The following is a 71,600-nucleotide window of genomic DNA, read 5'->3' on the forward strand; positions in this document are numbered from 1 at the left end:
AATTGAAAAGCATTGCAACTCTTTTCACTCAAACCATGCTAAGAATAGCACAACATTACGTTTTTCAATTTAGTTATGAGCCTGCATAACTTTCTGTTTTACGTGACCCAGCTGATCTGTGTAAAAATAGGTTTTAAGGCTTTTGAACCTCCGTGGAGTTTCTTTAAGTACCGAAATATTCAACTGCTCTCAATAGCTTTAGGATTTTACAGCATAAACAAATGACAAATTGAAAAATTTGCTGCTTCAACAGTTTTTGGAGACTATGTGACTAATTAAATACGGGCAATCCTAAATGTACTAATCTACAGTAATTGATTTTAGTTAATTACAGTAATTGACTTTAGTTAAATTATTAACACAGTAACATGCGTGTTCAGCTAATTACGAAACGTCAATAGTTGATAAATAGGTGCGCTTATCAGTTCCAATACCCAACAAATTATGCCCGGGAGTTGGAGTGTTAATTAAAAATTTTTACCTTTGTGGGAAAAATTTGCAACCTTTGTTTTTTTGGGGGAATAAAAAAAGGGGTTTTGCGGAAATTAAGGAAAATGTTTTTTTTAAAAAATCGGCTGTGCTTTAAACAGTCAGGCTGATTTGATTAGAAATAGAAAGGATGGATATGTTAAGTGAATTATAAATACGACTTTTTGTTTTTAGTGAAAATGACTTTTCCCTATTTTTCTTTTAAATTAGCTTATTTACTGCCCCGCTCATGCAAACTTTCTATAGCTTTACTGTTTTTACAATATTACATTATAGTTAAGCCATATGTTTACTGGTTTTTTCCCCAATTATGTAATTAAGGCTTAATATGTAAGCTTTGAAGACTTCAGGCATTCATATCATTTAGGACTTGCAATGGATGCGATTTTTTCTGCCTGCCTAGAATATAGACCTAAAAAAGCACGATAACTTAGTCTGTCATCAAAGCAATCAAATTATATAAATTTAATTTAAAGCAATTTGCTTGCATTATTGCATTAGGTAAATTGCACCCGTCTTAGTGGTTGCACTTTTCAATAAAATTATTTGGATACGAAAAAACAGTTTTGTTTAAGTAACCAGTATTGCTTTAGTAACCAGTATTGTTTAAATAAACCAGCATGTTTGTTACGTAACCAGTATTGTTTAAATAAACCAGTATTGTTGTTACAGTAACCAGTATTGCTTTTAGTAACCAGTTTTGTTTAAATAAACCAGTATTGTTATTACAGTAACCAGTACTGCTTTCAGTAACCAGTATTGTTTAAGTAAACCAGTATTGTTGTTACAGTAACCAATATTATTTTACTAACCAGTATTGTTTTAATAAACCAGTATTGTTATTACAGTAACCAGTATTGTTTAAATAAACCAGTATTGTTATTACAGTAACCAGTATTGTTTAAATAAACCAGTATTGTTATTACAGTAACCAGTATTGTTTAAACAAGATATGTTTGTAAAACATGTATGCCCCCTATCAGCAGCCAATTAGTCATGTGAAAAGGTTATTTTGCATGACTTCTGACCCAGTGATCAAACAATTAATAAGGGTTATCAAGTATCTACTGGTCATGACCTTAACCTTTGACCCCTTAACCCCAAAATCAATAGGGGTCATCTGCTGGTCATGACCATTCACCATACCAAGTTTGAAGTTCCTAGGCCTAAGGGTTCTTTCGTTATTGATCGGAAATCGTTTTTAAACCTACAAGGTCAATGTGACCTTGACCTTTGACCCCTTGACCCCAAAATCAATAGGGGTCATCTGCTGGTCATGACCAATCACCATACCAAGTTTGAAGTTCCTAGGCCTAAGGGTTCTTTTGTTAATGATCAGAACCGTTTTTACCCAAGAGGTCAATGTGACCTTGACCTTTGACCCCTTGACCCCAAAATCAATAGGGGTCATCTACTGATCATGACCAATCACCATTACCAAGTTTGAAGTTCCTAGGCCTTAAAGTTCTTTAGTTATTGATCAGAAACCGTTATTGCTTACAAGGTCAATGTGACCTTGACCTTTGACCCCTTGACCCCAAAATCAATAGGGGTCATCTACTGATCATGACCAATCACCATACCAAGTTTGAAGTTCCTAGGCCTTAAAGTTCTTTAGTTATTGATTGGAAACCGTTTTTGCTTACAAGGTCAATTTGACCTTGACCTTTGACCCCTTGATCCCAAAATCAATAGGGATCATCTACTGATCATGACCAATCACCATACCTAGTTTAAAGTTCCTAGGCCTTAAGGTTCTTTAGTTATTGATCGGAAACCGTTTTTGCTTACAAGGTCAATGTGACCTTGACCTTTGACCCCAAAATCAATAGGGGTTATCTACTGGTCATGACCAATCACCTTACCAAGTTTGAAGTTCCTAGGCCTTAAGGTTCTTTAGTTATTGATCGGAAACCGTTTTTGCTTACAAGGTCAATGTGACCTTGACCTTTGACCCCTTGACCCCAAAATCAATAGGGGTCATCTACTGGTCATGACCAATCACCATACCAAGTTTGAAGTTCCTAGGCCTAAGGGTTCTTTAGTTATCACTCGGAAACCATTTGGTCTACGGACCGACGGACCGACAAGTGCAAAGCAATATACCCCCTTTTCTTTCGAAATGGGGGCATAATAAACCAGTATTGTTATTACAGTAACCAGTATTGTTTAAATAAACCAGTATTGTTATTACAGTAACCAGTATTGTTTAAATAAACCAGTATTGTTGTTACAGTAACCAGTTTTATTTTAGTGACCAGTATTGTTTAAATAAACCAGTATTGTTGTTACAGCAACCAGTTTTATTTTAGTGACCAGTATTGTTTAAATAAACCAGTATTGTTGTTACAGCAACAAGTTTTATTTTAGTAACCAGTATTGTTTAAATAAACCAGTATTGTTATTACAGTAACCAGTATTATTATAGTAACAAGTTGTATCACTTTGTTAACCAGTTTTGTTATTGTAGTATTTATTGTTATTATTACAGTAACCAGTATTGTTATTACAGTAACCAGTATTGTTACAACAGTCAGTATTATAATCAAAGTAACCAGTTTTGTTATTAAAGCCACCAATGGCAAAGACCAATTACTTGTTGTTGTTGTTTTTCTTAACATAATTATAAAGATTCATTATGGAAAGGCAAAGAGAAGTTTTCAAACATATAGAAAGTATCTGCTTTTTATTTCATACAAAAATATAACTTATCAATAACATAATGAAACTAAACTAAATTTACTTATTTATCTTTAACAAAACTCTTAGAATAAAAGTAAACAACCAGAAAAGACAGAGACAACAATATTGTTTAATTATCAACATTTAAACAAGATATTCATTTGGAAATATGTCAATTTCAATCTTAGAATGGTCGAAATTTGTTTCATCCATTCTTGTAACAAAAAATATTGGTGAAAGTGTAAATCTGAAATAATATCTTTTCCTTAGCACACGCAATTGTTCCAAAACAATAAAATAATGTTTATACAGTATATATTCACCCTTAACATTCTTTCTTTGCTTCTTTGCTTTGGAATTATCCTTCTTCTAATATGGAAAATATTATTTACATTTTGGAATATTTTCAAAAAGAAATTTTTTAATAACACAACCTTCATTTTGGAAATTATCAAATATATTGTATATATTTTGGAATTATGAAGCCATATAAATCAAGTATTATCCAGAACTTAATTTCGAAATATCTTGTCTGGGAATATTTAAGTAAAAATAAGTTAAACATTTTCTCATAATTCCTTTCAATTTTAATATTTACTTCACATGAATGATAATTAATTCACTAGGCCTTGTGAAATGTGTGTAATTATCCGTCGGAATGTATCAGAAACTTTCAATCTATAAACAGAGTTGGGCAGTCTTTTTATATATTTAGGAAGATTTATTTTTTACCCTTAACATTTTCAAATATCATGTGTTAGTCAATCACCATCATAACGACCACATTATTGAAATATATAGTCAATAAAAGTCAATTTGACAATGAAAAAATGAGCATAATGTCACTTTAAATTGAGCAGAAAATAAAAAACATAGTTTCAGTGCTGAATTCACAGCTACAATGTATGTAAACTGACTGGGTATTATACCGACTGATAATATAGGCATATAATTAACATGTGTAGCATTCAGAGAATCAGATCGGTTTAATATAGAAATATACTGATTATCTATTAGATATAAATCATCAAAAATAAACAATGCAAATAATAACAATGTACATGTAGCACTTACTAACTAACTTGAAAGAAAATATTTGTTCACAAAATTAATCTATGGCACATTGTAACTACAGATCGAATAAGATTATTGTAGTTAAGTTTATGGCCACATGGTAAACATTTGAAGAAAAAAAACATAATCATGTTTCAAGTGCATAAATGAGATCAGCAAATTATCAAATCATGATTATTCCAAACAAAAGGAAAAGAAAAATCATTACATTATGGCAAAATATTGATAAAGAAATGTTTTGTTTTTTTTATATATGAAATAGTGAGTATTAAATCACAAGTAGCATTTTATTGTTTTCATAACTGATTAATAACTTTGGACTACTTTTTTCTAAATAAAGGGAATAAAGTGACCAAAGATGAAATATAAGCGGATTTTTTCTTTATATTAAATCTAGGATATTAAAAATGCATTTATGTTAAAGGGCAGTTTAACCCTAGCCAACATAACCTGTTATGTAACTATGATATTGAACATTGTGTATTAAGGAAAACAATTCCAAGTATAAATGACTTGACCAAACATGAGACTTTGTAAACCTATGTTTGTTTTTTGAGACAGCTCCTCTTTGTACACCTTCCATATCAAATCACTATAACTGTACACTAATTGCCAAAATACAAAAGAAGCAAAAGATAGCTCAGCTTCATGGCTAATGTGTATCTTTTTGAAAACACACAAATTAAAAGCTTTGAAAGAAAAAATAAAATTTTTGAGGCTTAATGGGTCTTTAAATTTTATATCCAAAAAACTTTCAGTTTTAATGATTAACCAGGTCAAACATGAAGACAAAAATATCAAAAATAAAATGAACACATGTAAAATAACAACCTCTGGGTAATCTCATTAATAAACATACAAATAACCAAAGTTTAATACAATAAACTACCACTATTATTACAAACGAGTATTATTAAAACTATTACTATTATTACAAACGAGTATTCTTTTAACAACAACAAAAAATCTTGTACAAAAAAGTTATGGTGATTTGTAAATGTTGAGATCATTAAACAATATATTCATGAACACAATCTGGATTTTAAAGTCAAGTAAAATAGATTAAATTTCATAAAGTCTTCATATTATGCTTGCCTACACACGAGTAACAAAAACCTTCATTAAGATCAAATAAAAAAGCTTTTACTCTTATCGTTATAAATTTCAATAAAAAATGTACAAATTTCAACAATGAAACTTGAAACATAACATGCAGAATGTCACAGACTTTAAAACCTCCTCATATTTAGACAAGACAGTTAATTTCAGATAAGATAAAAAAAGAGTCTTTGAGACTTAAATGGCTCCATTAGTACACATGACAAGATGTTTACTTGTTAGTTACAGCAATTCCTAAGTTGGCATAAGTTTTTATTTATTTATTTATTATTTTTTTTTTGGGGGGGGGGGGGGGGGCGGTGGGGTTGGGTTATGTCACGCTGGTACTATAAAATATTTGAATGGTGACATTCCAAATTTACCGGTGGCGGAAGACCCCAGGTGCATTATTTCAGACACAAACGAGCACCTGAGTAGAACCACCGAAGTTCTGTAATCTATCTGGATAACTTTCTCAAATGAAAGAATAAAAAGTTCCTGGCAGGATTTGAACACACAGCCCTGACAGTCAATTGGTTAGAAGTCATTGATTTTATCCACTTGGCAGCCCCAAGACTGCCTACAAAATTGCACACATCTGGATTAAGACTGCTTTATGGCACTCATTCTATATGTGACATAAGTATAAAATAAATCATTTTTGAAAAATGATAACTGTTCAAATGTTCCCCTTTATTATGAAGAGATCACATTGAAAGAGACAAAAATTTGGTCCAACAAATTAAACCACGTATATGACAAACAGACAAATATGTTTTTCAGCAGTTTCAAAACACATGTTAATGTTGAAAAAAAAATATCTGCATGGAATATTTGATTGACAAATACATGTATATTAAACAATGTTTATATATAAGAGACATCAAAATGAAATATGTTCATTTGAAACAAACACATTATTTACAGAAATAATCATTTGATGCTATGAATAAAGTTATTGCAAATCATATGAAATATAAATTATGGAAATACAACCATTTAGCACCTAACCAAAAAGTCAATTTGTCATATTTAAACTACATTTAGCATTAGGCCAACAACTTTCGTTAGTTTGTACAGAATTAATTCTGCCACGTCAACAAATTCATTTAAAAAATAAAATTATTCTTGTCCTAACAAATTGAAACTGTTGGCTTACTTTTGACTAAAGCATGTCTTATTTTCAATCTCTACAAGAGAAACTAGGATAACAAAATAAGCATCAATAATATCATAAAATTAGCACATTTTTCACACAGTACTGTCACATGCTAACATACAATCAGTAGCACCATTCAATACGGCCATCAGGTTTGAGTTTAACTTGCTCACTGGCCACCATTTCCAGTGCTTTAGGGTAGGCTTTGTGCTCCTTCTGCTTGATACGCTCACTCAATGTGTCCTCTGTGTCGTCGTGGTAAACCGGCACAGACTCCTGCACCAGGATCGCACCTGCATCCACTTCTTCCTGGTAACAGGGATTAAATAATGAAAATCACAATTTAATTTATTACAAAACTGGTTCATTATACAAATATAGAATGTTTGTTTGATTGGGGTTTACGTCACACCAACACAGTATAGATCATATGGCGACGTTCCAGCTTTACTTGTGGAGGAAGACCTCAGGTGTCCTTCTGTGCATTATTTCAGGCACTAACAGGCACATGAGTAGAACCACTGGCATAAATTTTGATAGTGAATTTTTGTTAACTGACAATGGACAAAAAACTTTTACCAGAATTAAGAATATTGTGGGTTTTCCTAGCTAATTCTATGTTAAGAAAACAAAATTTTTAGTCACAACTTCAAAAATAAATGCAAGAAGTTTGACTAATCTATTTTGAGTGGCAGTGAACTGTGAAGTTTTTATGGTAATTTTGTTTATACCAAGGAAATAGTTAGGCAAAAAAAAAACCCACATTTGCACAGTTCCAGGAAACACTCATTTCAGACTTACTTTATTTAATTTGCTTTTAAGTGACACTGACAAATTTAAGGAAAATTCTCAAAAAGAAGACATCCTAAATTCAAATAAGAGCAAATGTATTTCATGAAATTAGCAGCAGTGTAACATGAAAGAAATACTTGATTAATTTAAAGGTACACTTACAGCTACAAAATGAACAGAGCAGCCAGAAATTCGAACACCAGACTTCAACACTTGCCAATGAGCATCATGGCCTTTAAAGGACGGCAGCAAAGATGGGTGTACATTTAGCATTTTACCTGACCATTTCTTCACAAAACCACCTGTAAATATAATGTGTATAAATGTGATAAAAATTCATTTACCCTGGGGAATAGTCCTTAAAAGTCCCCAGAATGTGAACAAGTTTTTTTTACAAGTTTTTTTTTATTATTATCATTGAATATCATTAAATCATAATGTGTATAAATACGATAAACTGTAATAAGTTAAAAAACCTATGAAAACATTCCTTTAATGTCCCCAGAATGTGAATTTAAAAAAAAAAAAAAAAATATATATAAATTATATATAAAGTAGGAATAGATCATTATGTCAACTTAGCGCAGTAAGGGGTTAAATCTTTATGTAATATTTATAAGAGTTAACCTATTACTGCACTGAGGTGATGATTAAATTGCTGGAATATCAGAACAAAACAAGAGTAATATCACAATTCTTATCATCACCAGAGAATAATTTCAAACTTATGCTCATTTAAGGCCTAAAACTGTTTTTAATCATTTTTAATTTATTATTTTTGGTGTCCTGTTTCAGTTTCAAAAATGTTATACATTGGCTGTTTTGTTTGGCCATCTTTTGCATTTTAGCAATACATACATTTATAGTGATTTACTAGTTTTGTTGAGAAGTAAAAATACCTCTTGGTTTAAAATTTGCTACCTTTATCAAAAAATTCTTTCATATTTATTCAGTTCCTATTTCTTCATGTGACGACATGTTCTAAATCCATTACTACAACATTAACAAAACAAACTTGTTTGCCATTTATACAGAAAGAACAATTTAATATAAATTTCAAATTTCGGAGGGATAATGATAACCTTTAAAATAGTGTTTTTCCCCGGTCTTCATTTTAAAGCCAAATAAAGGCTGTTTTCCCTAGCCCAAACATAGGTATATTTTCCCCTGAAATGCCATAGTACCTACATTCTACACAAGAACCACAACCTAAAAGCAGCTGGCTTCTGCTAGTTCATAAATTTTATTGATTAAATTAAACAGTCAGAAAGCCGTCCCTATACATGTGGATGGCCTCTGCTATGTACCATGCATGTTACATTGAATTTAAATTGAAAACTTTATCAAATCAATAGGTAAATTCCACGCTCTGTTGTTGAAATTTCATTTCAGGTTTTCCCCCTTTTCTGATTTATCGTGCTATATTTTTCCCCTATCAGAAAGCCAGTTTGTTTCAGGAATGGAAAAAAAATCACTGACAAAAGTTTATTATACAAATTCTGTGTGGTAATGGTATGCAAATAACGGCATGAAATTGTCTGTACATAATAGCCGCAACAGAACATGTGTTTTAGTTTTATAACATGATGTATACAAGTCTGGCAATGTTACAACACTCTATAACAAGAGCTGTCCGTAAGACAGCGCGCTCGACTTTTTTATTGCTTGCCAATAAAAAAAGTTTTTGCAGTAAAAGGCAATACAAGAATCTCTGTATTTTTAAAGTGAACAATGGCCATGAGCATTAAGATATTTAGTGAAGAATTATTTTACTGAATTGTGTAACTTGTCCACCAATCAAATAGGCGAGATAAAATGTGAAATATGCATATACTACTGATTTTAATTTCAAGTACAAAAAGAGAAAAATAACTAGTTGTTTGATACCCTTGAATATTACAGCAATGTTTATATGACATAATTTATGGTAAAAGTGAACAAGTGGATAGGAATGAATTTTTTTTAGATTTTTTAAGTTTTTTAGTGCTTGCCTATAATACAAAACATTGACAGTTAAGGGCCATAATTCAAATAAAATCTTTGACAGAATTACCTTCTCCTGGACATGTTTGGGAATCATGATTGTAAACAAGTATTCCAACTTTCAAATTAATATCTCAAACAGTTCAGTCAAAAAGTGGACTGGTACTAAAAACTTAACCAAGATTCTAAGTCGATAAAAGGCCTTAATTTTTAAAACAAATCCTTGACAGAGTTACCTTCTCTTGCGTACAGATGGGGGTAATGATGTGAAAATAGCATTAAAAGTTTCAAAGCAATATCTCAAAGGGTTAAGGCAATAAGTGGATTTTACCCATATTCAATGTATTTTCTAAGTCAAAAAGGGGCATAATTCTGTCAAAAAACCTTGACAGAGTTATGTCCTCTTGTCTGTTGATGAAGGTCGTGATGGTAAACAAGTATGGTCAGTTTCAAAGCAATACCTCCAATGGTTTTGAAATAAAGTGAGGTGGTACAAAAAACTTAACCAAGCTCAATACACTTTCTAAGTCAAAAAAGGGCCATAATTCTGTCAAAAACCTTGACAGAGTTATGTACTCTTGTCTGTAGATGGAGGTTATGATGGTGAACAAGTATGGTAAGTTTCAAAGCCATACTTGTAATACTTCTGAAATAAAGTGGGGTGGTACGAAAAACTTAACCAAGGTGTGACGCCAACGCCGACGCCGACGCCGGGGCGAGTAGGATAGCTCCCCTTTTCATAGAAAAGTCGAGCTAAAAAGGAACTGTCTGACTTCATGAATACTAAAACCACCACTGATATAAAGCAGAGTTACATCAGATATATCGGAAGAAATTTATTACATGATCTCATGAATATTCATAGAAAATAAAAAACTGAAACACTTATCTGCTGAAATCAGTGAGAAAAAAATGTTTATGTCCTGACCATATAAATTTCTTATTGGGGAGTATTGAAGGAACTCAACCGAGGTTAAAAAAACCTTGAAACAAAAATTTTGAATTTCTTACACAGTTCAGCTGGGGAACTTAAAACAGAAAGAATTGATATGCAAAAGATATAAAAGAAAATATACAAAGAAATATATTGAAAATCAGATTTTTGTGATATTCTAAGCCCGATTTAAGTAAAAAGAGCTGCTATGCTTTTCACTCAAAGAATTTTTTTTCTGGAAAATGGAGGGGGCTTTTCATCTGAAATTTCGCATATAATTGTTTGGTCTAGACATCAAATGGAACATTAATCTCAAAAAAAAAAAATTCCAGCCCCATCATGTCAAAAAAACTCAGTGGAGTCCCTTTAAGATTTCAAAGCAACATTTTATCTTCCAGAAAATCCAGCTTCTTAAGAAATATGATCCAGCCTTTTAAATACGGTACACATACATAAAGCAATGGGTTATTAACAATTAACACAAAAAACATGATTTTAAAACAGTTTTTCTCCAAGTACCCTCTGTATACTAGTGGGGACAATAGCAACATGTACACTCGACACTGTTACCTACTTAATTTTAAAATATTAATACTAAAATCCCATGAAATGATAATGTTCAGTTCCTCTCTCAATGCCAAGATAAAGATGTACTATGCTCATCCTTGAGTAAAATATTTTAATCGCAGAAATTTATTGAAATCTATGAAATTCTTACTGAATTCTTTTATTTCGAATAAAAGAATGAATAAACTATGTATGGGAAGCTGTTTTCCTAATAACTAGTCAAGTTAAGTTTGTCCATTCTTTTTTAATGACACTATATATTCATATTGTGACCACCTATACTGTGTAGAAGCTTAAACATAACATATCTACTTTCTGTTAAGTCAAAACATTTTATGAGAAAATGTTTCAAAATTTCTAATTACCAAGGAGTATTTATGAGAAAATGTGTCAAAATATCTATTTACCAAGGAGTATTTATGAGAGAATGTTTCTAATTGAAAATATCTTATTTACAAGAGAATATTTTTAAACATATAATTACCAGAGAGTATCCGCATGAAGCCAGCTAGACATATTATCTCTACTCCAGCAGCTATCAGACTATGATGTAAAGCCTCATCAAAATCTTCTCTACTTCCATAATTCTTATGACTGATCACCTGTTTTAATATGAACATTTATTATATCATTTATTTTGTGAATTGTTAATGTGGTTGGATGGGGGTGGGCGAGTACGATTGAGTGGTTTGGTTCATTGACTTCAAACCACTTGTCCCTCACTGCTGTGGGTTCAAATCCGGAATAGGAATTTGAATTTTTTCATATGAGGACGCTATTCAGCTAGCCTACGGGAACGCTGGTAGTTCTACTGATGTGCTATGGCCTATGGGTGTTATTCTTAACTTGTAACAGAAATTTTCTCAGCTAAAACATTGAAAACTAAGTTCGGTAAGCATGTTGACCACCTTGTTTAATGGCATAAAAGACTGCAAAGTAACAACAGAGTTTTTAACTTATTATAACTTATTAAAAGATGTAAAAAATAAGATAACTTCTGACAATAACTTTCAATTTCCTTTTCAAAAACTGTTATCATTTTATTCAAAAGAAAACATAACTGGAAGATAGGACAATCAAATGCATGCATATTTAACAGCTTTCTCTAAACATAATCTTTGCGCACACTTAGATGTATTCAGATATGTTATCATTTACAAACCTTTGTAGCAATGCCAGCTTTTTCTGCTCTGTTAAGACCTTGAGCATCTGGTTTGTTAGAGATAACAAGAACTATTTCCGCTGCACTGAAGTTAGAGGGATCTCGAGTGAAGTCAATCAATGCCTGCAGATTAGTACCTACAAAACAGAGAGCCCTTATGTTTATAACAAAACATAATCAATCCTAATAATGGTAATAGCAACTGGAAAGAAACTGCCATGAGACATGTTTTTGTTTGGTTTTTATGGCACATCAACACATTTTAAGTCATATGGCACCGAAACAGGAGAGTGGATTTTGGTTAAAACCACCTCATATGCAGGAGCTAAGAGATGTAAAGACTCAAGTAATTCAAACTCATTTAGTGGCCTTTTACAATCATGCAGGGATAAACAATGGCTGCAATTCTGATTCCTCAACCCTTAAAGACAATGCCTCAGCCACAAGGGAGATATATGCTCTCAGTAAGAGTCAAACTGCCAATAAAACACTTGTTTTACAAAGCAGTCGCTGGAAATACTTCCCTCATGAAAACTGTACATAGTCCTAGCAACCATTAATTTGACAGTGAAAAAATCTCTGTCTTGCAAAGACTGACAGCCAGTCAATGTAAATTAATCATGCACCTGAAATGTCTCAGTTAAGTTGGATTCAGAGGTGATAAAACCAGTATACAAGACAAATACAGACAGTAAGTAAAAGTACATGCTATATTAGTAAACTAACCATATATCTTAAGACTGGAAAACAGATTGATAACATCACTGACAGTCATAAAATCATCTTAGCTAAATCTCCAGGTTTAATAACTTTCAAGCTCTTTCTCTAATAGTTATATATCACAAAATTTCATTTTTCTTATCTTGAGATAGGTTGCTTGAGTTATTGGCCTTGGATAGGAACTTATCTTTATGATCTTAAAAACACAACTGTGTGAATTTACAAGCAAACAAATTATCTCGGGCAGTTAGTATAATCTTGTACTTGAAATTGTAGGTAATACTTTAACACCTGGTTGAGGAGTAGATGTTTTAAACAAGAGGGCCATGATGGCCCTGAGGTCGCTCACCTGTATATAGCCCCCCCCCCAACCCCCACCCCCCCAACGTTGCAGAGCCAATTTAACCCAAGGGCTTTTATTTGCACAAACTTGGTAGACACCCATAAGAAGATGTTTCATGCTAAACATTTAAGCTCTAGCTCATTGGGCTTTTTAAAAGAAGATTTTTTTGTTAAGTTTTTACTATACACATATAGTTAAAAACAATGACACCCCTGGGGCTGGGCCAGTTTTGACCCCAGGGCTTTTATTTGAACAAACTTTCTAGACACTTACTAGAAGATTTTTCATGCTTAATATCTAAACTCTAGCTATTTGGGTTTTTTCAAAGAAGATTCAAAGTTTTTGCTAAACACATATAAAGAAAATCAATGACCCCCGGGGCGGGGCCAATTTTGACCCCTGGGCTTGTATTTGAACAAACTTGGTAGACACCTATTAGAACATGTTTGATGCTCAGTATCTTAGCCATAGCTCTTTGAGTTCTTTAAAAGAAGATTTTTTAAGTTTTTACTATATGCATATAGGAAAAAAAAATCAATGACCCCCCCGGGGTGGGGCCAATTTTCACCCCAGGGCTTTTATTTGAACAAACTTGGTAGACACCTATTAGAACATGTTTCATGCTAAATATCTTAGCTCTAGCTCTTTGGCTTCTTTAAAAAAGATTTTTTAAGTTTTTACTAAATGCATATAGGGAAAATCAATGACCCCCCCCTGGGCGGGGCCAATTTTGACCCCAGGGCTTTTATTTGAACAAACTTGGTAGACACACACTAGAAGATGTTTCATGCCAAATATCTAAGCTCTAGCTCTTTGAGTTCTTTAAAAGAAGAATTTTAAGTTTTTACTATATGCAAATAGGGAAAATCAATGACCCCCTGGGGCGGGGCCAATTTTCACCCCAGGGCTTTTATTTGGACAAACTTGGTAGACACCCATTAGAACATGTTTCATGCTAAATATCTTAGCTCTAGCTCTTTGGGTTCTTTAAAAGAAGATTTTTTAAGTTTTTACTATATGCATATAGGGAAAATCAATGACCCCCCCGGGGCGGGGCCAATTTTGACCCCAGGGCTTTTATTTGAACAAACTTGGTAGACACTCACTAGAAGATGTTTCATGCCAAATATCTAAGCTCTAGCTCTTTGGGTTCTTTAAAAGAAGATTTTTTAAGTTTTTACTATATGCATATAGGGAAAATCAATGACCCCCCCGGGGCGGGGCCAATTTTGACCCCAGGGCTTTTATTTGAACAAACTTGGTAGACACTCACTAGAAGATGTTTCATGCCAAATATCTAAGCTCTAGCTCTTTGGGTTCTTTAAAAGAAGATTTTTTAAGTTTTTACTATATGCATATAGGGAAAATCAATGACCCCCCGGGGCGGGGCCAATTTTGACCCCAGGGCTTTTATTTGAACAAACTTGGTAGACACTCACTAGAAGATGTTTCATGCCAAATACCTAAGCTCTAGCTCTTATGGTTTTTTAAAAGAAGATATTTAAAGTTTTTTCTTTCGGTTGCCATGGCAACCAGAGTTTTGCATGGAATTAAATTCTTTGAACAATTTTTAAAGGTGACCACCAAAGGAACATTCCTGTGAAGTTTGGATGAAATTGGCTTAGTGGTTTATGAGGAGATGTCATTTAAAGTAAAAGTTTACGGACGGACGACGGATGGACGGACGGACGCCGGACGAAAAGCGATCACAAAAGCTCACCCTGTCACTTTGTGACAGGTGAGCTAAAAAACAAGAGCACCGCTAGGCAGAGCATTATTTGCCTGAAAGTGTTTTGTTTTTTTAGTAAGGCTGAAGCATTTGTAAGACATGAGAATTAAATAAAGTATTATCTCCTTCAAATAGCAATCCTCATAAGAAGTTTGAACACTGTGGGCCAAATGTAACTTAAGTTATGCTCCGGAAACTGTTTTCAGTTTTAAGGTAATAGTGACTTTGACCTTGTGACCCCAAAATCAATATGGGTCTTCTACCCAATATGGACAATCATCCTATGAAGTTTGAATATTGTGGGCCGAATGAAACTTAAGTTATACTCCGGAAACCAAATTGCTAAAGGACGGACAGACGGACGCTAGGGGGTATAACATAATATGCCCGAAATTCTTTCGGGCATATTAAAAGGGAACAAATTAACTGCCAAAGGAGATTGTTTAACTACGTACCAGATCCAGAGATAAGCACACCAACTCTTTTCTTCCTGCTAACGCCAGGCACATGTCTCCAGCACTGTATCAGAGCTGTCTGTAACTTCTCTATGATCACTCTACGCTCTCCTATACATATACATAGAGGATATTGAATAAGTGATGGTTTAATACTAAATTTATTAAATGAGTTGAATAAAATCCAGAGGCCAGAGGCTCGCATAATATTGTTTTATTTAACGATTCAATAAATTTAGTATTGAATCTACACGAATATTCTATTTATCACATATTCAAAAAGAGAATGGTTAACAGTTAAAACAAGTCATTTTTTATTGATGCACCTATAGTGTAACACTAACATTAGCACACTTTATGCGCATGTTTATATGAAGCGCAAATGATGTCACATCAAAGTGTTATTACACTAGTGTAATATCGGCTTTATTGCACTCATATGTTGTGGTTTATGTGATAAATACAAGTATTTAAAATAAGAGTATTTTTATTCATTATAAAATAAATAACATGAATGATAACATGAATTTACTCATGTATTAACATTACCACACTAATTATCTTAAACGGACTTGTCCATCTTTCAAACTGGACAAAAACTATTCATCATTATTAGGGTATATTTCTAATAGTTTACCAACTGAATAGCCAAGTTGCACAGTGTAGACCATGATTAAATGGCACTAATGTACCAGCTGATCTTGGTCTACACTGCTCGGATGGGTATATTTATATGTTTCGGTTAGCAGGCAAAATGTTGTAGTCAACTACTTTAAAAGTTTCTCATAAAGAAGATCCTAAAGTGAACAAAGTCTCTCTTTTTTTATTTTTGGTTGGGTTTCACAACAACACAGTAAAGGTCATATGGGCGACTTTCCAGCTTTACTAGTGGAGGAAGACCACCCACTAGGCGAATAGAACCATCCACATTCTGTAAGCTAACTGGATATCTAAGCTTCTTCACATGTAAGAATCCATAGTTCTTGTAGAGATTCAAACCCACAGTGGTGAGAGGCAAGTGGTTTGTAGTCAACGACCTTAATCAATTGGCCACAGATGCCACCAACACATCCTCTTACTGTTACTATGAAAGTTTACTTTTAGTGCCGGAACATTAGATATAAGATTTAAAATGTGTAACTCCTACAGTAAGCAAGGCATTATTTCTTGCTTCTTTAATCTTAATATCACCATGTCTTTAATTGCATAAGCTGTGCTATCATACATTGCCAATATAATCAAAGAATTGTTTCGGAAAAGTAAATCAAACTTCAATATAATCATCCAATTTACTACATGAAAGATTTTGCATAACAACTAATAGATACATATATTTTCTTCTTTACAACAGAGAAGTTATAAGTATTACTTTATAAATGAAGGTGCTGCAAGAAAAAGTAAGGATGGAAGAATTTTTTAGCAAAATCCAACAAACCTGTTTGTTTCTCTACAGAACCAATCACTGCAGCTGTCTCACCACCAGTAGAGAGCTGTTCTACAATCTGATTGGCTAGTGAATGGTCCACTATAAGTACTGCACCAATACCACAGTTAAATGTCTTTGCCATCTCAGATTCTGGTATATTTCCCTGTAACAATCATAATTATATAAAACTTTTTATACACAACCATTCAAGTATGGACATATAAACAAACATCTGAAATCACAATCATGGATAGACAAATATTTGAAAAATAAAAATTTATTTTCTTAACCTATTCCTCTATCATTGAATTTGTTTTTTGGCCAATCTGTGGCTGTTCTTAATCCTCCAATAGCCTATTAAGTGAACAAATTCAAATATATTGGCTAAAAACATTTACCACTCTATTACAAGTACTACATTTACTAATAATTCAGTAGTAAGTCAACAAAGAAACGTTATGATAAATTATTGACCTATGAAAATAATATATTTGAGCACTGAAACTGTAAAATGTACACAAGCAATACAGTATACTGATTAAAAAATGAAGTTAAAAAACAAAGCAACCTTCATATAATCCGAAATATATATGATAATCCAGCGACAACCTCTATCATAGTCAAAGTTTTTGGTTTCCCTAAACCGGTAATATTGTTAATAAAACTATTTCTTCCTTCGGTAACTTACCTTTTCTGACAGCCAGCCAAAGACTGGGGGCATGTTCCATTTACTGGCATCCAACCTGACCCTGTGACCATCTGGGAGGATTCTTGGAATATTCTCCACTAGCCCTCCTCCAGTAATGTGAGCGAAAGCTTTCACGTCCCCGGTCTTCATCAATGGGAGAACAGCGTCAACATAAATTCTGGTTGGGGTTAAAAGGTCATCACCTGTAATAATTTATATTGTTATGGTCATACCTATTGGATCAAGTTACATTTCAATACTAACTTTAAACTTAACCCTGATGGCATCAACTGAATCTACCCATGTGACCAGTGCAGACCATAATCAGCAAGCACTTCTTGACCTCATGCAAAGTTCCATACTGGAAGTAAACCTAATCTATTATACAAGTAGAAAGGTGGGAGGACTCAATACATAAGTACATGCTGGTTTATGACAGATACACTGTTTAACAGGTACTAAACTAAACAAAAATCTTACTTATAGTAGGAGCTGAAATAATGGATTATGATGCTCTTTTTTATTTAAGCTGAAAAAGATTAAATTACTTTAATACTATTACATGTAGTTATAATTGACTCAAAAACATAACAAACTTAAGTAGTATCTATATTATATTATTACAAAAGTAACTCACCTAGACTGTTTCCAGTCTTGAACGGCGAAGGTTTATCATATCTCAGCTCCAACTTCTCTACAAGTTTTCTAACTAAACTAAACCCGTTACTATGGAGACCGCTGGATCCCAGTCCAATCAGGGCATCACCTTCACGTATGTTCTGAACACGGGGAAGTATCTTGTTACGCTCTACGGCACCGACAGCAAACCCGGCTATATCATAGTCACCTTGCTGGTACATACCAGGCATCTCAGCTGTTTCTCCACCTGAATAAGAGGTTGTGTTTGTTTGTTTATTTGGTTTTACAGTGCACAAACACAATATAGTTCATATGATGCCAGAACAGGAATTTCATATACGATTTTCGCTAACCTTGGGTGTTACAAACTTCAAAGCAACACCAGGAGTCAAAACCACCACACCTGCTGGAGCTAAGAGATGCAGAGACTTCATTTATTCTAACCCATTTGAGCCGAGTCACGACAAAACCAACGTGATGCGTTTGTGACCAGCATGAATCCAGACCAGCCTGCACATCCGCGCAGTCTGATCAGAATCCATGCTGTTCGCTATCAGTTTCTCTACTTGTTATACAGTTCGTAAGCGAACAGCATGGATCCTGATCAGACTGCGCGGATGCGCAGGCTGGTCTGGATCCATGCTGGTCGCAAACGCATTACGTTGGTTTTGTCGTGACGCGGCTTATTTAGTATCCTCTTACGATCACTCAGGGATAAATTGGGGCTGTAATTCTTTTGCCTTAACCATTACTGGCAACCCCTAAGCCACACGGGTTTAGTTTAAAAGTAAAATGATGCATAAAATTATAGTAAAATGATGAATAAAGTTATGTTTTTTTATTTGTTATTTGGGATTTCAGCGCTTATTTCAAAACATGTTTTAGTCACATCTCAGCAGGTGATTCACCTAACAAACTTTCCTGGAATGTAACAAACAATTTCCAGTTTCTCCACAAGTGACAGACTACCAATCCCACATGGTTTCTGAATCAACTTTGAGACACAAATGACCTTTAGACTCGATTTCTACACTAAAAATATTCTTCTATCAAATGTATGAAACTTCAAAGTTTAACATGTTTTCTATGTAGTTTCTGTAAATAATCAAGTATGTTTATGATAATATTTAATTGATTGAAAATGTCTTTGAAAGCATGAAATGTCTTCGGAATGTAAAATAATGCATAAAATTATGTCAATTTGTTTTGTTTTTCTGGATTTTAGCACCCATTTTAACAAATGTTTTTAGTCACAGCTTTTCAGTGGGTCCAACTAACCGGATTAAACTATGAATAGCAAAGTACATGATACCTGAAAAAACTTACACCAAATACAGAGGACACATTTATGAGACAGAAGAGAAATGAGTACACATACCGACAAGAGCACATCCAGCCTGTTTACATCCCTCTGTGATACCTTCTATAACATCCCTTGCCACATTTACCTTCAACCGCCCTGTGGCGTAATAATCCAGGAAATAGAGAGGCTCTGCTCCATGGGCCAGTATGTCATTAACACACATAGCTACTAGGTCAATTCCAATAGATTTATGATGCTCAATAGCCTGAGCAATCTAAAATATAACAGAAATGTTTACTGTTTAAAATCCGTTTATAAAGCCAACATTTATACAAAGAAATATTCAGATTCCTTATTCCAATTATTCCCTACCTTTCCTCTTATTAGTAAAAGGGGTTTTAATAACTGACTACAAAAATTCAGGGAGGCCTACATGGAGTAGCTTGCTGAATTCAAACCACTCACCATTGTGGGTTCGAATCCTGCTATGGACATTAAGGATTCTTTCATGTGAGAAAGCTATCCAGCTGGCTGACGGAAAGTCAGTGGTTCTACTTAGATAATCTGCTAGTGACATAATGCAAGAAGAGGCAGCTGGGGTCTTCCTCGACCACATAAGCTGGATAGTTGCCATATGAGTTATATATAAACTTAAAGCCATATGTTAATGGACTTTGAAAATATTTGAGGTATTACAAAAACTTTAACGTTAAGTCGAAAAAGGGGTATAATTCTGTCAAAATGCTTGATACAGTTACCTCCTCCTGTCTACAGGTTGGGGTCATGATGGTGAACACATGTGCAAAGTTTCAAAGCCATATGTCAATGGACTTTGAAAATATTTGAGGTATTACAAAAACTTTAACATAAGTGGTTACGCCAACGTCGACGCAGACACCGACGCTCGGGTGACTACAATAGCTCTACTTATTCTTATCGAATACTAGTTGAGCTAAAAAATATGAAGAATAAGCAGCCTGTTCAAACTTTATGGCTGTGTCAGGAGACCTGGCTCTATCCTAGTTGTACAGCTCTGTTGCTGTAATACTTCTACCGTTGAGAGGATTTAATGCTATTTTTAGTAACGTGATAGAAAAGCAGGCAGTAAAACACACATTTTTCATTCCTCTTCTTGCCGCAAATATAACTTCTGATCAACTTCTTAATATGAAAGCTTCTTCAAATAACTTAATATATTGGTTTATTTTGGTCCAGGGGAGATAAATTGAGAATCTTTTCAAGTCATTTTGCCTTCCACATTTATTAATTTAAATGCTCTCCAAGGCAACAAAATGGAATCTGCACACTGAATGGTGACTTCTGGCGCATTTTAGGCGCACATTTTAAAATAAAGTCTTCTACATATTTCACAAATTTCAAACTTAATATATGAAAGCCAGGGTTTTAAATTCAGGTTGATGTCTTAAGAAAACAGTTTCTGATGTTTTTTCACATACTCAATTTAAATTTCATTTTTCTACAATTTCCAAGAATTTCCCTGATTTAATAGGGGAAAAAAACACCACAGGCCAAGGTGTCTGGGGCACCTTTTCCCTATCACCCCATCCTATCGGAGCTGTGCTTGCAACTTCTCATATCAAGGTTTGCATAAAACTTAACTTCTTATACTTGCCTTAAGTTTGGTTCCCACACCATCTGTGCCAGACACCAGTATAGGATCTTGAAAGCCTGCAGCCTTGAGGTCAAAGAGGGCACCAAATGATCCAAGGGCTGCCATACAACCAGATCTAAATATTTATAATACATGTATTTCATATATGTGGATTGATAGCAATGAATATCAATTTGTATCAAAAGAATTAAGGAACCACTATCTTTTTCTCTACATTTGGCTATCAATAATTTTGATTTCATTATATAACCTTTTTTTTATGTACACAATTATTTGTTTGTTTTTAAGCTGATTTTAACTCATCTTTGGTTATACCTTGGCAGTCTGTACACTTTTTCAGCTTTACTTGTTAAGTAACATGTGCTTAACAATTTCTCCTTAAATGAGTGACTACTGATTCAAAATGATTTCTGAATCAACATTGAGATACCAAAGAAAACAATAAGCCAAACAAGGGCAACAATTTTGCAATATACACCAGGTCCTGTCACAAAAGCTTTTGACAGAGATTTGGCAATATAGATATGCATATAGGAGATATTCTCTGGGCAATATCTGGAAAATATCTGGATATATTATCATCTCTAGTGATTTTTTTTATCTGAACTTGTCACCTATGTGTGACCTTGACCTTGGCTGCAGGGATCTAAATTTTGCATGTGACATTCTGCCTAACAATAATAGTGAACATTTGTGTCAAGTTATATTGAAATCCCTTTTTGCATGTAGACAAGCACTTCTCTATGACCTCTAAGTGTGACCTTGACCTTTGACCTAGAGGCCTGGTTCATGCACGCGACACAACTTCTCATAGTGGTGAACAATTGTATTAAGTTTCATTAGAATCCCTCCGTATGTGTAGGAGATATGCTCTGGACAAAATCTCTATATTTTATCATCTTTTGGGACCTTGACAATCATCTTTAGTGACCTTGACCTTGCATATATTAACCTAAATTACACGTTTCACACCAGTAATCATAATAATGACCATTTGTGTTTCAATCACTCAATAAATGATGACTAAATTGCCAAGAGAACAAAAACGGCAAAAAAAATTTCATGTATATAACAAACCAGTATATCTTGGAAAACTGTCACAAGATACCAAAGACTTTAAGAAATAGTACTGATAGCATTTCTGAGGCATAATGGGCCTTTAAATCATGTATAACAATATATATATATATACCTTGTAGATGAGGCAGCTAGAGGTTTTATAGCTTGTACAAGATTGTTACCAGCAGCAATATCTACACCTGCATCCTTATAACTTAATGGTGGTGTATGTAATGACCTGAAAATATTACAAATTTTACATCAATTATAGTATACATATCTCAAGGTCATATTTACAAATCTCAAGGTCATATTTCGAAAAGTCCATCATAATTATTTTCAGAGCCACTCATCCTACAAAAATGACTGCTAAATTTCCATTAGTCCTGCATGTTACGCTACTCTTCCTGCATTTCATGCCCGATTATTAAGTTTAACTGCGCCCACTTAAATTTATAACTAAGCTAATATTTTGGGATATGTAAAAAACTTACACAGTATAAATCATTGATGGGAGTTTAGATTATTTAGATGCACCAGTCAGAAGTTTATTCAGTGCGTATTTTAAACATTAACTTAAAATATTAGCTTGATTTCTGTTTTTCTTTATGAAATCTAAACATTTCAAATATGTTTATGCCAGAGCATCATAGTTTTGCCACTTGCAGCAGATTCTACCGGTATATGCCAGCAGACGGGTGGAATTTTCAATATCCGTCTATTTCTTACAAATAATTATATAATGATTACATACTGACAGACATGAAGGTTTATTATCTATATAATGTAAGGGTGTTTTAGCATGACCTGGTAAAATTCCATGTTCAACATGTATCTACTTGGACCCTTTTTCTTTCAAGCATATTGAATAAGGATGGCTTGAGATATGGGAAACAAAAAAAATGATCAGAAGAATATCGTAAATACTTTTGTGATTGGGCTTCATTTCACACAGACTCTAAAATAACAAGTTTTAAGCATACAGTATGTGGCAGAAAAACTCGGTCACCAAGTGTACACTACAATTTTAATATCAAGAGAACCTAGTTAACCTCTGATTGGTCGTCTGTTATAATACTGACAAAACAAATATCAATGCTTTATATATACATTATGCTCAAATTTAATATTTGAAAATATTGAAAATTGCTATACTGTCTATTTGTTAATATAAAATCAACATGTTTCAACTTCACAAACAGAGTACATTGTATATATGTTACGTTTTGAAGTTGACACACTATAGAAGGCCACAATATGAATATAAAGTGTCGTTAAACTCGCAGTTTTTTAAAGAAAGGACAAGCTTAACTTGACCAATAATAGGGAGTGCAGCTTCCGATACATAGTTTGTAAATCATATTACTCAAATTAGACATATTCAGTAAGAAGTTTATAGATTTCCATAAATTTCTGCGAGAAAATTATTTTACTCAAAGATGGGCAAAGTATATTCTTAAAACAGAGCTCACATCAATAAGCAGAGGGTAGTCAAAAGGCTAAAAGTAACATCTCACCTACTAACAACCCTAAATCCTATATCTTTCCTATGATACACTCCATCAAACTTGATCATTTCAGCTCCTTTCTGTGCCACTGATGCCGCTGTTTCAAAGTTTGACTCCATCGCCATCAGGGCAAGTACACGACCCCCACTCGTTACCAACGAGTCATCTTTCATACTAGTGCCAGCATGGAATACAGTTATACCAAGATTTTCTGCTTCTTCTATTCCTGAAATGGGTAGTTAAAGGCAAAAAAATTAAAACTCTGAATAGAACTTTTAGACCTCATTTTTTTTCCCCATTTCTTTATCACACTTACATTACTTATTTAATTTAATGTGCTGTGATGTTACAAACAACAAACAAATAATCATTGACAAGATAACTTTACCTATTCTTAAATGGTGACAGCACATCATGTTATCTCTGATTTATCAAATTACATCAAAACATTAATTTTATACACTATAACATGCCTTCTATAACACATTAATACATTTGCTAAAAATGTTAGACAAATATACATTTATATATATATATATATAGGTACTTAAAATTCTAATTTGTTTGTTTTAGTCTAGACCAGATTATCATCTCAAGCAATTTCTGGCCCTTTCAAAGTTTGTATCTTGCCGCACTAGTTTTAAGCAAAACCAATCTGACCATTGACCACACTCTATCCTGAATATCTGATTGAGTTTTTTACATTGATATTAAAATCCTGTATATTACTTCAACTTCCTGGCATTTTTTGGTGGTTTCTATGTCACACCAACATGGTAAAGGTCATATGACTACTTTCCAGCTTTACAGGACTGTGGATTCCAGCTTTACAGGTGGCGGAAGACCTCAGGTGCCCTTCCTGGCATTATTTCAGGCAAGAACAGGACCTATGAGAACCACCAGCCTGCTGGATAGCTTCCTCACATGAAAGAATCTTAAATCCCGGACAGGTTTTAAAAAAACAGCACAGGAGGAAGGGGGAGGCAGAGGGCTTAGTTGTTAAAGCCAACAACTGAACAACTTGGCCATGTATGCCATGTTTACTAACCGGTATTGATGTCATTCTAGTAAACATGATTTTCTTTTACATTAACAATGAAAACTTTCAAATTCTATAAAATCAAGTCTATTAATATATAAATTTAGCCAGGAAGGGTAAAAGAAAATGTTTATCTACAAATTCTTGTTCAGACACCTTACCTGTGATAGTACATCCCTTCTTATATGAACCTGGGTAGCCACCACTGACCAGAACGACACCCAGTACTTTCTTACTGAGGTCATACTCTGGTAGATTATCACTGAGGGTACCTTTAACACAGGCCTCACATGTCGTATACAAGTCTGTCTTCATCAATGGAAGAATGGACTGAAAGATATTCTGAATTGTTAATGGATACTTTAAAAAGTTCTCAAATTGATATCTAAAACAGATAATCTTGAAAATTAAGAATTTTTTTTTTTTTTTGGAAGTGGGCAGACAAATGATAAACATATTCATACTTTATTGTTTAATCATTCAATTTTGTTAGCTCACAACATTTTTATCTTAGGGGAGACAAACAACTATATTATACCTAAAATGGTTTACTGACCTCATTTATAAAGCCAAACTTCACATGGCAACATCAATTTTGGTACACAGACATTATCAAATGGCCTTCATCTACATAACAGGTTATGGGTTTTAGATAGATGATGTTTTTCTTATTTGTTCAGTACAATAAAATATATATCATATCCCACCATGAGTTATAGAGCAAAATGTTTACACTTGACAAGATAATAACACTTGTGTCGGGTGAACAATTCGTCCTTTCACTCTCAGTAGTGTGGTGAGGTATGGTAGTGTAACCGTAATCCGGAACATACCGTTCCCGGAAGGTACGAGATTTAGTCCGGGCAAGACGAAAACGATTCCTAGCCGCCATCTTGTAAGAAGGTAATTAGAACGGCAAGATAAATCCGAAGAATCTGAGAGATATAAATGGTCATCCGTACAGGGAAAGTGTTTCAAGGTAAGCAGAACACTTTAATGGTGGCAGCTACTATTCGAATTCACGTCAACTTCGTAGGAATTCTACGCAAATCCGGAGGTAAACCAGCGATTTTCTCAACCATAAAAACTTTCGTTTTCAAATATTGAAATCTAAGTATTTCCTATATTTGGGAGGGGGAAAAGGGACTGTTGGTTTGGATTGAACAAGCACTGTACGTTTAGATGATTTAATGTGGAAATTTACTAAAATTGAGTATTTAGAGTACTCTTTTGGTAAGTTTAGAAACTTCGGATATTCGGACTTACGACGCATGCGTATTGGAAAGCTAAGCTTCCGCCCTGGATCAGTTTCGCACGTGAAAACTGTGCCAGTTCAGCATTATATTTTAAATATTTTTGAATAATATTTGGGTTAAATTTTTGGTATATTTTCAGCGGTTCAGTATAATTGATTGATTTTATTTGCATTGTTGTTTTTCAAGGTCAATACACAAAGTAGATTTACTCTTGTTTGATTTTTGTTTGTATGTATATAGTTGAAGGCTAAGTCTCACTATATATTTAATTTTACAATTAGAGGCAAAGATCCTCATTGTATTTATAATAAACAAGGTCAGATTTTTGTATTTTATTTTCGTTATTGATTTTTGAATTACTAAGTAAATATTCTATCATAATTTTTATCTGAATTGTTTAAATAAATGTAAATTATTTTTTGGGAAGGAAATATTTGTCTGTAATACATTAAAGTAATTTCGAATGTAAAATAATTGCAAGTCTGCTGTCTAACGACTGATTGACTTGACATACTTTAGCTGAACTTCACTGAATCCAATTGCACGAATTATAACTAATTCCTGCATAAGTCGTCGTTATATCTTTGGGCTACCAAGTAAGAACAAAAATAATGGCAGGGTGCAGCGAAAGAATTTGTGTTAATTTTGCTTCGAAAGAGGAACTCCTAAGGATTCCGGGCATAAGTTCAAGGATAGCTGAGTCTATTATTACAATCCGTAATAGTGGAGGGAATATAACACTTGGAGTGCTGCAAGACATGTTAGAGCGCACTTTAGATAAGGAAGAAGTAGCTCTGCTGGACTTGTCACTAAGTGAGGGTTTGCCATTAGATTGGGGGAAAATACTACCTAAAGTACCATCTTCGTCAAGGAAAGATTCTGGTGAAGGAGGGGACAGTCGAGCAATTTTGGACAGCTTGTTGGATGTTCAAGAAAAAGGGAACTTCCATGAAGATGCTGAGGAGCCCGACAAGATTCCATCAAGTAAGGATTGGCAAGAGGTACAAAAAGTCTTGAAAGTAGCCAAAGATATCATTCGCGCCAAAAATGCAAGTAGTGCGGTTGACCCCCTGTCCTCAAAGGCCAAGTCTTTGAGAGGTGGGGCGCGTCCCAAGCTAAACACAGCTGCTAGGTATGAAGATTCTTCAAGTGATGAATTATCTGGACTGAGTAGACAATCTTCTCCGCATCCTAGAGTTAAACATAGCGCGAAAAAGTCTGAAACTGCAGCATTTATTCGGAGTCTGCCGAAGAGGTTGCAGTATGATGGAAAGGGAAACTGGCTGGCATTTAAGCAGAAGTTCTTTCGTTATGCTAACGCATGCGATTGGACGTCAGACGAATGCCTTGATGGTTTATGCTGGTGCCTGACTGGAAAAGCCGCTGACTATCATGCAATCATCGTGGAGAGAGATGGCGATATTTCTTATCGGAAGCTCTTGCAGAAACTAGAGATGAGATTTGGTTCCAGGGAACCTGCTGAAACAGCCCAAGTGTGTTTCCAGCAATCTTCACAGCTGCAGGGGGAGTCTCTTGATGATTGGGCAGATAGGGTCATGACCCTGGCGACAAATGCGTTCAAAGACCTGCCTGAATACTATTCCAATAGGCAGACAGTGAGCAAGTTTTGTGAGGGTCTGGTAGACAAAGATGCCGCGGTAGCCGTAGCCATGGATAGACCTTCAACCATGGAGGAGGCAATGAATAAAGTCAACTGGTATCAGCACCTGCATCAGTCAGTTTATGGCCGTTCTAAGAAGAGGGCTAGTAAAGAAGTTGTTGACGATGGTGCTAATGTGTTTGCCCTAGAAGAAGCTCCTGAGGTTGCGCAAGCCAACGCTGCTCCATCTCAGTTGAGTTCTTTGGAAGTGGCAATTGAGAAGCTTCAGAGATGTTTTGACAACATGGTCCTGAAACTAGATGAGGAGAACACTTCTCAAGGAAGAAGCAGATGGCCTAGAAGAACTTGTTTCGGTTGTGGGAAAGAGGGTCATTTCAAGTCTGACTGCCCCTCACTGCAATAAAAAAAAATCAAATAAAAAGGGGAGGAGGTAGTATGTGTTCTTCCGGTTAGCGCCAGAGTCGCAAACCAGCGTCATTTCATGCTAAGCATGGAGTGAGACCAGGTTTGTGAAGGAAACAGTCATGGACTAAGTTCCATGCTGGATGTATTCTCGATGTAGACAGCATGTAAAGAAACATTAGCAAGTGTGTTGCAGAATAGTTCAATTCGAGGCTCATTTGGTTATTGCTGGGAAAGAAGTAACACAGACAGTTTAAGCCAGGTCGAGGAGGGTTGTTCCATATCAACATAATCCTATGTGTTTGTCAGAAGCATGTCAAAGCTGCATTGTCACGAATACCGGTATCGGGGCATTGTACGAGTATGTTTCTGGGGTCGAACTGAGGAAACTGCCTTGTGGGGGATGTGATCATTGCGCAAGGGTTGACTTGGACCTCGTCATGAGGGACGAAGATGTGGCAATTCTCTTGGTATTGCAAGGTGTGTGAAGATGAAGTTTGACCGTGACAAGTCATAAGGTATCATCACAATAATGTCGATAACCAGGTATCACGAGGTGTGCGAAAGATGAAGTTTGACGAAAGTCATAAGGTATCATCGCAATAATGCTGATAATCTGGAAGAGATTTGCGGATCCATTGTATCGTCGGCAATTCCAAGGTCACAAGGGTCGCAAAGGTTCACAAGGAAGCAAATGTCCAAATGTTGGGGTTGTACGCACAGAATCAGGTCAATGGTGCTAAAGTTTAGTGTGTTTGAAGATGCTGTAAGATTGTGAGCAGATATTGAGAATACAGATGCTCTTATGGTGGAAGGGGAAATAGGGCACAGTTTTGAGTAGTGGAACAACTTTCGCTAGAAGCTGTAGAGTAACTTCCGCCAGCAGTGCTAGTTCTAAGAGCTAGTGCTGGGTATTTAGTATTGCCAAAGTCATTAAGTAGTTCTAGTAGGTCCTGGGGCTAAGTCCCACTGGCTGAATAAGGAACAGTGCTTATAAATAGACTAAGTTCTATTGAGGGACATGGGCTATACTAAAGGTAAGATTCCCAATAAGTAGAAAGGTTCTTCAGATGAGTCAGGATATACCATCAGGTGGTCTCAGGGGTGTTGCAGTGACCAGGGCCAGGTTTAAGAAGACATTCTTCTGGTATGGCAGGGGTCAGGATTACGCAAGTCATGTGACGACATGTGGAATTGCATTTGCAGCATGAAGACGGATGGTCATGGGCAGGTTGGCACAACAGGTCCTGTTCTGAAGATACAAGGGAAAACAGAGGTTACAGCCAAAGCAAGCTGTGGTGCCTTTGATGCTGTTGGGCGATCTTATTGAGAAATTACAGAAGCCTGGGATATTAACAAGTACAAATGTGCAATGCTAAGTTTGTTGCTTTCTTGTTCTGTGTTAATGTGGCTGCTGTGGTGTAAAAAGTAGCTCCATAAATCTGTAGTCAACACTCAGGTTTGGTGTGGAGGTGTAAGCTGCAATCGGCTTAGGAACTGGACGCTGGCCGCTGTTAAAACAGTGCCCAGGAAGGTAAGATATCTAAGATATCAGTTATCCAGTTAAGCTATCTGTCAATAACTTGTCAGATAGGCATTTGGCAGATTACTGTTGCACAGGCTAAGCCTGCCCACTTATAATCTGTGTTTACAGGCCAACGCCTGTAAAGGCGGTATTGTGGGTACTGGTTTGAAACCCAGGAGTGGACTTGAATCTCGGGTTTCCGCACTTCCGGTGAGAGGACTTCATCTTTAAAGTCGGGGGGAGTGTGGTGAGGTATGGTAGTGTAACCGTAATCCGGAACAGACCGTTCCCGGAAGGTACGAGATTTAGTCCGGGCAGGACGAAAACGATTCCTAGCCGCCATCTTGTAAGAAGGTAATTAGAACGGCAAGATAAATCCGAAGAATCTGAGAGATATAAATGGTCATCCGTACAGGGAAAGTGTTTCAAGGTAAGCAGAACACTTTAGTAGGATGATAACAATATAGATCTAATATCAAATCATCAGCATTATTTTTCAGGGCTGACAGAACCACGCCATGAAGCCTACAGTGAAAATAACCCCTTATCACTTGTCCATAAAATAAAATAGCATTAACCTGTGTCTCTGGGTCTCCAAACCTACAATTGTACTCTAGAACTTTTGGACCATCATCTGTCATCATCAGTCCAGCATACAACACACCTGTTACATGAAAATACATGTATTAAACCTTAAAATTGCTAAAAAAACGCTTCTGTTATAAAATAATAAATACAGAATAATAAGCTTATAAACTTTTGAATCCGTTTCCGGAAACAACCAGTGTTTAGCAACGAGAGTTTTATGGTTTCTTGCCCAAAGATAAAACAGCATGCCTGCAGCATGGCTAGAACACATACAACCACAAATCTGTAAGTTACTAGAGTCACGACTTGCCCTCTTTAGTGAGAATTTGGAATCTTACTGTATAAAGCAGCATAACTCTGTAATACGGTAAGTTAACTCTCAGGGTTAAGGGACCTGTGCCCATCATGTTAGATAATCACAAAGAACAAGTGTGTGAATGTTAGAACCATTCTCTTCAGGAATTTGGATAGACCAATTTTACTTTCATGCAAAAAGATTTAAACAAAGTGTGATGCTGACATAAAATTGTGTACAATAGCTCTAGATATTCTTTGAATAGTCAAGATATAAAGTCCCATGGTTATTTTGCTACAGGTGACAAGGTGTCAAACAAACCACCTACCAACATATGGTATACCCTCTTCTCTGAGACCATCAATAGTTTTCTGCATAATATCTTCCCTTATTCTTTTCAAATCTGAAAATCCAACCTGTAATATCCAACAAATATGTTTTATTTACCCTGACACAACAGTATTTATATAATGGACTAGTCCTCCTTTTGAATTTGGAACTGTTCATTATAAGCTGAAGTGGATACATCTACAAACAGTCAAATCTTAGCAGCTAATTGTATAAATCCTATTAAGACTGCTGGTATAGGCATAACATTATCCTTGCATAAAATCTGTGCAAGCAGGTGAACATTAACCAAGAACATAAATGGATAAAATCACAAGCATATGCTGCCTGTTTTAAATCTTAGGATACCATGTAATCAACATATTGCATGCCATATGATCAGCATACATGAGTGTATAGCATTTAATATAATCAGCATCTTGCATGCCATATAATGAGTGTATTGCATGCAATATAATCAGTGTATTGCATGCCATATTATGAGTGTATTGCATGCCATATAATCAGAGTTGTCCATGTCATATAATAAGGGTATTGCTTGCCATATAAACAGCATAGTGCATGCCATATAATTATCATATTGTATGCCATATAATCAGCATATTGCATGCCATATAATCAGTGTACAGTAATGACATACTATGTCATATTACCATTGTATAGCATGCCATATAAACAGCATATTGCAAATGATTGACACAGTTGTTTCATTATCAAAATATAACAGTTAATTGACAAAGCAATAGACATGTAAAGCATGACAAGAAACTAATTTACATATTCCAATCACAAAGTAATGGAATTACTGAATAAGTCATAACTCTATTTCATTAGAACAAGGATAATATATATGTAGCATAAGAACCCTTCAGTACAATATTATGTTCTGTAATACTGACACAACTTTTAAGTTTGTTGGGGATATACATTTTTTGTGTACGAGTTACCTTAGGATATGGGCATACAGCCCCCATTCCACCTGTGTTTGGCCCCTCATCTCTGTCAAGGAGACGCTTGTGGTCCTGAGCTGCTGGCATCAAAGACACTGTTGTGCCATCACTAAATGCCAGAATCTATAATTAACAATAATACAAAGAAATAAAAGCATTATTGGCCAAGCTCATCCTGAAATTCTTGGAATGAACTTTCATTTCTAGAACTTTACATTTATTTATATATACATGTATTTTGGAGATATGATATATCAAGATGAAATGTTAATGTCAGCCAAGAATACAGAGCAAAAACAAACTATATGTTTTGGACCAGCTGACTTAACTACACAGGGGACAAAGATTGTATTCTTTCTGATCCGAAATTTTAATGGCTGGATTAGTTTATACGTTCAAATCTGATATTGAAAAGGAAAAAATCTGATATTGAAAAGGACAAAATATTTATTAAAACTGCTCAATTCAAGTATATATTTTATGATGCAGACATAACCAAGATCACATATAAATAAAAAGCTAATAATGTAGAAATAAACTTTACAGAATGTAAAGAATTTCCCCAGTTCTTGTAACGGACAGAATAAGACAAACTGAAGGGTAGAACAAAAAATAAAATGATGTGTTAAATGAATATATTCTCCATCTGGTCCAAGTATCATCAAAATAATTTTTGAGTTAAAGGCAGGATCCTTATTTTTTCTGACTGACATAATGATGGGCACAACCTCTAAAAGTTCTTCTATTCACATACCAAGAATCATCAACCTAGCATTTATGATTGTACTTTTTAAGTTAGGATCCAATTTCTTTGGAGACATAGGATGACAGACAAATAGACCGGTGAAAAACTGAAAATGATATACATAAACTTCATATGAGCCGCGCCATGACAAAACCAACATAATGGGTTTGAGACCAGCATGGATCCAGACCAGCCTGCATATCCGCGCAGTCTTATCAGGATCCATGCTGTTCGCTTACAAACCCTATAACAAGTAAAGAAACTGATAGCAAACAGTATGGATCCTGATCATACTGCGTGGATGCGCAGGCTGGTCTGGATCCATGCTGGTAGCAAACCCATTATGTTGGTTTTGTCATGACGCGGCTCATATGGTCTTCTATACACAAACAAAGTACCATCAATCTAGCACATTTTGAGATTAAACTGATTTCAAATTTCTTCAGACAGATGCAATGAGAGATAGTTGGATGGAAATACCTAAAACACCTTCCTGTAAAACCTATAGGGGAATAATTACCATATACAGACATAATTTTAACACAAAAATAATTACCAGAGAACAGACAACGACTGTCTGATAATATAGGATTTCTGGCATCAACTCCATGTAACAGTACCAGACACCTATCATTTAAGTACTGTGTATTCACTTAATTTTGTGGGCATTAAATTTCGTATTTTTGTTGTCAAAGAACATGTTGTGGGTTCTTAAAGTCAAGGACAGTTTTGTTGTTATTTTTTTTTTCTCAAAAGGTTAAACAAATAACAGGATTCAAAATAATCTTACAGCAGTTGAAATCAAATTTTGTTGGATCTTAAACTTTTGGATTGACCCTTCCACTAAAACCATGAATATTTAATTTAATTCCCGCAAAACATAATGATTTTGCAGTATACTTACAGAGACTTCTTCACCTTGTAACAACTCCTCAACAACAACTGTGTCACCGGCTCCACCAAATTTCTTCTCCTAAAATAACAAAAAGTTTTCTTTATACTTTTGCTTTATTGTACTGAAATTAGATACAGGAAAGGTAGGGAGTGAAATACAAGGGGCATATTTTAATAAGTGGCAATGGCAGTGTCTTTTTATAAATAAGTCATACTTGTAAAAATTGATTATTTGAGTCCTTTAAAATATTCAACATGGACCTGTACACTTTTTACTAGCCTCAGACTCTATTCGGGAAAAGCATTTTTGAACTGTTTTTTGGATACACCGTTTATACACTGGTGGAGAGTGCTTTTGACTGCACTACGGGTTTAGAACTGGCAACCAGGAAGGCAAGATTTTATGTATGAGTTTAACCAAATTTTAGAAGAGAGAGACCAAACTCTAGACGGGCTGCAGCAAGTCCTCAATCTCATGGTTAAATTGCGTTGGTGCCACAAATTAAAATATGCCCATTTGGATACAGATCTAAAAACATAGTTTTATCTTTTCAGATAGCTAACAGGCTGGGTGATCATGTAAAATTTGTATACAGCTGAATGAGTCACTTTGGTATATGTGTTTATAAAATTGTTATTGTTTGTTTGATTGGGTTTAACGTCACACCGACACAGTATAGATCATTTGGCGACGTTCCAGCTTTACTGGTGGAGGAAGACGTCAGGTGCACTTCCGAGCATTATTTCAGGCACGAACGGGCACCTGAGTAGAACCTCTGACAATCCGTAAGGTAGCTGGATAGCTTCTTCACATGAAAGAATCCAAAGTCCCTGTCAGGATTCCAACCCACAGCGGTGAGGGGCAAGTGGTTTGAAGTCAACTACCTTAACCACTCGGCCACGGACGCCCATGAATTTGTTATACTTTTCAATAATTTCAATTATTTGAATAATAAACCTATACCATGTTCCAGGCAAATATTTGCCAATTGCAATGAGATATACCTTTCCATTGTACCTGTAAACACTTTTCCCCTGTTATGCTTGCAGATATGTTTCTATGTGGCAATATTTTGATGAAATTTCAAGGAAATAAGAAGGGCATATGAAGCCATACCATTTCTAAGAATGTTGAGGGATAAAAAAAAAACAAAAAGTTTTCATAAAGTGAAACCAGAATGTTTCAAGGAAGGACGTAGGACAAACGGAAGCAAAATGTTTCCTGAGGAGAAGGAGTGGGTATTACATCAGCATAAAACAATATCTTATTTAAGCGACTTACTATCCCACAAAATCACGACTTGCTTTTTGATTAACAGTATCTGACTTAAATGTTTTAATAAGTAAACAGGAAGTAAACAACTTGACTGAAAATTATCACTCCTTCAGGGTTAATAACGCTAATGTACCTGTAAACATTCTCTAACAGCTTGGCATGCCTCTTTCTTATTGGTTGCAATGACAACGCCCTTCCCACCAGCCAACCCGGATGCTTTCACAACCAAAGCCGGAAAGTCTGCGCTGTAATATCAAATATATTGTACCATAATTATATACAAACATAACTAAAGTAACTAATATGAGAGGAACACAACAAGTTTAAACAATTTAACTATTTCATGAAAAGCCTACTAGTGTCAGGTATGCAAACATCTTACCAAGTCTTTTTATAAGTTACACATTATTGGATTGACAAGCAATTAAAGACACACATCTATAATAAGTCTTTGCCATATAATTTCAATTGCTTCAATAAGAAAAGTTCTGCCATTCTATTTCTCACAAACTCACTTCAATATATTCTACCTAACAATTTATTTAAATGTTGCATCAAGTTGGATAAACAGGCGCATGCTGACCAACAACAGGTCAAAGATATAGACCAAGATCTGCCAACATATCTGTGCTGTTTTTTACATGTTCTGCACTTTACACTATTCAGCCAGTACATATTTAGAATTTTTCTCTTGAATGATGAATAGTTTCATCCAAACTGAGAGGGACAAATCCATTAAAGATAGTTATAGTGGTAAGCGTTAAGACATCTTTCAAACATAATGACCCCAATAATACCTCTCTATATAGTTTATAGCATCTTCTGTATTTGTGAAACAGGCAAATCTAGCTGTAGGAATATTGTGCCTTTTCATGAAATTCTTTGAAAACTCTTTACTGGACTCTATCTGAGATGCTTTTTGGTTTGGTCCAAAACACATTATACCTTGAGAATAGAATGATACAGAATACATTTTGTTTAAAGGTATCAAATAATATTAAAATATTGAAGTCCTTCCAGTAGAGCCGTCATTGATAGAGACAATATCAATGTATCGTTGATATTTTTCTGTCAATCAATAATCGATATGCATTTAAAAATCAGAAATTTTGATTAATTATTTAAATGTCTATAAATTCTAAAAATTCACCCAAAACATATACAAAAGCAGGTGGCCATGTCAAGCACTTAGCTGTTGGTAAAAAAATTGACACATTTCATTGCAGTGGTGACAAAAAATGCTCAGAAAAAAAACATGCAAAGGACATTTATAAACGGGACACAACATTTTTCATGTATGTACAAAACAATTGTATTTTGCTAAAAACTTTTAACAGGTATGAAAGCGAATCTTATACAAGAAATTAGGGGTATTTATCAATATACCAGTGTATCGCCGATATTGGTCGTCCGATATTGATGCATCGACAATTTGCTTTGCACTGAATCAATGTCAGCTCTACCTTATAGAGTAATAAACAAGTACATGTTGCTAACTTAGTAGTGATATAACAGTAAAGGCATTAAACAACATACTTCATAAAAGAAATTTGTACATAGCTAAATAGAATGACCAATTGACACATGTTTATATACAACCACATGGGAAGAAAATTTGAGATCATCATCGCCCTGTTCACTTACAAACCCTATTACAAGTAGAGAAACTGATAGCGTACAGGATGGATCCTGAAATCCTAAAATATATATTCAACAGTATTAACATTATATATGATTTATATAAAAACTATAAAATCTGACAAATGCATCTTCAATAAACATTCTATATGACTGTATAATATACTGTACCTTCATCAGTAAGATGATCAGAGATCCCGGCAGCTAGCGGGTCCTCCGGGCCAACAACTACCATAGATACTTCATTGTCTTTACACCACTTACTTACTTCATCAAAGTCCTTCACATTTACCTCTACCAGAAAAATAATAATTTGTTTCATTATACATAAACATTATAAAGAAGATAATTAAAGATATTAATGGCAGGCTTTTTTCCAGGACTTTGGGGACATGACCAAAACCCAAGGAATTTGTTTTGTTAAAAATTGGGGAGGGGGGGGGGGGGGGATTACACGACTGAAATTTTGCAATGATTAAATGAATGCTAAGAATCACTGTTTAGGATGGCATCTTCAAACATTTCAGCACTTTAACAGTGAAGAGGCCCTAATTTAAAAAAAATATAGAATTTGTTCTTCAATATTTTTAATTTTTTAACTTTCAATTAGTAAATTTTTCCTGTGGATTGGGAAAATAATAATACTAATATACTATTTTCAATGGGAATATATGACTGAATAATTTCATATTTTGTGCTACTTTTCTTAGGATACCAAGCATCTAAAATGCAATAAAACCATTATTAAAGCATTACAAAATTCATGTTTCAACGTTCTTTAGAAAAATTTATTCGTTTGTGAAACATAATATGCCTTTAAGATACATAATTTTCTGTTTTAAATTCATTACATCTACAAGGCAATACATGAGTAACCAGAAAATTCACAAACTGTTGACAACAATAATTAACAACTGTCCATCCTAGCTGTGATTCTGTATAAAGTGTTAATTATACTGTTAATTTATCAGCAAAGTGGGGGTCTACGTGTGTGTTCAATAAAACAGGACATTTACAGAGGTCACACAGTGTGCTCAACTTATTAAATACTGGACGCAGTAAAGGAAGACAAAACCAAGTAAAAAGTAGGACAGCTCTCCATAATTATATAACTTTGTATAGTCAAGGTAATTATAGCTCTGAAATTATTATGGAAACAAAACTATCACTGGTTATTATATTTTAACATATTTTCTTAATTGTAACAAATTAATAAATATATTGCATAATTGCAAACAAATACAAAGTGATTTAATACTCACCAACATTATCAATTTTTCCACATTTTGCGGTTCCAGCGTTTCCCGGGGCAACATAAACTGCCTTGACCTCTGATGACTGTGCAAGTTTCCATGATAACGCGTGTTCACGGCCACCTCCACCCACCACAAGAACTTTTAAGGACATCTTATGAAAAAAAAAAAAAACACAACAAATTTAATTGTAACAAGTGCTGTTTAGTTTTCGAGTATATGCAAGATAGTTTGATACTGTCACATAAAAGATCCTGTAACACAATTTTTTATAGTTTCATAATTTTATCATAAATTTAATGCTCAAATGAAGATTTATCAATATTGTAAGTTCCAAAAATAATTACATTTTGTATTTGTAAAGTTATTACCATATTTACATTTCATGTTAATAAAGGGAGGTAATAAGAAATTTATGCATATATTTTAATGATTACATATAATGTGGACAAAATTAATATGTGCAGTACATAGTATATTGTTTGATGTTTGAAAATTGTTTTAGAAGCATAATTAAATAGATACATAAAATTTCACTTAAGTGTGGTAACAACCTGTCACAGGTTACTGTACATTTAGGTTCTCATTGACCGCCGTACAGTGACCTACTTTTGGCTCAAAATTCATATCTTTGGCTAATACTCCGTGGAAATTGCATGGAGGTAAATTATCACCATAATTGTGCTTCAAAATTAACTCTTTAAGGGCATGACTGGTGACATGTCCAGGGTCCATACTCGACAGCGCAAGCTGCATTTTGTGCCCCCGCGGGCGGATGGACCCTCATTAAGCTTAAACTACTGACTGACTGGTAACAACCTTAATTACAACACATAGGATCTTTAAGTACAGAACCAATATATAATATTACTTAAACATTACTAGCTTATTATATTCGTAAAGAAAAACCTCCCTTTATATCTGCACACAAATTTGAAGTACACTACAACACTCTTCATTAATTCAATGAGGAAAAAATGTGTAAGTGCCCGAGCAGCACAAGCAGTAGAGTTTGAGAGCTTTGTCCTGCTACTGTCTATATAATCAAATAAATAAAGCCTGGCCGGATAAATTTATCTATCCTCAGTTGATCCAGTAGAACAGATCCTCAGGCCTAAACATTCCATTTTCTTTAGTTTAGTTTATTTAAAATATGATAAACAAGATCATCAAGAAAGGCAGCGTTCAATGAACGCAGCCCCCATATGACCGAGCAACAGACTTTTCTCCTGAAAATTATACATCAGGGTCTAATTGGTAGATTGCAATTTCCTAGAATTATAAGACCCCTATGTACATGTATATCACTGTTTATATTTTATACAGTAATTTTTTATACAGAGCTCCAGATAATTTATTTGGCCAAGGGGATTTTGCCTCTCAAAATCAAGAATGAGGGATAAAATAATGTAATGGGTAAAATCAGAGACACAGATGTTACCTGTGATTAAATTAATATAAAGCAGTTTTCGTTCGCATTGTCTTCATATAATAACAGGGGCATATGTAACCTCAGCTTAATTTGAGCATACGTCAAGTTCAAGTCTTTGGCCGCCAGAGACTTGTATCAAATATAGATGTGTGCTATAACCAGGGATTTCAGAAATATCTAAACGATGAAATGTCATTTAATTGTACTACTATTGTCTTTATCTATAGTTATGAAAATAACAACAAGTACATAGTATTGGATGTAAGAGAAATTGCATGTGTACACTGTTTTAAAAAGTTCAAAAGTTTTTACTATTAGAAAAACAAAACAAAGCCAGGTGTCTCTATAATAATCAAGATGGACTTTACTTCCTTTTATAAATATGTTTTTTACTTTGTTACTTTTCCTTCTTTTTATCTAACCTAAACATGAGGTATGATCAAGGAAAATATGCTTAAATATCATGTGATCTGTATGGCTTTACATTGTTCCCTCTGTATATTTATCTATGTTTTATAAATATGTATAGATGAGACTTCTTATGATAAACAATAGGTGTCATTGTTTGCAGAAGTATGCAATTTATTTCTATACTCAATAAAATAAGGCAGAAGAAATAACTTTCTATAGCGATATATCTTGTAAATATTCTTTTTTACGGTCAAATGAACAAAAGTTGTGTATAGTTTGTGACGATAGATGTGTGCATATCTATGATTCGCTCATAGGGCCCAAATTATTCTACGCAATTTGAAATGAATATAAGACTAATGAATGCTAGAACATAGAAATAATATACTGACTTAATACTACAAGCTAAAATATAAAAATGAATTTCATAATGTGAGATGGTCAACTCGCTTTCATTGTGCAACAAAATCCAAGTTGCACACAAGACTTTACTTAATTTTGCATATAAATGTAAAAAAGATGAAAAAAATGTTCAGTTTTCACTGATTTTGATTCTGCTGGAAAGATGAGTGTAATAATTTGGACATATTTCTATTATTTGGGTTTTGACGTGGTTAATTAGCATTATAACACTGATTATTCAAAGCATAACTCCATCTGAAATTAAAGAGAGAAATTTCCAATCATATCTTTACATTGTATACTTCCCTGGACCGAGGCTCTGTAGAAAAGCTGAACATTTTGTTTTTAAATTTTAAAAGTCTCATCTTTGATAGAATCGCATAGAAATCTTAAGATAATTCAAACCATACCACTTTAAAAGCTTTGAATATTCGGATTCAGACTGAAACAATAGAATAATCGTCTCTAAAATGGCTTTCGTTTGAGATTACCAAGTAAGAAAGTATTATAATTAATTTGCTCATAATTATCTGCTTACTTCCTCTTTGATTGTATTTGTATACACATTATCAAAATAGGTAATACATATTCGAATTAAGTAACATCCTAATTTCATTTCAACACACAATGACGTTGTTGACAGCAGTTTTTTTTTTAAGTTTTCCATTCAATAAAGGTTAAATATATTGTATTTTTAACAGATCAATTTGAAAACATCTCCTTTTGAAATATCAAACAATAACACTACTATTCTTCATTCACAGTATTTAAACATACAGCATACGAAACTGTGAGCTATTCTGAAACTGGTTACCTTTTGATTTCTTTTATATTTAGCTTACACACGCTATCTGAGCTGGACTCAGTCATCTTAATATAACTTAATAGCTGCTCAACGAGTTTCTATCTTAGACTGTATATTGAGATGAGTGAGACTTGATGGATCCGATGTGGTTCCATGATAAACTTATTTAGCTGATGAATTTAGTTATACGTGACTAAAAATTCACAATCGAAAGCGTTTTGTCGAGATATTATATACGGATGTTACAACAGCCACAGGAATTCGTGAAATGAAACTGAATTGCGTCCATAGACTGGTGTCCCTGACCTTTTGAAAGGAAATTATAGGACAGGACCAGAAATAAGACGAAAGCAGCGTATAAATTACCGTAATGACAGTTTTAAAACGAAAAATGTTAAATAAACGATTTTTAGCTATTCACGGCTTGCTTTATGAGCTTTTCCGTTCACTATTTTTTACAAAAAACAGAATGATGCTTCTGGTTTAGCGCTGGGTGTGGGTCCTTCATGGGGTTTATTCAGATCATAATCCCAATATAGGATTGGTGGATACAAATGTATGGTATGTACAGTATTATGCTGTATTAAACGTTTCCACGCGGAAGTGATCTGGCTGCAGTGACAAAAATAGAATTATTTCAACAACCAATATTTCTAATTTTTACTTAAGCTTTTAAACATCATAACGAAGGTCAATTAAAAACAAATTTCCTTAAATTCGCCGAAGGATCTTAAAATATGTCTACTTTTAACATACCTGCCTTGTTTTTACATGACAATTTCACGTGCAGCAAACACGTTATTTACACTACGGAGTTTGTTCTTGTAAATCTCACAAACGTGTATTAATTCACAATTTTCATTACTTTTGGCTTAATCAACGTCTAATTCTGTCTGACGTCATCTTAAACACAAGAAGAGTCAAATGGCTAATGTTTTTCTCTTGAGCGAGTGTTTTGCAATTGAAAGAACATGCCGAAAAAAAAAGGAAAAGTGGGAAAAAAAGCGCAAGAAAGGAAACAAGAAATCGGGGGGAAGAAGGTATCTGCAGAGAGATTCTACACCCAGTCCAGTGGAATCCATGGGCTCCGTATTGTTCCTCCATCCCAAACCGGTGAGAACAAGGCGTTGTAAATTGATTGTATTGTTCCTGCTCATTCAATTATTTCATTATTTCCTTTGAGCTGTCGTCTTAAATTGGCTCAATATATTGTTGTAGCCCCCCCCCCCATCCCTATAATATTAGCAGATTCATATTCTAAGGGTCACTCAATCAAGTCTTTCTTTTGGGCCGTGTCTAAAACGCGGACGCCTTAACGGAACAATAATAAACATATAGGGAAAACGCTGACAAATATAGACAAAGAGAAAAAAGCGGACGATATAGATATATAGTGTAGACTAATGGGTGATGATTTTGGGCATTGATGTAAGTTTATAAAAATGACGTGTAATTGGATTTATACTTTAATATATAAAAAATATAATAAATTAGCAAATTGGGAGAATATTAAAGTAATTTATGAATTGAATGTCAATGAATTTTATTTATATTTATATGACACATTTTCGGAATTTTCTTAATATTGAAAAACTAATATATGAAACAAATGGATCAAATGAATGTCCTTAGAATTACAATGAAGGTACTAAATTGGCAACAGCTGATATGTATTAAGGATATGTATTTCATTTTGGCATTTTTTGTATGCCTTTATGTGCAGTAGGTGGAACAAAATTTTTGTTCGCAGAATAAAAAAAGCCTTGATTTTTTCAAAATCAAAGTTTGTAAGAGTAATTTTTAATCATAAATTATTGATATAAATAAGTAATGAACGGGCTGTTGTGTTTTTATTGATACAATATGAGCAGAAGCGTGCTGCAAATTAACGGTAATTATATAAGTGTGAACAACACGCTACTGATTAATCGTGTCGGCACTTAGCTAGAGATAACATGATACGCATTTTGCGGACAATATAGATATATAGGGAAAACGCTGACGATATAAGAATATAGAGAAAAAAGCGGACGATAATAGAAAATTTAGAGTAGACGTATACTCTTGTGACGGACACGTGTTGCAAATTAATTAACGACAATTAAGTGTCAACGAACATGCTACCTGAATTTGAACATGTCCGCTCTTTGCCTATTTTTGCGGACAATATAAATAAAAAAGAAAAAGCGGACGATATAGATATAGAGGAAAAAAGCGGGCGCTATAGATAGAGTGTAGAATGATGTGTGAGATAGAATTATAATAAAATAGATAATGATAATGTATAGTAATATTGTGAAGTAATAAAAACGAAGATAAAGAATGAACATCATTGCAATTTTATTTAAGCAATATAACACATTCGGTACATGAACAGGGCTAGCACTGGCAGATTTTTTCTTTGAGCCAATTTTTCGCGGCAAAAATTGCGTGCCTGTATTTTATTTTCAAGAAGGCAATGGTACTGTCAAATAACCAGAATTCAGTTGTCAGACTAATTTATAGCATTAGTTCATATATGGAACACCTTTAAAAGGCATGAGATATTTAGAGAGAAAAAAACATAAACTACATGTATATCCAACTTTATTTGGTAGCTACATTTAATCACTTTAAAACTGATCATAAAAGCTTGCAGCTCAGTAGCTATAAGAAAAACATTTTCCAGGCTAATTTGGTCAGCAATGTTTTCATAAAATCTAAGTTAGTGCATGACAGTGACATCAGAACCACATTCCAATGTGCTGCTTCAGCTGCTTGGTTTAATGCAAAGATTTGGTTGAGGACTATCTGTATCTGAAAATTATAAAAACAGAAACATTTGAGAGTAAGAAGAATAATTACATGTATTAATGAAGAAAAGAATTTTGAAAAGGTCTAAAACTCAACATAATCAGGAAAAAAAGCCAAATATTCATTATAAGAGTAAAGTAATTAGCATAAGTTTCCTAAAAATGTGTTGTATGCTTCTTGAATTTTCCATAAACATTTCACAGCCATGTATGCCATTTGTAAATGAATGCTCCATCATCATAGAGGTTATGTACAAAGTAAGGTCAATTTTTTTTCAGGAAATACTAATTATCAAATATACTCTTTGTCAAATTTATGCTTTTTTGGAGCCATTATTAGGTCATATTTAATTTGCAATTAAAAAAAAACAAAACAACTTCTATTCTATAACTCATAATTCCTTTGATCTTTTTATCAACAACAATAAAATTATATGATTGCAAACTTACCGTAAAGGTATCCATTTCATAACCAGTGATAACCAAGCTGTTGATATGATTGGCGATAATCTTAAGATGCCGCAGCTAGTTATTGTTTCATATCGAATATAAGACCAATTATCCAGTGGCTCATTCAACTTTTCACACCAATTAGTGTCATATTTATCAGCTGATAAACATGTAAACATACCATGAGGTCAGTGTATTAGACTTGTGTTACTGTTTATAACGATATTTTTTTGGAAGGGAAGTAACAAATATAGACCAGTCAATGACCCCACAAAAAGCAGACTGTGTCGCAGTGTTTTTGATAAGAAGCGGTAAAGCGGAAGTTTGTAAATGGCAAAACCAAATGTGTACTTTTCCATTCTTAAAATAGCAAATGCTAAATTTAGATTGGATATTCCAAAAGTTATACTTTTCGTTAGTTGGAGCCAATCATGATTTTCTTGAGCCAATTTAATAATTTTGTAGCCAATTTGCTCATTGGCTCCTGCCAGCGCGAGCCCTGCATGAATTTATTTTACACATACAAATAATAATATCAATGTAACAACTCAATATATGTATATAGCTATAAAAGAATATAACAATCACATAATTTAACAAAATCCTTACTTAACGACAACAATTATATTAAATAGACAATGTATTAAACGTTTTATAGGAAAAAACGATGGCAATATATACAAAGCGGAAAAAATGCTGTCCAAAAATATATACATTTAATTTTATAATAAGTATTGTTTTAAAATTATAACTATAATTAAATTAATATTTTTTTTTTTTTAATTAAAAATTATATAATCAAAAATTGTATGTTTTCAGACTGCATAATAAACATTGATCTTAAAGTGAAATTTTATTAAATGTAAAGTATATTTATAAAAAAAGTTCGTTTTTCCTTTAAGAACAAAACCAAAATCAAAGTCATTATCAATGGACGACACATCATGGGGGCATTAATACAATTTTTATGGAACCTATTTATTACATTTATCACATAAAACCATTATCATCAAGGCATTCAGGTAAATTACATAGACAATAATTATAAATATTAATAATTGTATCACTATAGTGTTTCCTTTTACTTAAAGTTTTCTTAGTTAATGGAAATTCCGTCATTTCTTTTTCGTTCAAACAATTTAAACACAATGTTCACGGATTTTATTGAATCGTATATAAGATCTGTACAAAGACGTTTACGTAAACAAAAAGAAGTAATTAAAAGCAATTGCATATAATCCACAATCTACACTATTATTTTGTTTGATAACATTTGGTACATTAACTTGCTAAAAAAATTGAATGATTTTTATTATATTGATCCATAAAGCTCGGGATTAATTGAATTTTCAAGCCGTTTGGTATTATTCTGTCATCTGGTCTATCATTGCCTAACTGTCCATTAAATGGAATTTGATTATCTATATTAAACGATGCTACCCAGTGGTCATGGTGATTGTGGTGTATTTGAACCTCTGAAGTCCCGTCGAAACTAAGATGAAGACCATCCTTACTAAGGAGCTGTGTGCACCTGAAATGTACAGTAGTGAATTTATATCAATGTTATCAATGGTAGGAATCACATGGCTATGTTGCATTTTATATCACTTGCAAGATGTCGATCTGAATTTGTAATCAGGTATTTTGCTTTTTTGATAACTCCCACAAAACATATCAATTGTATGTCCAAGCAAGATACAAAAAAAAAAGACATATTATACTTAAAGGCCTCTCGGCCACATAAAGATTAATTTTTGTATGTTATTGAAATGTTTCACTAACCGAACATGGTGTGGAAATATGGTTGTTCCAGCGTCTTAGACATTTCCTTCAGGAAGTGGTTACCGAGCCAGCGTCGTAGTTCCATTCCTGTAGGAATTTTGTGCCGAGTGCGTGGTCTTTAAACAAATTCTGGGCACGTGGAAGAACCTCGGAAACCAGGACAGTAGCACTGAATTCATAAAGAATTAAAAACTTTATTACAAATTATTAGTTTAGAAAATTCAAACTGGGTAAGTTATAAAAGATATAAGTGATTATAAAGACTTTGTGAAAAAAGATGAAAAAGTCTTTTCATTATTTACAGGTAATGTGCGATTAATGACTTAATGACTTAATTTTCAATTCTTCTCGCCATTTGCTGATATTAAATTATATTTACAGACAATAACTGAAGCAGTACTTGGTTTATAATTACCATTAGACGGAAATAAAGAATTCAAGTTTCTTTCTTTGAGTTTTAATCTTCTACCTTTCTTACATACAACTATTGTTATATCAATTTTCCGAGTTAACAATTTTATCAAATTTATCAGTTAACATCTGAAATATATACCTTGGTGACCACAGTCTGCAAAAAAATGTTTTTTTTAATTACTTAATGTAAACAATTTAAATAACATTACAAAACACTGAAAAATAATTGATATAAATTAATTATATACATTGTAGAAGCCAGATGTTTTTTTATTCATAACAGTTTTCTATTCTCCCTTTCTATACATTTATTTCGTCAGCGTTTTCCTTCTATATCTATATCGTCCGCTTTTTCACTATATGTCTATATTGTCCGCATTTTCTGTAGCCACTTTATTAATTGTACAAGGGTGAGATGTATGATTACTTGAAATATACAAGTGTCGGTGCGTGATTAAGTCAAATACACAGGTGACACGTGGATACTTTAATTAGTTGATTGGTATTTATATCAGAAAGTTTCTTTTATTAACTTAATGGATAAAAATATAAATAAAACATAAAAATATTATGAATTAAAGAAAGTTAATTGATATAAATTAATTATATACATTGTAGAAGTCAGATGTTTTTTTATTCATAACAGTTTTCTATTCTCCCTTTCTATACATTTATTTCGTCAGCGTTTTCCTTCTATATCTATATCGTCCGCTTTTTCACTATATGTCTATATTGTCCGCATTTTCTGTAGCCACTTTATTAATTGTACAAGGGTGAGATGTATGATTACTTGAAATATACAAGTGTCGGTGCGTGATTAAGTCAAATACACAGGTGACACGTGGATACTTTAATTAGTTGATTGGTAATTTATATCAGAAAGTTTCTTTTATTAACTTAATGGATAAAATATAAATAAACATAAAAATATTATGAATTAAAGAAAGTTAATTGATATAAATTAATTATATACATTGTAGAAGTCAGATATTTTTTTATTCATAACAGTTTTCTATTCTCCCTTTCTATACATTTATTTCGTCAGCGTTTTCCTTCTATATCTATATCGTCCGTTTTTCACTATATGTCTATATTGTCCGCATTTTTCTGTAGCCACTTTATTAATTGTACAAGGGTGAGATGTATGATTACTTGAAATATACAAGTGTCGGTGCGTGATTAAGTCAAATACACAGGTGACACGTGGATACTTTAATTAGTTGATTGGTATTTATATCAGAAAGTTTCTTTTATTAACTAAATGGATAAAATATAAATAAAACAAAAAATATTATGAATTAAAGAAAGTTAATTGATATAAATTAATTATATACATTGTAGAAGTCAGATATTTTTTTATTCATAACAGTTTTCTATTCTCCCGTTCTATACATTTATTTCGTCAGCGTTTTCCCTCTATATCTATATCGTCCGCTTTTTCACTATATGTCTATATTGTCCGCGTTTTCTATTTCGACTTGATGAAATATGGTATAAAGTATCATGTGTATGATTAAATTAAACACGTGCAGGATTATACAAGTGACACGTGGACACTTTATCTAAATAAAAAAAATGGAATCAGTATATACATAAATATATAATTTATACATTTCTTACTGTTTTATTGTCTGGTAGAACATAACATGATTGTTCATATATTATTCAGGTTGATAAAGATTACAAAGGGGAATATCATTGATATGAACTTACCGAAAAATATGGAGCAACTTCAAAAATGTCCTCTTCGAAACAAAACTGGCGTGTTTTATATCCAGGATAGGAAAACACACTGTACGAATGTTGACACAAATAATCACTCATATATTTTACTTGACTGTGTCCTACAACGAATGCCATTTTAACAATGCCTTAGTGAAAACACTTTATACAATATTTTACACAATTACACTTTAAAAGTTAAAGAACACAATAATTTAATAATCCAATTCAAATTAACACTTTGTAAGCAATGGAATGAATTCAAAGCATGTAACTTTTTTTTTTTGGAAAATGAGGGATGTGCACAAAAATTGACTGTATATATACCTTACCATTAACAGTTTTACCATTAAATAAGTTGCAATTGCAAAGTTGTGAAAAAAAATACAAAAGATCAAAAACATAACGACTGAAATTAATTTCATGATTGGTCCCAATGTTGTTTTTTTCTATATTGTTCTTTGAAATTTATGTCTTAATTGCTCAATATCTAAAGAGCCGACAATTTTTAATAATGTGACAAAGTCATTCACACTTAATTGTAATGCTTTAAGTTAATTTGCAACACGTGTATTTTCACCGGTAAACGATAATTTTCAAAAAAATTACTCATTCGCCCACTATTTCATAATTATATATGTACACAAAAGAAGATTCGGCTAATATGTCAATTAATGTGCAATATAGAAACAAAAGTAAATTACAAATCATAGTAAATTGTATATTTTGAAAAGAATGTCAATCTACACTATATATCTATATCGTCCGCTTTTTTCCTCTATGTCTATATTGTCAGCGTTTTCCCTATATGTTTATCATGTCCGCGAATTGCGTATGCAAACTGTTCAAATATATTCAAACTAATTCTTGTGCCCTTATTCAGTTTTGTACTGTTTAATTAAAAGTTATTAAGTCAATTAACATGAACAAATAAAAAACATAAATTTAAGAACTTGAACAAATAAATAAACTAAAGTCTTTTTAATTATTATAAGAATTTGAACAAATAAATAAAATAAATCTTTTTTAATTATTATAAGTAATACATCTTTCAGATATTACTTTATAAAAGCCAATTATTAGCCTTTAATATGAATTTAACTATGCTCAGTCATTTTACACTATATATCTATATCGTCCGCTTTTTTCCTCTTTGTCTATATCGTCAGCGTTTTCCCTATATGTTTATATTGTCCGCTTAAGGCGTCCGCGTTTTAGACTGCGCCTTTCTTTTGAAAGACCCTGTTCTATCTTAATTCTATGGAGCATTTTAATTGATAATTTATAAGAAATATATAAATACATGTGTGTGTGCGTGCGCGTTTTGATTTTTTTCTCACTTCCACTTGTGTAACTATTCTTATGAAACTATCCGGAATATATGTATTATAAAGTTTGACTTTGTGGGAAGGGCTGTTGCTAATGTTGTAATAACTTGTAGCCCAACCCATTTGCACTATACTTATATGTACATTTGTTTTTGTTTCTTTGTGTGATATTCATATCTTACATGTATTATATAGTTGCAATAAAATATTATTAAACTAATTAAGGTCACTCCTAATACATTTATACATATATACATATAAAGATGATAAACATTAATTAGCTGGTGTAGTAGGATATACTGACATACTAGTATATCTAATTAACAAAATAATAATGAAAAGCAACTATGTATGTGGTGAATATTATTTTAAAATAGATGCGTAAAAAAGTGTAACAACAGAAATCATTTGTTCAAACTGCGCCTAGTGCAAGCCTTTTTACTTGGAGCTAGAAATTTTACACTCATTGCTTATAAATCTGTTAATGGCAGGTTCTAGGATCTGATGCGAGAGTATGTCAGATGCATGCACTCAGTCAAACTGAAATATATTCTGTATTATCATATATCACCAGTTTTTTTCAGTGTAATACAAAAATTAGATGTTTAGAGTGTGCTCAGCACTTGACATGGTCCATGTCAAAGTTGACATATTGAATTCATAGGTGTAATACCTTAGTATGTTAACTAAACATCATATATCTTAAGAAGAATTAGTAGGACTATTCTCGTTTCCACACAGGGTGTCTAAGCATCTGAGGGGTACAAAGGGTGTTGAACCCTTCCAAATTATATGACAAGGCAACGGGGACTGCTAAATCAAGTGCTTTTTTAAAGAGGGTCTCTAAGTTTTTATATTTTGCGTACATCTTTTTTATAGCAAAAAAAAAAAAATTTTTGGCTTTGCTTTGAAATAATGATTACCGGTACACATAAACTCAAAATCTCAATTCAAATTTTTTTGCTATAGATTAATGTTTTTTCAGTACATTTGTCACTACAATCAAGTTTAAAAATACTCAAATAATTTTTATACTTAAAAGTTATCTTAATTTTTCAGTTCATGTATTGTAATTCACAGGTTGAACTCTTGATGTCTCATCAAGTAAACATGATAACAATTTGCTAGATATTTGAATGATTGTTTGCCTTTCAGTTAGTCAAACTCCTGACTTCACATCCGGTTGATGAGAAAGAAATACATGGTGTGAAAGTATCAACAAGAATATTGGACAATTTGACACCCCAGGAAATCCGAGATCTGAGAGTCGTATTTGAGCTGTTTGATATTAATAATGATGGGTATGTGTCATTTAAATCAGTGAGTTCAATTTCATTTCGGTTTGATGTATAACCAAATACATGGATATATTGGTTATAATGTTACAGACAGCATCATGATTCTATGTATGCATGCTTTTCATTTTTATCTGAGGCAACAGGTGCTCCAAAGAAAACAACCCATTTTGCCAAGGGTCAATGGTGATACATTTAATTTAATACATGTATGCAGAATGATAATACAATTGATTTTAGCAGCATTTGATCTGATGGTTTGGATCGCCAATTTGTTAATAATGAAAACCCTGTGTCTGTTATTTTATTGTGGATATTTAACACATGTTCTTGTGGAAGAATGCTGGTGAGAGTCACTGAGGCAATTACTGTATTATGACTACATTGCAAGTTACAAGTATAGTATATAGTGGGGTGTCTGTGGCCGAGTGGTTAAGGTCGTTGACCCCTTGCCCCTCACCGCTGTGGGTTCGTATCCTGACAGGGACTTATATAATGAATTATTTTATGTGAGGAAGCTTAGTCCAGCAAAAACGTTGGTGGTTCTTACTCAGGTGCCCGTGGTCTTCCTCCACCAGTAAAGCTGGAATGTCCTGATATGACCTACATGTGTATACTGTGTCGTTGTGAGGTAAAACCCAAACAAACAATACAAGTATAGTGAGTAAAGGGACGTAACACAATAGTCACAATAAAGTTTTACTGAAAGTTATCTTTTCTTGATTGTTATTCACGGTTTATATTATGTAGTTTTTGTACATTAACTTATGTATATTATAAATAATGTAGTACTGTAAATAATGTACTTACAATGTAGTATTGTAAAAAATATAAACCATGGGTAACACTATATATGTAATGTAGTATGTATGAAATATAAACTGTGGGTCACCGAAGATGATCATGAATATTTCCATATTTAAGTATATTTGAAATATTAATTACCATATCAGTTAATCGAGTGGAATAATTGCATCATTTGTTTCATAGCGAATGTTTTAAGGAATTGAAGAGTATAGTCTAAACTATATTTATTACTATACATCAAAGCATCCTTAATAAAGTGACATATATGAACTGCAATGAAGTTGATAAACTAAATTTTTTAATCTTTAACTGTAACACATTACAACTGTTTTTTGTTTGTTTGTGTTTTTTTTACTATTATTAAAAGAAAAAAGTACCATAATGTTCATAGAATTCGATAGTAACAATTTTGTTTCTGAAAACTCCGCCTTCAGATTCATTCATAACATCAATGTTAAATCAACAAACAGACTTATATGTAGCAACACGCCCTAATTTAACGTATATTTCCCATTGTAATCGGATTTCATACAAATTTTAATCTTTTTATGAGCATATATTTTGAACACCAGTCCTATGCACCGTTGAAGTTTAAACGGTAATATTGTGCTGCACAAGTAAAGCTCATATTTGCTGTTCCGATAGCAACAATAACACAGTACATAGCGCAACACGAGTGATTATATTCTTCATTGCATGTTAAAATTTAGTATACGAACTAGTGCTTACAAGTTTTTCCATTAAAATCCTAATTATGATCTCTTTTGAGATTTATAACATACTGTTAAAAAATAAGAAACTGCATAGATGCTTGTTTAGTCCTCGACGCCAAAATATTTTTACATATTATTAATGTAGCGTTAAGTTTATTTGTATATAAAAATTCAAATTATTTGTTTGCACCTTGGAGTGCTTTTTTCGCGTATAAACATATTTATTGAATATCAAACCGAAAAACAAGTTTATTTCAAATATAAGCATTTGACATTAAATGTACAATTTCAATATATACATGTTGACAAACAGGTGACTCATGCATTGGAACAATAGGTATTTGATAATTGTTTTAAGTTAACAACCATATTTTTGAGAATAATATTTTTAAAGAGCAAAATAACTAAGTATTGTAGGTGGGAAATGAAAAGAAACACATTTTTAATGTATGCAAGTCAGTAGTGATACTTATTAAATGTTAAAACACAGTGCTGGTTTGGATCAAAAATTATATCATGAAAATACATGTGAATGATGTCAAAATTAATTTTTAAAATTTTTCATCTACATAATTTGCAAAAAAACCAGCAAAAATGTCAAAAAAAAAAAAACCCTTTAGAAACCTTAAATCAAATTATGGAACAAAAAAAAAAATCTCAAAAATTTGTGTCAGGTAAAATGAGCCACTGCCATTATATAAGATAAATTTATAGAGAAATATAACAATTTTTAAATTGTATAAACGGGCATACTTATTTCTAAATTTTTGAGAGAAATATGCTGAGTAAAATGTGTGTTTTTAACCCTATGCATTGTTATTGTTGCCTACTTTATCTAATTGTAACCTTAAAGTAAACTGCAATTATATTTTTTGCTCAAGACACTACAATCAAAATTGTTTGAAAAAATTAAAAAAAACACAAACATTTTTTTCAAAACCATTTTAAGACAATACTTTGGAAATAAAAATAAAAATACTATTTTAAAAAGCATCAGATCAAATATAAAAATTTTTTGAAAATACATTCAATAAATTTTCATTAATAAATAAAAAATTTTAAATTTAAAGGGTGTTTGTTTAAAATAAGATCCAAATACTCATGAGTTTTGGGAAAATTTTTGTGAAAAAAGGTTTTTATTTTCCAAAAAAATGGGTATTTTTCGGGTTAAGAACCATGTCAAGGTGGGCCCTTAAAAAAAAAATTTTAAAAACTAAAATTTTCCAAAACCAAAGGGAATTTTTGTTTCATTAAATTACTCAGCATTTTAATATGAGATCCAATGCACTTTTTTTAAAAATTACTTTGGTTGTAAATTTAAGTTAAAAATTTTCATAAATAAGTAAAAAACCCATCCCAATTTTTGAGGACCTTGTTTAGTGAATTTCTGTTTTAAATCCTTAAGACAAAAAAAGTTCACAAACGTTTAAACAAAGGCTTTATTCAGAAAAATTTGATGATAACCAGGGCATTTGACGTACCCCCACAGGGTTTTTAACCCATAAGCATAGGGAAGAAAAATTTAAAAGGGGTATTCCCTTTAAATTTTACTAAATTTTTTTCCCCCCACATTCAACTTGTTTTGGGACTTTTAAATTTTCACCTTTTTTTTGGTTTAACAGGTTTTTTTAAATCACCCTTTTTTTAAATTTTTCCAATTTAAAAAAAATTTGTCTTTTTATGGCGGCTGACATTTTGTAAAATTAATATCCCTTAAAATAAAGGGGCCTTTAATTTTCGTTTTCTCATATTTAAAAAAGGGAGACACAGGAAAAAATTTTCTTAATTGATTTAAAATTTTCTTTCCAAATATTTTATAAATGTTATCAAAAGAACAACAAAACATTTTGGGAAGGGAATGTCCCATAAAAGAAAAAAAATTTATTTCCTCCCCTTTGACACGGGGGCCCAGGTAAAGATTTTTTTTACCATATTGTCACAGTGAACGGGCCCAAAACCTTTACAAAAACCTTTAAAATGATGCCCAAAAATTTAAAGTCTTTTTTTTTTACAAAACCCACAATTTTTGGTTTTTTTAAATTTAATAAGACTTGGAAAAATACCCCGCTAGTCTGTCGGGCTTTTCTTTTTGTTAACTTTAATTTTGTAGACATATTTACGTTTAAACTAAACTTTAAAAGTTTTACAGAAAAAAACATCGGGGCCTTTTAATTTTTTTAAAAAAACTTCATTTGGGGGAGTTTTAAGTATTTTTGGGAAAAATTAAAATTTTTTGTCAATATTTGCCTGGTATCCCTTAAAGTAGCGCTGTATCTTTTATTAAAAAAGGGAAAATAAACCAGAAAAAGAAACATAAGGATATAAATAATTAATAGGGACTGCGAAAAAAATCGAAAAATTTTAAGCCCATTTTTCCCCATTTAAAAACTAATTCAATAACTTTTATACTAGTAAACAATAAACCTCGAAACAAATCTTTTAAATTTGATAAATACCCAAATAAGGAAATGTTTATTTGCCCATATTGAAAAAAATTTTAAAGGGAAAAACCCTATTTTAAAATTTTTAACTTTTTGTTTGTAAATTATTTTAAAGGAAATTTTAATTTTATATCCCGGGTCATTACAAATTTTAAAATTTGTAATACACTTCAAAAATTTCCCAAATTAAAATATTAATTTTTCCCAGAAAATATTCCCCCTTTGGTTTCAATTCGGGCCCATAACTTAAAAAAAGGGAAATTTGGTCAATGTAAAAACAGTATATTTTTATAAAACACTTTTTCGAAATGTTTTTTTAAGGTTTTTAATTGTGTTTTTTTAAAAATAATCTGAACGAATATTCACTTTAATATCACAAACTTTAAATTTTCAAAAAAGGAAATCCCAATTTGATTTAAAAAAATTTCTATTAGATGGTATAAAAGTAATATATGTAACGTGTCATTAATAAAATTTGTAAAATGCAATATAACATTTTTAAATTAAGGAAAACTAAAAAAAATTTGAAATTAACTTAATTTAAAATTTTAACCCAAAAATTAAGTTTCCCCAATTCAATTCACCGTTTAAAATTTAACCCAAAAAACTTCATATCATTTCTAAAACAAAAAGTATTAAACCCAGTTTTTGTTTAAACTTTATTTTTTACAAGCTTGTTATACTTAAAATACTATGAATTTTACAACGTCAGTAATCTTGTTCACTAGTCAAAGCAACCCAAAGCAGCCTAAACGTCGATCTTTCAAAGGAGCGGAACCCGGGAATTTATAGCCTTCATTATACATAAACTATTGTTGACTAAATAAATTGTTAAATTTACCTGATCAGGTTATCAGATTGTCAAAGATATCCGTTCAATCATTTCATTTAAGTTATAAAAATTATCAATATTATCTTAAAGGCAATTTCTTGTCAATATTTGATTCGTTGGAAAAACGTTTGGATATTATGCCATTTAATCAAAATTGTAAAACAAATAAGTAAAAATTAAAAAAAAAATGCAGGTTTCTTAATTTGTTATTCGTTCGTTAAATCACTTCAGTAATATGAAAATTAGGGTAATGAAGAAAGTGATTGCAAACATTTATGTTATATTGTCTTAAAAGGAACTAATTTAAAATCTTGAAATATCCCCTCTATAAGACCCATCCTATAATGTTGTTTAGGGTTTTGTCTGAAGGGAAACATTTCAAACTCATTTCATTTCAGGAAATTTTTTGTGATCTCCCTTAAAATTCAATTGAAATTTTTGACAAACCCTTTTTTTGATTGTGGATGGTTTTGACCCGATAGTTATTGCGCACCGATCCCTATCCCAAAATTTTTAAATTTTTTTTTCCCCTTACTGTCTATAATGAATACCCGATCACTTTTTAAAAAATTGGGTTTTTTAAACTAAAATTTTAAAACTAACAACGACCGGGTTTTTTTAATGATTAATTCCAGAGGGAGCATCGAATTTGAAATTTTAAAACAACATAACACAAATAATGTCCCTAAAAGTAAAGGGAAATTGGGGGGTAAATAGGATGAAACCCTTTACATTTAAAAAATTTTTATATATAAAATACTTTGGTTGACAATGAAATATTTATGATATGAGTGTTTCCCTGAATGTCCCCAAAAAAAAGGGGTCCATATCCCGGATTGTTTTGCACGGAATGTCTTTGCTAAATCAGTTTTTCTTACTGTTTTAAAAATTAAAATTTAAAAAATTTCATAAAAACAAAATAGGGGACATTTCAAATTTTTTAAATTTTGGGGGCCCATATCGGGCCCAGGTCTTATTTTTTGGGGTCCAGACAATTTCCAAAAAGATTTTATGAGCATACAAAGGGGCAACCTTTATTTTTGGGCGAATTTGGGAAATACAATTTTTGTTTTTATGAGAAATCCCCCTTTAGATCATTCATCCAATGTTAAAACAAAAACAAAGACTATAAGTAGCAGCCCCAATTTAACGGATATTTCCCCCGTAACGGATATTTTCTTTCAAAAATTTAAACTTTTTTTTGAGATGATTATTTTTTTTGAACCAGGGTAGGGGCCCCCTGAAGTTTTTAAAAGGTTTAAATTTGCTTGGCAAGAAAAGCTTTATATTTTCCCTTTTTCCGGGTACAAAAAATAACACCCGGGGACAAAAGCGCAACCCCAGCTGATTGTCCCTTCCAAAATTTGGGTGTTAAAATTAGTATACGAAAATTTAGTTTTTACCAAGGGGGTTTCCATTTAAAATCCAATTTAAAGAACGTTTTTTTATGAGATTTTTTTAAAGAATTGTTAAAAAAAGGTTTAAAGAAACTGTAGAATGCCCTTGGGTTTTTGGCCCACGCCAAAATATTTTTTCAAATTTTTTTAATTTTAGCTTTAAAACATTGTAATTTTGGAAAAAAAAAACAAAATTTTTTTGTTTGGGACCTTGGAGTGCTTTTCGCGTTATAAAAATATTTTTTTGAATAGTTTTTAAAAAAAAAAAAAGTTTTAATTTTAAATATAAAGACATTTTTACATTAATTTTACAAATTCCAAAGAATACTTTTTGACCCGTAAAAAGGTGATCAAAGGGATTATGGTAAAAAATTTAAAATTTTAATTTTTATATTTTAAATGTCTTTCCAATTTTGGAAAAATATTTTTTGAAAGGGGCAAATTTTAAATTTGTATTTTAAAAATTGGGGAAAAGAAAAGAAAAAAAATTTTTAAAGGGAGCAATCAGTAGTGAAAATTATTAAATGTTTAAAAAACAAGTGCTTTGGGTTTTTATCAAAAACTTTTTCAAAAAATACATGTGAATGAATTTTTCAAAATTAAATTTTTAAAAGTTTTTACTTTCATAATTTTAAAAAAACCCGCAAGCATGTCAACAAAATAACATTTTTTAGGAACTAATCGTTTTGATCTCAATACTTGTGTAGGTAAAATTGAGCACTGCAATTTTTAAAAGATAATTTTTGAAAAATAAAATTTTTTTGGGAAAACTGGCAACTTAAATTTCTGAAATTTTGAGAGAAAAATGCCCCGAGTAAATGTGTGTATTTTTCCTTTGCTATGTTTTGTCCTTTCACTTTTATTCTAGCTTTTATTAGTAAAATGCAAGTTTCTTTTTGCTCAAGGAAAAACCATATCATAATTGGGTTTTATAATATTCAAAAAAACCTTTAAAATTTTTTTTTTTTCCCGAAAATTTTAAAACAATTTTATTAAGAAATTTAAAAAAAAAAGATCTATTATTTTAAAAAGCCCGTCAGACTCAAAAAATTTAAAAATTTTTTGTAAATACATTGTCAATCAATAACTTCATTTAAAAAAAATTAAAAAAAAATTTTTTAAATTGAAGGTTTTTTTTGGGTTTTAAAAAAAGATTCTATCACTCAGGAGCTTTTGGGAAAAATTTTTTGAAAAACGGTTTTTAATTTTTTAAATAAAAAGGGGATTTTTTTTGTTAAAATCCCCTGTCAAGGTTATGGGTCTTTAAAAAGGGGAAATTTAAAAATATAATTTTAAGACATAAATTGAAGTTTTGTTTTATTAAATATACTCAGCAGGGTTTTCATTTGGGTGTGATCCCCCCAATTTTAAAAAATACCCTTGTTGTAACTTGTAAGTTGAGAAAAATTCATTTAAAAAAGTCAAAATCCATGCAATGTTTGGGGGAAACCCTTGGAATTTGTGAACTTCATGTATAATCCCTTTAAAAAATTTTAAAAGGGTTTACAAAACGTTTAAAAAAAAGGTCATTAATTTATTAAAAATTTATGAAAAAAAACCAAAGCATTTGACGGTGACCCCATTGTTTTAAATAAGCCAATTTTGGAAAAAAAATTAATAGGGTATCCCGACCTTTAATTGACTTTTATCAAATTTTCCACAATTTAGACGGGTTTAGGATTCTTTTTTCACTTATTTTTTGTAACATGTTTTCTATCACCCAGTTTTAAAAATTTCACAAATGGAAATTTTAAAACATTAAAGGGAAAAACACTATAAAATGCTAAAAAGAGGGAAATATGCATGTGGAATCGGTTTTAGGGGTTAAACACCCAACATTTTTTTAAAAAATTGGGAAATTTCAACACTGTTTTTTTTTATTGCAGGTGGTTGGCTTTAAACACATTTTAAAGTATGGTACATTGTCAAATGTTTTACAAGACCTTTTGGGAAAGGATCAAAATTAGGATCCCGTCAGGGTTGAAAATGCTTTTAAAACTTTCATGTAAAAAAGCCCCATAAAACACAAAAAAGGGATAATTTTATACTGTATTTCACAAAAAAAATTTAATGTTTTTAAAAAACTTAAAAAATGTTTTCCCATTGGGATAAATGGGAAGTAGAAATAAATAACTCAAATTTTCCCAAAGGGATGCATTTTTTTATGAAAGGTTTTAGGGTAAAATGGTTAAAAAGCCCCAAAAAAACCCCCAAAAGACGAAACTTTTACATTAGTTTTTTATTTTTTTTTAAATTAAAGGGCCCCGTGTTTTTTCAGACCAAAGTTATTTAACCCCCTTTTAATTTTTTCTTTTTGGGTGGAGAATTAAACCCCCTTTTTTTTGTTTTTGGGGGGAAGGGAAAAAAAAATATACTGCATTGTGGGTTTTGTCTTTGTTTTTTCTTTAATAAGTTAAAAAAAACCTTAAGCAGTTTAAACGCCTTGTAAACTAACACAAATAAATTTTTCCCTACGTGAAAAATCATTTTTTTTCATTTCGTAAAACTAACAAAAATTAAAAAATTTTAAAAAATGTTTATTATGTGAAAGATATTCGAACATGTTAACATGTTTTGATCGGACAGCCAATAAGTACTCAAGCTATGATCTACGGGTCAAATAAATGAAATGAATATTATTGTATTTTTCTTAAGGTTATTATCTGCTTTCACCAAAACTTGTAATTCAACGTGCAACCAAATTTTTACACTTTATGTGGTCAATTGTCCATTAGAATTATGCACAGGCTGAAGTATTAACTCCACATGCACCCTAATCAACCAATCCCCTTTATAATGGTTCTAAATATATTTTGCAATATTTACATTTATTTCAACAAATTTAAAAGTAATACAAAATGACTTTTTCCCAAAATGGAATTTCCAAAATAAAAATATTTGTCTCTTTATGGCGGTCTGACATGTTGTACAATTAATATGCCTTAAATATTAGAAGGGCTCGTTACATTTTTCGTTTTCGTCATATTTATAAAAGGGAGACACAGGCAAAATTTTCATATTTCGATTTGAATTTTCTATCAAATATTTTATAAATGTTATCGAAATGAACAAGACTAAACAGTTTAGAGGGGATATGTCTCCATATAAAAAAAAAAAATGTTGATTTCCTCACCTGACACACGTGGGTCAGGTTAGAGCACTTTGATTTTACCATAGTTGTCACAGTGAACTGTCCAAAAACTTACAAGAACCTGTCAAATGAGTGTCTTAATTAGTCTTTTTTAGTCTTACAAAACCCACAATATTTGGATTTTTTATAAATTCTAATGACTTGTTGTAAAACTACTCGCTAGTTCTGTCTGCGTCTTCATTTTGTTCAACATAATATGTAGACTTACTTACGTTTTAAACTCACATTATAAAGTATTTATACAGAAAAAAAAACATGCTGGGACTTTTAATCACTTTTAAAAACTTCATTTGAGAGGGATTTAAGTATATTTGGTAAATTTAATATTTTGTCATATATATTGCCTGGGTATACCTTAAATGTATGCGCTGTATGCGTATGATATTGTTAAACGGATAAACCAGTAAAAGAAACATAAGGATATATAGTTAATTATATTGGACTGCGAAAATATCGTAAAATTTAAGACATTCTTCCCATTTAACTAATTCAATAACATGTATAGCTAGTAAACAATTAACCTCGTACACTGTATATTCATTTAATGATGAATAGCCAATATAATGACAATGTATTATTTTGACCATATTGATACAAATGTTAAGGCTTAAACCTAGTTGTTGAATATTTACATTTGTTTGTAGATTTACTTTAAGGTATACTTAATTTTTATATACCGTCATTACAAATGTTAAAATGTAATACTCTTCAACAATACCAATTAAATAATTAAGTTTTCAGCAATATTCCACGCATGTGTTCAATTCGGTACATAACTTGAAAATGGAATGGTCAATGTCAAAACATGTATACTTTTTATCAACACGTTTCGCATGTTGTTAAGGATTTTATTGTGTTTATTTTAATAATCTGTAACGAATATTCACATTAATATCACAAACATAATTTTCACAAGGCATGCAACTTGACTAAATAAGTCTATTAGATGATATCAAAGTAATATATGTAAGCGTGTCAGTATATAATAAGTATATGCAATATAACACTTTGAATTAACTGGAACTAAAAAACAATTTGAATTAACTTAAGTTAAAAATTAACACAATTAAGATTCCAACTTCAATTTCACCCGTTGAAAAGTATACAAGAAACTTCATATACAGTCTAAAACTAAAGTATTAAATGTCAGTATTTGCTTAACGTTATTATTCTATTCAAGCTGTTTATACTTAAAATACATGATTAACAGTCAAGTATCTTTGTTATTAGTCAAACAGACACCAGCAGCCATAAACGTCGATCTTTCAAAGGAGCGAATGGGAATTTATAGCCTTCATATACATAAACTATTGTTGACTAAATAAATTGTAACATTACCTATCAGTTATATTGTCAAATATCCGTTCATTGCATTTAAGTTATAAAAATTAGCAATATTATCTTAAAGGCAATTTCTTGTTAAAATTTGATTCGTTGGAAAAACGTTTGGATATTATTGCACTTAATAAAAATTGTGAAACAAATAAGTGAAATTAAAAAAAATGCAGGTTCTTAATTTGTTATTCGTTCTTAAATCACTTCAGTAAATATGAAAATTAGGTAATGAAGAAAGTGATTGCAACATTTATGTTATACTGTCTTAAAGGCAACTATTAAATATCTTGAACATATCCATCTATAAAACCGATCCTATAATGTTGTTCAGCTCTGTCAGAAGGAAAACATTTCATCTCATTTCATTTCAGGATTTATTGTGATACTCGTATATTCAATTGAATTATTGACAACCTTTTAATGATATGTGGATGGTTGTGACAAGATCAGTTATTGCGTCACCGATCATATCAATTTATAAATTACTGTTTTTTCCCGTTACTGTCTTATGATGAATACCTGTATCACTTTTAATAATTGTATCTTTAAGCTAATCATTTAAATCTTACAACGACCCGATGTTTATTTTAATGATTAATTGCCAAGGGAGCATCGAATTTGATTGTAAAACAATCATAACACAAATAATTTGCGTAATAGTAAAGGAAATTGGGAGGTAAATAGGATGAAACATGTTACATTTAAATACATATAATTATATTAAAATACTTTGGTTGACACATGAAATATTTTATGATATGAGTGTTACCCTGTAGATGTCCCAAACATGTGTCCATATCGGTGTGTGTTTTGCACGGAATGTCTAGCTACTCAGTTTACTTACTGTTTAAAGTTACATTTAATAAATTTCATAAAAACAGAAATAGCGACATTTCATTTATAATTTGGGTTCCATATCGACTCCAGGTCTTATTTTGGTGTCCAGACATGCAAAATGAGTTTTATGAGCATACAAATGTGCAACCTCATTGTGGCGAATTCGGAAGTACAATTTTTGCTTTCATGAGAAACTCCGCCTTCAGATCATTCATACATCAATGTTAAATCAACAAACATGACTATAAGTAGCAGCCCTAATTTAACGGTATATTTCCGCATTGTAACGGATATTTTCATACAAATTTAATCTTTTTTATGAGATGATTATTTTTTCTGAACACCAGGCCTAGTGCACCGTGAAGTTTAAACGGTTAAATTGTGTTTGCACAAGAAAAGCTTATATTTGCTGTGTTCCGGATAGCAACAATAACACAGTGACATAGCGCATACACGAGCTGATTATAGTCTTCATTTGCATGTTAAAATTAGTATACGAACTTTAGTGTTACCGTGGGGTTTTCCATTTAAAATCCTAATTTATGAACTGTTTTTGATGAGATTTATAACGATACTGTTAAAAAGGTTAATGAAACTGTAGAATGCTTGGTTTTTAGGCCGACGCCAAAAATATTTTTACATATTTATTTAATGTAGCTTTAAAGCATTGTAATCTGGAAAAAAAATCAAGTTTATTTGTTTGCACCTTGGAGTGCTTTTTCGCGTATAAAACATATTTTTATTGAATAGTCAAAACGAAAACAAGTTTTATTTCAAATATAAAGACATTTGACATTAATTGTACAATATTCAATGATATACATGTTGACAGTAACAGGTGATCATGCATTATGTGTAAACAATAGAGTATTTGATAATTTTGATATTTTAAGTGTACATACCATATTTTTGAGAATAATATTTTTGAAAGGAGGCAAATTAACTTTGTATTGTAGGTGGGAAAAGAAAAGAAAACACATTTTTAATGTATGCAAGTCAGTAGTGATACTTATTAAATGTTAAAACTACAGTGCTGGTTTGGATCAAAATCTATATCATGAAAATACATGTGAATGATGTCAAAATTAAGTTTTTAAAAGTTTCATCTACATAATTGTAAAATAACCATGCAAACATGTCAAACAATAAGAACATCTTTAGGAACTAATCAGTTATGATCTCAATACTTGTGTCAGGTAAAATTGAGCACTGCATTATATAGATAATTATAGAGAAAATAAAATTTAAATTGTATAAACTGGCATACTTATTGCTGAAATTTTGAGAGTAAATATGCTGAGTAAATGTGTGTATTTTGAACCTTATGCTATGTTATTGTTGCCTTCACTTTATTCTAGCTGTACATTATAGTAAACTGCAATTTATACTTTTTGCTCAAGACACTACATATCATAATTGTTTGATAAATATACAAAAACACTTAACATTTTTTTCTTCAGACATTTTAAGACATATATCTATTGAAATGAAAAAATAAGATACTATTATTTGAACAAGCCAGTCAGACTCAAATATACAAATTATTTGTAAATACATTGTCAATCAATAACTTCATTAATAAGATAAAAAAATGTTAAGTTGAAGGTGTCTTTTGGTTTAAAATAAGATATACTATCACTCATGAGCTTTTGGAAATTTGTGAACAAGGTTTTATTTCTAATAAAATGGGTATTTTTCTGTTAAAATCCATGTCAAGGTTATGGGTCTTAATAAGGAATTAAAACTATAATTTCAAGACATAAATGAAGTTTTGTTTCATTAAATATACTCAGCAGTTTTGAATATTGATGATGCATGCACAATTTTAACAATACATTGTTGTAACTTGTAAGTTGAGAAAGTTCATAAATAAGTCAAAATCCATGCAATGTTTGAGGACCTTGATTAGTGAACTTCATGTATAATCCTTAAGACAATAAAAGTTCACAAACGTTTAACAAAGTGTCATTATTCAGTAAAATTGATGATAAAGCCATGCATTTGACGGTGACCTCCACATATGCTTATAACATAAGCATATGGAAGTAAAATTAATAGGGTAGTCTGACCTTTAATTGACTCATCATTTTCCACACATTCAGACTTGGCTTTAGGGATTCTTATTTCACTCTATTTTTTGGCTAACATGTTTTCTATCACCCAGTTTTAATATTTCACAAATGGATTTAACCAACATTATGGAATAAACACTGATAAAGATGCTAAAACGAGGAAAATATGCATGTGGGAATAGGTTGTAGCGTAAACACTGGAACATTTTAAAAAGATGAATTGCAAGCACTGTTTGTTTTATATGCAGGCTGGTTGGGTTAATGCACATTTAATGTATGGTACATTGTCAAATGCTTCACAAGACCTTGGAATAAGGATCAAATTAGGATCAAGTCAGATTGAATCTGCTGTACATCTACATGTAAAATGCACATAAATCACAAAGTAAGCAGGATATATATACTGGCATTACACAAAGAATATCAATGTTAAATAACTTTAAAATATGTTTGCCCATGTATAAACTGCACACTAGAAATAAATCACACTCAAGTCAGTCAAGGTATGCATAGTTTCATGAAGGTACTAGGGTACTGGTTAAATGACCAAACAACCAAAAATGACGTATCATATTACATGAGTTTTCATTTTTATTAGTCTATGACCCAGCTGTATTTTGCAGACAATGTTCATCACCTGATTTTCTAAGTATTTCTTATTGAAGTGGAGAATTATCGGCCATTTAGTTGTTTGTGAAGGAAAGTAATATACTGCATTGTGGGATTATTGTCTTATGTTTTGCTAATTAGTTAACAAAACGTTAAGCAGTTTAACGTCTTGTAAACTAACACAAAATAATTTAACATAGCTGTGAACAACTCAATTTTTGTCATTTCGTAAGCTAACGAAAATATTAAAATTTAACAATTGTTTAGTTATGTGAAGATATTCAACATGTTAACATGTTTTGATCGGACAGCACAATAAGTATACATAGCTATGATCTACGTCAAATTAACTGAAATGATGATTATTGTATTTTCTTAAGGTTATTATCTGACTTTCACAAACTTGTAATTCAACGTGCAACAAATTTTTCACATTTATGTCTTGTCAATGTCCATTAGAATTATGCACAGTGAAAGTTACTCACACATGCACCACTAATCAACAATCCCCTTTATAAGTTCTAAATATTTTTGCAATATTTATTTATTTCACAAATTTAAAAGTAATACAAATGACTTTATTTCCAAAATGATGTGTTTATAATATAAAATGATTATCGTGTGAATAAAATATAACAAATACACAAGTTTCATGTACGTTTAGTTGCTATAAAAATAACAATGTTACCAATTAAAGAAAAAAAATCACTCATTTTCATTTACGTGTAAATCAACACGCTAATAGCATCAACATTAATCATAACTACTCTAATTGTTATTAAAACATCATTTTAAAAACACACTTTACGATACCTATTATGTAAGGTAATTGCAACATGATTGAGTGACAATCGTCTCCATTGTGTCTTTATAACAAATTGTGAATTTGAAAAAATAAATTATCATTTAAACATGAACTAAACATTATATTTATGAAAACAGAATGATTAAATTTGTATCAATCAATAATTTTCTGTTCTCTATTTAAACATTTGGTTCCATTGTTTACACACAATTTGTCAATTTGTCTCTTTATGCCGGTCTGACATGTTGTACAATTAATATGCCTTAAATATTAGAAGGGCTCGTTATATTTTTCGTTTTCGTCATATTTATAAAAGGGAGACACAGGCAAAATTTTCATATTTCGATTTGAATTTTCTATCAAATATTTTATAAATGTTATCGAAATGAACAAGACTAAACAGTTTAGAGGGGATATGTCTCCATATAAAGAAAAAAAATGTTGATTTCCTCACCTGACACACGTGGGTCAGGTTAGAGCACTTTGATTGTACCATAGTTGTCACAGTGAACTGTCCAAAAACTTACAAGAACCTGTCAAATGAGCGACTTAATTAGTCTTTTTTTAGTCTTACAAAACCCAGAATATTTGGATTTTTTGTAACTTCTAATGACTTGTTGTAAAACTACTCGCTAGTTCTGTCTGCGTCTTCATTTTGTTCAACATAATATGTAGACTTACTTACGTTTTAAACTCACATTATAAAGTATTTATACAGAAAAAAAAAACATGCTGGGACTTTAAATCACTTTTAAAAACTTCATTTGAGAGGGATTTAAGTATATTTGGTAAATTTAATATTTTGTCATATATATTTCCTGGGTATACCTTAAATGTATGCGCTGTATGCGTATGATATTTTTAAACGGATAAACCAGTAAAAGAAACATAAGGATATATTGTTAATTATATTGGACTGCGAAAACATCGTGAAATTTAAGACATTCTTCCCATAAACATTGTCTCCTTGACCCAGGTTATTATAGTGCTACATTTAATCAGGACGGCATTATGTTATAGATGATTAAATTTTGAAATGAAGAATGGATGATACAGTATCAATGAAATCTTACTTTTGCCTGTGAATGGCAGTAACACACTCGATAATTGCCTCTATCACCAGTTATATAGCGTTTTAATCAATTTTGGAGTACCCTATATTTCGAATGACTGAGTTAGTGAAAATATTTATGTTACTTTCAATGATTTTATCTCATATCCTATATATTTAAATCAACAATGGTGTAGTCTCTATTATCGGTGACAAACAACAAACGGGGGAACTTGTTATGTGTCGAGTGCATCTTTAACCCAAAGAAATGATACAAGGAGAAATAATCATTATTTTTAAAAAGTATGTGCCTAGAGTGAAAAAATATTTATCGCATTTAAAATGTTTATGAGACACACGATATAGTTCATATCAAAATCACCCTGTCTAATACTATCCACGTGATCTGATTAGAATGAAGCTACCAATCAAATTGTTAAACGACGAATAAAATAAATGTTTTAGTATAAGTATTATTTTGATTGATATCATTTTTTTTCAAGTCAATTATACGTTTTACATATAATCGTCAATTAAAATCGATGCATTTGCATTGGAAATATTTACTTTAGGCAATTCGACAATTAACATAAAATGTTTACATTTCCTATAAAGCCACCATGCTAAAACATTTTCTCAACGGAAATAACATTAAGTTGATGTTAAAAGTTAGAAGTACGTATTTACAAATTAGATTGGTCAGGCGCGCCGCTGCCGCGCAACCAAATTAATTATGTAAATACGTACTAATAAAGTTTAAACAACTCAATGTTTTAAATTACTTTGATAAACAGTAGATTTACAGGATTAAAGATGATCAATTACATTGCAAAAAAATATGTAAGCAAAATCATAGGCAATTAAAGGCCGAATGTTACCACCAAATATAAAACAAATATCCTTTTGTTTTATGGCATAGATCAGGTAAGTATAAGCATAATGCACATGTTCAACAAAAAGTTGGAAGCTAAAGCTATAAGGTCCAGAGTACGTCCGGTTTTAAGTTTGAAGACAGTTTAGATGATTTATTTAGCGAAAAACGTTAAATTGTAGCATTGCTATATTTTATTTGTGGTGTTATTTACTCATACATTCAATTCTGCATTTAAATACTGTTTTGGAAATTATGGTCTTTAAATGTGATAATGTATATCTCAGATTTATATTAAGCATATTTATTAAAACGTATATGTTAGTGACCTGCTAAAACATAAATAATATCAATCAATTTTGATATCCTTTAAGGCTATAATATGTTTACATTGTATGTATGTATGTATGTATGTATGTATGTATGTATGTATGTATGTATGTATGTATGTATGTATGTATGTATGTATGTATGTATGTATGTATGTATGTATGTATGTATGTATGTACGTACGTACGTACGTACGTACGTATGTATGTATGTATGCATACATGCAAATAAAATGCATTGAAGGATAGATGGATGCCTGCATGCATGGATGCGTGCATGGATGGATGGATGGATGCATGCATGGATGCACGTTTGATGCCTGGATGCATGGATGGATGCATGGATGGATGATGTATGTATGGTTGTATGTATGTATGTATGTATGTATGTATGTATGTATGTATGTATGTATGTATGTATGTATGTATGTATGTATGTATGTATGTATGTATGTATGTATGTATGTATGTATGTATGTATGTATGTATGTATGTATGTATGTATGTATGTATGTATGTATGTATGTATGGTTGTATGTATGTATGATTCATATTACGAATACATATTGTCAAACTAGCCTTTACATTGTACATACTCAATTTTATACTTCAGTTTCTTTCATGACATTATTTTTTTTGTGATGATGTTTTCTTACTTAATCGCATTGTGATGATGTTTTCTTACTTAATCGCATTTCTGCTTACCCCATGTAAAATGTTTTTTTTTTTCTAATGCAATATTAATTAAAATCGGCATGTTTACTTGTTTATACAAACACGGATGTTATGTTAAGTATTTATTCATAAATGTTATAAAGTTGTATTTGATAGGGATACAATTTCGACATTGAGCGTGTGAATCCCCTCGAATAGAAGGGAAATACAATTGAAAATTTAGTTCTTCACGCACATAAAGCTACGTAGAATAATATTTACAATAAACTATCTTATCAAATATGATTTTCAATTTCAAAGTTAGAAAAAAGTGCTCAATCAGTTAATGTGGAAAATAAAAATAAACAAAATAAACATAACACTATTTCCATTTCATTGTGATAACAACTTGGTCGGTATGCATGATTCAATTTATGGTCGGTAAGCAGGCAGGATTCAATTTATAAGTAATAAACTAAGTCAAGTATAAAATATGAATGACGAAATAGTACTACCTTATTGGATATTATTTGAAATTATCAATGTCACTAAATTTCATATAAATATCATTTATAAAAATATGTCTGGTTCAGGGAACCCAACCGACCCTATTATTTTAACGCCGACCCTAAACTTTTTTTTTTTCGATTTTCGATACGAAAATTTATGTTTTTGAAGAGTTGCCTGACCGCTAAGGACTGCTCAGGTGCACTAACAACTACATTATAAAGTATTTATACAGAAAAAAAACATGCTGGGACTTTTAATCACTTTTAAAAACTCCATTTGAGAGGGATTTAAGTATATTTGGTAAATTTAATATTTTGTCATATATATTGCCTGGGTATACCTTAAATGTATGCGCTGTATGCGTATGATATTGTTAAACGGATAAACCAGTAAAAGAAACATAAAGGATATATAGTTAATTATATTGGACTGCAAAAATATCGTAAAATTTAAGACATTCTTCCCATTTAACTAATTCAATAACATGTATAGCTAGTAAACAATTAACCTCGTACACTGTATATTCATTTAATGATGAATAGCCAATATAATGACAATGTATTATTTTGAACCATATTGATACAAATGTTAAGGCTTAAACCTAGTTGTTGAATATTTACATTTGTTTGTAGATTTACTTTAAGGTATACTTAATTTTTATATACCGTCATTACAAATGTTAAAATGTAATACACTTCAACAATACCAATTAAATAATTAAGTTTTCAGCAAATTCCACGCATGTGTTCAATTCGGTACATAACTTGAAATGGAATGGTCAATGTCAAAACATGTATACTTTTTATCAACACGTTTCGCATGTTGTTAAGGATTTTATTGTGTTTATTTTTAATAATCTGTAACGAATATTCACATTAATATCACAAACATAATTTTCACAAGGCATGCAACTTGACTAAATAAGTCTATAGATGGTATCAAAGTAATATATGTAAGGCGTGTCAGTATATAATAAGTATATGCAATATAACACTTTGAATTAAGTGAAACTAAAAAAACAATTTGAATTAACTTAAGTTAAAAATTAACACAATTAAGATTCCAACTTCAATATCACCCGTGAAAAGTATACAAGAAACTTCCAATATACAGTCTAAAACTAAAGTATTAAATGTCAGTTATTTGCTTAACATTATTCTTCTATTCAAAGCTGTTTATACTTAAAATACATGATTAACAGTCAAGTATCTTTGTTACTAGTCAAACAGACACCAGCAGCCATAAACGTCGATCTTTCAAAGGAGCGAACGGGAATTTATAAGCCTTCATATACATAAACTATTGTTGACTAAATAAATTGTTACATTACCCTATCAGTTTATATTGTCAAATATCCGTTCATTGCATTTAAGTTATAAAAATTATCAAATATTATCTTAAAGGTAATTTCTTGTTAAAATTTGATTCGTGTTGGAAAAACGTTTGCGGGTATTATTGCACTTAATAAAAATTGTTAAAACAAATAAGTGAAATTTAAAAAAAAAATGCAGGTTCTTAATTTGTTATTCGTTTCTTAAATCACTTCAGTAAATATGAAAATTAGGTAATGAAGAAAGTGATTGCAACATTTTATGTTATACTGTCTTAAAGGCAACTATTAAATATCTTGAACATATTCCATCTATAAGACCGATCCTATAATGTTGTTCAGCTCTGTCTGAATGAAAACATTTCATCTCATTTCATTTCAGGATTTATTGTGATACTCGTATATTCAATTGAATTATTGACAACCTTTTAATGATATGTGGATGGTTGTGACAAGATCAGTTATTGCGGTCACCGATCATATCAATTTATTAATTACTGTTTTTTCCCGTTACTGTCTTATAATGAATACCTGTATCACTTTTAATAATTGTATCTTTAAGCTAATCATTTAAATCTTACAACGACCCGATGTTTTATTTAATGATTAATTGCCAAGAGGAGCATCGAATTTTGATTGTAAAACAATCATAACACAACTAATGTGCGTAATAGTAAAGGAAATTGGGAGGTAAATAGGATGAAACATGTTACATTTAAATACATATATATATACTAAAATACTTTGGTTGACACATGAAATATTTTATGGTATGAGTGTTACCCTGTTAGATGTCCCAAACATGTGTCCATATCGGTATGTGTTTTTGCACGGAATGTCTAGCTACTCAGTTTACTTACTGTTTTAAAGTTACATTTAATAAATGTTTCATAAAAACAGAAATAGCGACATTTCATTTATAATTTGGTTCCATATCGACTCCAGGTTCTTATTTTGGTGTCCAGACATGCAAAATGAGTTTTATGAGCATACAAATGTGCAACCTCATTGTGGCGAATTCGGAAGTACAATTTTTGCTTTCATGAGAAACTCCGCCTTCAGATCATTCATACATCAATGTAAATCAACAAACATGACTATAAGTAGCAGCCCTAATTAAAGGTATATTTCCGCATTTGTAAACGGATATTTCATACAAATTTAATCTTTTTTATGAGAGAATTATTTTTTCTGAACACCAGGCCTAGTGCACCTGTGAAGTTTAAACGGTTAAATTTGTGGCTTGCACAAGAAAAGCTTATATTTGCTTTTCCGGATAGCAACAATAACACAGTGACATAGCGCATACACGAGCTGATTATAGTCTTCATTTGCATTTAAAATTAGATATACGAACTTTAGTGTTACCGTGGGGTTTTCCATTTAAAATCCTAATTTATGAACTGTTTTTGATGAGATTTATAACGATACTGTTAAAAAGGTTAATGAAACTGTAGAATGCTTGGTTTTTAGGCCGACGCCAAAAATATTTTTACATATTTATTTAATGTAGCTTTAAAGCATTGTAATCTGGAAAAAAATGAAGTTTAGTTGTTTGCACATTGGAGTGCTTTTTCGCGTATAAAACATATTTTTATTGAATAGTCAAAACGAAAACAAGTTTTATTTCAAATATAAAGACATTTGACATTAATTGTACAATATTCAATGATATACATGTTGACAGTAACAGGTGATCATGCATTAGTGTAAAAATAGGAGGTATTTGATAATTTTGATATTTTAAGGG

At 31.9% G+C, this 71,600-nt stretch overlaps 1 protein-coding gene across 1 annotated transcript; it reads right to left on the reverse strand.

Annotated features, from left to right (window-relative positions):
- Nucleotides 1-5,750: 5,750 nt before the first annotated feature.
- Nucleotides 5,751-37,436, reverse strand: LOC132714413 (trifunctional purine biosynthetic protein adenosine-3-like). Its single transcript, XM_060697302.1, has 21 exons — nt 37,283-37,436; nt 36,192-36,314; nt 35,180-35,327; nt 34,516-34,627; nt 33,117-33,185; nt 31,465-31,590; nt 30,498-30,585; nt 29,865-29,950; nt 24,644-24,812; nt 23,453-23,669; nt 22,069-22,173; nt 20,877-20,991; nt 19,319-19,517; nt 17,939-18,187; nt 17,302-17,504; nt 16,623-16,776; nt 15,188-15,298; nt 11,941-12,077; nt 11,263-11,380; nt 7,457-7,596; nt 5,751-6,811 (listed from the first exon to the last, which is right to left on the reverse strand). The coding sequence occupies exons 1-21, from the start codon at nt 37,425-37,427 to the stop codon at nt 6,626-6,628; spliced, it is 3,000 nt and encodes a 999-aa protein (XP_060553285.1). The 5' UTR covers nt 37,428-37,436; the 3' UTR covers nt 5,751-6,625.
- Nucleotides 37,437-71,600: the final 34,164 nt, after the last annotated feature.

Source organism: Ruditapes philippinarum, unplaced genomic scaffold, assembly GCF_026571515.1.
Source record: "Ruditapes philippinarum isolate M1 unplaced genomic scaffold, ASM2657151v2 ctg12692_1_1_1_1, whole genome shotgun sequence".
In the NCBI taxonomy this organism is placed as follows: Eukaryota; Metazoa; Mollusca; class Bivalvia; order Venerida; family Veneridae; genus Ruditapes; species Ruditapes philippinarum.

Coding starts and splice junctions, on each gene's coding strand:
- LOC132714413 (XM_060697302.1), bottom strand. CDS start 37,427: ATGTCCTTAAAAGTTCTTGTGGTGGGTGGAGGTGGCCGTGAACACGCG. Junction 23,670..24,643: donor GAAGGGATGTACTATCACAG/GTAAGGTGTCTG, acceptor TACCCATTTCAG/GAATAGAAGAAGCAGAAAAT. Junction 7,597..11,262: donor CTTCATGCGGATACTCTCTG/GTAATTATATGT, acceptor TTATATTTACAG/GTGGTTTTGTGAAGAAATGG.